Raw genomic sequence first — 52,474 nt, forward strand, 5'->3', positions numbered from 1 at the left:
GGGTCTTCAAAGGATGCCCCTCTCCCCTCACCAGAGCTCTCAGGACGCTGCAGATTTACTCCTGGAGCTGGCACCTCTTCAAGCCACGGTCCGAGGGCAGCTGCAGGGGCCTTCACCATGAGAGAACTTCTACCCTTGGGAGGTGCCTATGCCTGGCCCTCATGGAGAAGTGAAACAATACCCCCCCCCTTTTAGATTTACTTTTAATAGTTAAAGAGAAGTCCCCACCACCACCACTGGCAATGTTTTTTAACCTTTTGTATGTTGATCTCCATCATAAAACGTGAAATATGACATTGTCATACCAAATTTAAAAACATAATAAAATAAAAAACAAAATAAACATAACAAGTTTAAAGAAAAGCTTTATTGAAATACCACCCAGAAAAAGATCCACCTTCCTCTGAAGGCAAGGCAGGGAACAAAATCCCACAGCCCCCTCAGAGCAATGCTGATCGTGCCCCCATCCTCAGCATCCTAAGTTCAAGAGTGGGGCTCTGGGATGAAACAGAGAAAATATTTCTGCCATACTCCCATTTTCCTTAATTCCATCTGAGAGAGACTGAATCACACTGCAGACCTGACTCTGTTGGGTCTCAGCAGATGAGGGGAATTCCTTGACTTTGTCTTGCCTGAGGATATGCACAGATCCTAGCCCTCTGTGTTGCTTGATAGTTTCCGATTAAAGAAGCCAGCCCAAGCCTGGCCTACTTGACTTGTGTCAATGTTTGCTCACACTTAGTACCTGCTGGTCAGCAAAAGTTTGTATTAAGAAGTACACTGTGAAGCTCTTAAGGGAGGCACTTTTTTGTTCCTTGCTGGAAAAACAATGGACCCAGCAGATCTTGATGGAAGCCCCCCTGCCCTCATGTAAGGGAAGACGAGGGGGCCAGCAAGACTACGAGCAGAAACATGCTGGATGCTACCACGCTGACCTGGGCAAACAAGCATCTCTATGCCCACAGAGTCCCTGCTGTCACACTAAGCCCATGCCAGGAGTCCTCAGAGGCCATGATCTGCACCCACAGCATCCTGCACACTCTGGAATCCTTGCTCCCTGCACAAAGGAGAAAACAGCACAGAGTGAGTAGATCAGTCTCTGGCCCTGCAGTCTTCTTGGTGCCTAGAAAGATAAAACCTCAACCCAAGCAAAGTCTGTATTTGCTTAAGATACCAGCTTCCCACTTGGGTCCCCACCTCCCTCCCCAGCTACAAAAGGTAAACAGAAAAGCTTATGCCTGTAGAGCAGATCCTTGTACTTTGTAGGGAGGGGACCTGTGACCTGCAGGCGAGTCACAGGAAACCAAGGATGTGAAATACCCACAGGATCAGGACCACTTTCTCCTCTACGTAGTACATATTTGATTGTTTGGATAAGACAACAGATGCACAGGTATACAGAATAGAAAGCAAGGTCTGTTATTACTTGTTTTGGGACTACTGTTGTCCCAGACGTCAATTGCTTTAAAGCTGCCAGGGCTCCATAGACCACAAAATGACACAAAGGAACTGTGGTGGAGATAAGGTAATTTGTCATGATGGAGGTGGAAAGTAATTTGAGACTGGAGGTAAGGGACAGGTGGAAGAACAAGCAGCAGCAGGGGCTTCCAAGAGAAGATGGGCCAGGGGCCAGGAAGCAGATCTGGAGGAAAGGCAGGCTGGCTGGCAAGCAGAGTGTGGGAGGAAGAGAAGGAATGGATGTAATAGGCAGAGCCAGAGACAAAGAACATCAAGCAAGGAGGACCAGGTACTTGATGTAAAGAGTAACAGAGATCAGCTTCTTGCAGTGTAATTAGAGAGCATACATGCAAAAAGAAGCCTAGCATGACAACCTAGGTGGGAGACAGTTTTGTGATCTGCTCAGCTCCCTCTACAGCCCAATCTCATGCTAGCAGCAATCTCATTCTGCTGTGCTTTCTGATCAGCATAACTTTGCTTGAATCTGAAGTTACATCATAATGTATCTGCAACACACAGCCAGATTGAGGGTCCATTAGGTGCACCCCTCCTCTCCCTCCCTCTCTCTCTCTCTCTCTCTCTCTCTCTCTCTCTCACACACACACACACACACACACACACACACAGAGAGAGAGAGAGAGAGAGAGAGAGAGTGTTTGGGCCATCAAAAAGCTGGGAGCTGGGCCTAGCCTGGCACTCACCTTAACAGAGCCTCCAGCTCCTGTTTCACAACACCCACCACAGGTGGCCCACGGTAGGTGAGGGCAGTGTACATCTGCACCAAGGAGGCCCCTGCACGGATCTTGTCCAAGGCATCTTGCCCGCTGGAGACTCCACCTACACCAATGATGGGGACCCGTCCTGAGGGGGAAGAAGAGGCTGCTAGTGGGAGGGATTCTGGTGTCCCTCCTACCTGCACCCCCTCCCTCCCTCCCTCCAACCTCTATCTCCTTACCCTGGGTGAGAGAGTACATCTCGCTGACCAGCTGAGTGGAGAGGTCTCGCAGGGGAGCTCCGCTTAGACCCCCTACCTCCTCACGAAGAGCTGCACGCAAGGTGCTGGGGCGGCTCACAGTGGTGTTGGTGACCACCAGTCCATCAACGCCTAACTGGGAAAAAGGGAGCAGTGTCAAGCCTCAGAGCCGCAGCCTCCTCCTATGCGCTGCCCTCCTTCCCACAGTGGTGGCCCAGAAAGTCTAGCCCCGCCCCATTCTCACTCTTATTTAAAGAAAATTTATGAGACCACTTGATCAAAAATCTACAGTATATATCTCCCAAGCAGCGTACAAATATAGCTTAAGCTAAAACACAGATGAAATCCACAGTTCACTAAAAGCAAAGGTATGTAAAGCCACCTCAATTCAAAACAAAGATAAATTCAATAAATACTTAAAGCCGATATAGGTGACTAAATTACATGTCTGGGTAGGCTTGCAAAAACAAAGGTTTTCCGGCAGAATCCAAGAAGAAGAAGAGTTTGGATTTAAAATCCCGCTTTATCACTACCCGAAGGAGTCTCAAAGTAGCTAACATTATCCTTTCCCTTCCTCCCCCACAACAAACACCCTGTGAGGTGGGTGGGGATGAGAGACTTCAAAGAAGTGTGACTAGGCCAAGGTCACCCAGCAGCTGCATGTGGAGGAGCGGGGACGCGAACCCGGTTCCCCAGATTACGAGTCTACCGCTCTTAACCACTACACCACACTGGCTCTCAATATAGTGAGGGTGTCTGCCCAGTATCAAGAAGCAGGAAGTTCCATGTGCTGTTATGCTTACAAGATTGCTTTTGCAAGGAGTGCAGAGTGGCAGGTGTAAAAGTGCAAGTTCCACTGATGGAAGTGATCAAAGAGGCCCACATGAGGCAAGGTGATCTCTTAAGGGAGCTGCTCTAGAACAAGGCATAAAAGGACAAACCAACCAGGAATAACTGAGGCATCAGCCAGGCAAAACTACCCCTGCCTGCCCACCCCTGCATCACCTCGGAGACAACACTGGCAATGTCCTGCTTGTCTTGGGCTGTGAGGTCTGGAGCAATTTTCACCAGTACAGCCGGCTTGTGCTTGCATGCCAAAGCGTCCCTCTCAGCCAGCACCTGCCAAGAAGCACAGAGCCGTCAGCCAAAGATCACGTTCACACTGCCCAGAAGGGCACATGATTACAAGCACAACACGGCTAGGAGAGGGGAACTGCCCCTGCTATAAACTAGGGACAGAAGCTGAGCTCTGCATAGCAGGAGAGGCTCAGCAGCAGGATCCAAAGGGCAGGTATGGAAGGAGGGGAAGACAGAAGCAGCCTCCTGTAGGTTCACCACCAACATCTGGAGTCAAGGCTGCTGCACATGTACAAGGTTCTCAATCAGGCACGCATTCAACTCCTGCAGTAGGATGTGTGAACAATGTACCAGCAAAACCCTGGCCTTCCTTTGCCAGGCACTTTTTAATAAATGAGAAATGGGAGCAACAGGCTGCTTCTCCTTTGCTCCAATCAGCTGCTGCCCCCCGCGCAGAGAGCAAGCCCTAAATGTGTGCCAGAGAGCAGCCTGGTTGCTTACTGGAGGGGACCAAGAAGCTAGGTAATGCTCTTGGGGCAAGAGACCCACCTTGGCCAACAGGAGGCGCAGCTCCGCTTTGCCTTGAAGGGCCCGCAGTCCAGGCGTGTTGGGGCTGGAAATGTTCACCACCAGGTAATCGGCCAGCGGGCCCAGTACCCGCACACCTGCCACGTAGTCGGCTGCTGCATCCACAGAGGCCTTGTTCTTGCCAAGATTTATTCCAAGAGGCATACCCGCTAGGAAGGGGGAGTATGCACAAACAGAAGCCACTCAGACAGGGAGGGCGATAGCAAAGACGACTGCCACGTAAGGAATCCCTGATGAGGTGGGCAGACACACAAGAGATTTCCCTAGGGCCAAGGTGGGCCTGTCAGGGCTGGGCAAAAGGAAGCAGCCACTGGCACTGAGGCAGGCACCGCTCCTAACCAGAGATGCTCTGGGAAGGGTCCAGGGCAGGATCAAGAAATCCTCCACTAATCAATTGCATGATTATTTGCTCCTTGCCACTCTTCACGCTCCCTGAAAGCTCTTCTCCAGATCTGACTGCCACAAGCATGTACTAATACAGCAGCAATTGGGTGGGGGAAAGAAGGGAGCAGGGATTTTCCATGGCTCATGGGGTGGGAGGACACAAGCCACCTCACCTGAGCTGAGCTGAAGCTGAGTTTCTCGTCGGGCTTGAAGTCTGTGCTCCACCACTGCATGCCCGTGGCTGTTGAACCCATACCTAGAAAGTGGTGGACACAGCTCAGGTAAATACCACCACCCCTCTCTTCCCCAATACATCACCACCTCCTCCACTGCAGGAGAGGTTTGTCAAAGGCTCACCCTCGCCACCCCCCTCTGTTCCAGCCTCCTACCTGTTAATAATGGCCTGGTCCTCTGGCAGCCGGAAGACACGGGGCCTAGGGTTCCCCTCTTGGGGCTCTGGGGTGACACTCCCCACCTCCACAAAGCCAAATCCCATCTTGTAGAGTCCATCTACAGCCTCTCCATGCTTGTCAAAACCAGCAGCCAGGCCAAGAGGGTTCCGAAACCGGCGCCCAAAGACTTCCACTGCCTGGGAAGCCAATTAAGCACCAGTTAACCAGCAGAAAGCCTTAGGCAGCAGAAGAGACGAGCAAGGCCCCATCCTGTCCCAGGAGAGAGAGGGCATGCCAGGCCCACAGGAAGGGATTGGGAGCAGTAGGATGAGAGGCAGGGCCTAAAGCAGGAGCACAGCAGCCTCTGACTGCCAGTCATCTGCATAGTTTACGCACCAATGCATCCGAGTCAGCTTGGCTTGAGCAGGGCAGGATCCCCAGAGCAACAAAGCGCACAGCCAGTCTGTGGGCTGTCTCGGGCCCCACCACTCTCTGCAGGAGTGGCATCAGCTGTGCAGCGTAGAAGTGCTCATCTCCCTTGACCACCAGGTATGAGGTGAAGATCAGGCTGCCCCCACCGAGAATCACTGTTGCCTCCTTAAAGCGTCGCTGGGAGAGCAAAGAGAGTGAGATACACCCCCAAGCCTACAGCCCACCCAACCCCTGGAGAACGGGAGGAGGAAGGTCTACCACCCTGCTCCACCCTAACACACCCACAGAACTTGTCTGGAATATCTGGGTTAAAGCCCCAAGTTGGCTTTGGCTAGACCAGGCCAAGCTACCCTGCCTCCTCACCCCAATTGGGATAATACTGACTCTAAAATTGAGAAAGCAGCTGGTCCGCATGGGGCACTCTGAAAGGGCCAAACGCAGCAGGAATCCTGTTGAAGAGCTGCTGGTACTACCTGGGATGGCCAAAGGGGAGGATTTCAGATGCCACAACACAAGGAAGGCATAGCTTCCAATTACTACTGGCTCCTGGGAATGACTGGCCGGATCTGACAGGAGGCCTTTTGGTAGAGGAATCTGCCTCAAGCCCTTCAGCAGCTGCATGGCAGGCAGGAGAACCATTGCTGCTCAGCAAAAGCTGCACCCGCTCAACCTCTGCTTAATTTGGCTGTTGCTCCAGCCTACCCCAAAGGAGCAACACATAATTTGCTCTCACAGCTGCCCACTGGAGCCCTCCCAGCAACTACGTTAAAGCTGTGCGGTTCACTCAGGAACGGCAAGTACGGTAGCTGCGCACCCCCACCCACCCCAGATTTTTGGACCACCCAGGTCAGGGTTTCTTGCTCTGACTGGCATCGGCTCCATCCTCTCTCGAAGGCATAATACCTGCCCTGCAAACTTTGCTTAGTCCCTTTCAAGCAGTAAGAGGAGTTAAGCACAGTAGTGAAGGAGTTGCAACTTTCCCCTTGAAGTGGAGGTTGGTATCCTGGTCCTAGGCAACCCCACAGCTGCATGACTGCATATCGCCCTACAGCGCATCTAGCCCCGCCTCAAGACAGAAGAATCCACTCTACATTTCTCCATTAGTTGCTTCAAACCAGCAACACGGGTGGGTGGGTACGCGCGCAGAGCGCTGCGGGAGGCAAATAATTTGCCCATCGAGTATCGCCTGCTCTGACTGGCAAAGGCAGGCCTTCCTCCAGGCTCTCCCCGGCAGAGCAGAGGCTCTTTCTTCACAGGGTACCTCGACCTGCAAAATGCCTGCTCTGGCACGAAGCTACGGCCCTCCCTTCAGCCCAGCGCCCGCCCACTGTGCGACCTTCCTCACCCAGAGCGACGCGCCCGCAACTCCTGCCATGGCAGCAAAAGGAAGATGCACATGGGTTCCACTTCCGGCAGAGAGCCGGAAACTGCGCTACAAAGAAGCGCGTTGCACTATAAACACACAAGAGGCAAAACTTCCGTCTTCTTTTATAGTCAATTCCCGAGTTTAGGGGCAGCCTCGATTAGATTCTGCCTTTCCCCCCGAAATGATCCCAGCAGGGCTGCAGGGGCAGCCGAAAGCCGTGTGCATACCGAGAAGTTGCGTTTCTGAGTATTTAAAAACCGCTCGTATTTCCCATGCAAAATAAAACCCTTTTAATTCAACTTCACTCCCTTTGGTCTACTTTGAATAGTTGCCCCTCATTGTTTTTTCGCAATGTTGTGTCGGGTGCTAAGACTTCGCAGAGTGATATGAAAAGGACATCAACAACGGAAGAAAAATTATGGGCAGCCCGAAGAAGTCCTTATGGAGCCCAGCCCCATATGCAACCGACCCAGAAATCGCAGGTGGGGCTTTACCCCATCGCCTTCATCTCCAAGTCCCTTCCTCCAGTCAACCAAGCAGGACCCCCGTTCCCCAGGCTGCCCGAGGCAGAGGCGTAGGGCGCCTTCCTGGAAGGGGCGAGACAGGCCGGACACGAAACGAAGATGTGGACCGAGAGAGGGAGAAACAGCGGTTCCCTTTGATTGGCTGAAGAGGCAACGCGGGAGCATCTGGCAACTGCTGCAGATGATCCCACCCCCCAGCCGTCGGGGCATCTTGATTCCCCCCCCCTTCTGGTGACTTCGCACGTGCAGCGCAGCTGCAGCAGCAGCCATCACCCTAGAAACGCCCTGCCAGAGACAGTGTCCCGGTCTCGGCCCTCGTGCTCCGTCCTCTATCCTCCCCAAGTCCGATTTCTCTGCCTCTGTGGGAACCTGCCCGGCGACTGCCCCCTTGATTTGCCTGGACAAGCAGCGCGACGGCGGGGGGCGAGCTGCCCATAGCCTTCCCTTCCACCCTCTACGCTTTGTGGGCCTCCAGGCAGAGGAGCGAGCAGAGAGAGCCCCGCTAGGACCTGGACGGAGCTGAGACTACAGGGTCCCGCGCTCTGAGCCAGCGCTGCTCTCCGCGCTCCCCCGCCCACCACGTTCTCCTGCCCCGCCCACCGACTACGTCAGGGGAAAGACCCGTTGAATGGCGTCACTTTCGCCGCGCCCCCTTCCCGGCGTGATGGCGCGCGGGAGAGGGAAGATGGCGGCCGGTAGCCGCGGAGCATCGCCCGAAGGAGCCGCGGAGGTTCGCGAAAAGGCCTTGGAGGAGACGGTGAACCGCTGGACCCTCCTCTTCTATGCCCACCGGGCCCTTCAGGCTTTCCGGGCCGGCCGCAGCCAGGACTTTCGCCAGTTGCGGGACGTCATATACGGTGGGGAGACCAGTTTGTTTTACGACAGGGCCGTTTGGGGAACATTCGCTCTCGGTTAAATAACTGCAAATGTACTTCCTGCTAAGGAACGTGAATGTAAATAACTAATAATAGTAATTTTATTAGTTATACCCTGCCCATCTACCTGGGTTTCCTCAGTCACTCTGGGCACATATCAGAACATACTAAAACATCAAACATCAAACATTAAAATTATTACTTATTTGCATTTATATATTACATTTAATAGTCATTAGGTGTTCTCATTTAAGAAAAAATGAACCTAAAGTGACCATATAATACAATCTATGTCCCTGGAACGTTTGTCATTTGCCTTTAGAAATTAAGGGAAACGATTTTTAAAGAAAATGCACAAAGTACAACCAACCAACAGCACAGAACCCAGAAGGAAGGTCTGAAAACAGCGGCTGTGATTCTCAGGAAGATGGTTAGGAATGGATACATGCCCCCTTAACTGAATGCCTCCTAAGCTCATCACAGATGGTCAGGAGAAATTGAGTTTAATGAGTTTTGGGTTCGGGCTGTAGTTGAGTGATGGTTTCCAGAAGCCAACTGTTAGGAATGGCCTAGCACCTTTGGAGTGTAGTTCTAACAAACTCAACTATTGTGCTTTACCATTCATTTTCTTACAGTAATTACTTCCGTGTGTCTATAAATAAAATCTGTACATACTGCATTTCTTTCCCACAAAACACAGCCCCAGCAAGATACCTCTCCATTAAGACACTAAAAAGCAATGTGTGTGTTTGTGTACATATAGATACTAAAGGATATTGTAGATAACACACACACACAAGCAAATGCAAAGTGACTCCTGGGCCAAAGGGCATGTTGGGATGAAGTTGGCTGTCTGTATATGGCCAGGGGTACAGGATATGGGGCAGGGCTTTGGTGCCCTGGCCCAAGCCTCGTTACACCTGGTTTGCTGAACTATCTGATTTTGCTTAGTGGCTGTTTTGACTGTTTTGTTATTCTCCAGCTGTGCTTGCGCGGCCCCTAGCACTAGAGAAATGCATTGGCATTCAGCTGCGGATTATCCAGTTTCTGTCTAGGATTGAAGAAGATTGGACCATTGATACCAAGACCAAGTTAACACCTCTTGAACATGCCCTTGTTCTTTTGGATAAGATGAAGAATGAATTGGACATAGACATTGATGTAATAGAAGAAATAAGAAAAAAAATAAAGGAAGCAGTAAGTGTTAGCATTTCCTCTTCTGTAGGCACTGATTACTGTTTCTCAGCCTAGTTGGAAAGTATGAGGACAGCTGTCTTAAGTTTCAAAATGCAGTATTAGGAAATTTTATTTAAGGTGCTAATTCAATGGCAGGATTAACTCTTGCCTGTTTTTCTCCATGCTTAAATTAGACTTTTAAATAAGTTTACAAAAGTTAATAGAAGCAAGGAGGCAAGATTCTTGTATGATGGGATGAAATGAGAGAGAAATTTATCCTCAAAAGTGCCTGAGTTTATTGGAACTCAGCATGTTTTGAAAACTTGTTTCCTTTGGGCGATCCAGGAAAAGTTCCTTGCAAACCATTATTTTGTCTTTCTTCTCCAGGCTGTTATAACCTGTCTAAAAAACAAAGAATACGAACAAGCCAGCAAGATCTTGAAGAAACACATGTCAAAGGACCCAAGTTCCCAGGTGAGCTTTCAGCAGGTATGAGTTCATGTCGCAGTTGTTGTTGTTAAAATGTGCCTCTTGTAGGGTCATTTCACTGCAAAGCAGAGTCATGGTTTGTCCTTCCCACATTCTCCAATTCAGTGAGTGTCTTAAATACTTGAGAGTTTATTGTCCTCCTTACGCAATGAGAAAAATTGCATCCGCAAGCAGCACACGTTGCTACAGATTGTGGTTCACATCTCTAGTCATTATTCTTTCATGCATTTGTGACATTACCTATAGTGCTCTTGTGGTTTGGTTTGGTTTGGTTTGGTTTGGTTTGGTTTGTTTAAACTTCTAATGACTGCAAAGTAGTACTGAAAAACATTTCCCCTTGCTTAGAAATTGAGCTCAGTGTTGCAGAACATCATCCGAGAAAAAAACTTCGCTCATCCAGCCATCTGGAACTTCTCCTATAAAGCTTTCCAGCAGAGAATACTTCTATATTTAGAAAGCTGCTTGAGTGACTCTGAGCCCTTTCTCCTAGAGGTAAGCAAGGTTGAGATATGGGATGTTGTAGTGGGAGTACAGCTCAGTAGTTGAGCATCTGCTTTGCATGCAGAAGGTCCCAAGTTCAATCCCTGGCATCTCTAGGTAGGACTGGGAATGTCCCCTGCTTGAAACCCTGGAGAGCCACTGTCACTCAATGTGTGGTGATAGGAAACTATATGAACCATTGGTCTGGCTTGGCATAAGGCAGCTTTCTTTCTTCATATGTTCCTGTGTGTTGCTGGAGCACTTGAATATCACCCACATTGCTACAGCAGAATTCTTGCCGTCTAAACACTGTGATCAAAAAAGTACATTCAATACCTAAGGCTTAAGACAGAAGCCTCCCTGGACAAACTATTATGTGTTTGGGAAATATTTTTTTGTGAAGAACAAAGTGCCCCACTGCAGAACAGCACAGGGCTCCAATGTCACATTTGACATATATCAAGCTTGTAACCTGACAATGTTTTGGACTAGCAATTCCCAACAGCTCAGCATCATGCGGCTGTGCTGTCTGGGGCTTAGGGGAGTTGCAGGTAAAGCATCTTCAGGGCACCAGCTTGGGCATGGCTGCTGTATACAACTAGAAAAAAGAAAATAAAGTAGAGAAGTGTTCTATAGTAACTGTGTTCACATTCTCTGTTTAAGATGGCAAAAAAGGATTTGGACGAGACGAGGCTCAATCCTTTGGAAATGGCCAGCAAGGAGGAAATGGTGAAAGAAACCTCAGAGATAGCAGCAGCAGATAAACCTGAATCTGTGGGAAGACCTGATGAGACTTTGGAAGAGCCCAGGCCTGAGGGAGGGTCTAGCAATACAGTGGAAGAACAGCCAAAGTCTCTTGGGGGAGACCATGAGACAGCCTCAAGGCCTTTGATGGAGGCAAAGGGAGCTGTTTTGGAACTTGCTAAAGTGGTTGATGAGTCCCAGGCAGCTTCAAAGCCAGAAGAAGAAACCAGTGGAGCTGCAGAACCTGCTGTGGTTGCTGCTGCCACTGTCTCAGTAGCTTCCAGTGACTCTGACAGGTTAGCAGCCTATGACCTCTTAAAGTTTTGACTACCTTTGCCATGCTGGGCAGCTGTTTTGCCATACAAATTCTGGCTCTCAGCACTCAAACTCAAATTGTACCTGCTGCCAGGGGAGCAAGGTCTTGGGGGTGAGGTCAACAACATAAATTGGCAAAACTTGTGGAGCAACCTCCTGGTGTTTATTTTGCAGGTGCTTGCCTAAGAGGATGGGCTCGTATGGGTTTTCTACTCTGAGAGACGCTTTCAAGATGCTGTCCAATTCCCCAGATGCAGATGAAGAGTTTTCAAAACTGGACAAGTTGGACTGGACTTTTCCCAAGCCATGTTTGGCTTCTGATTTCCACGCAGCCAAGTGCCAAAGGGAGAAGAACCATGCTGCCTCCAGGCCGCACCCCAGTGAACGCTCAGTGTCCATAAGCACACTGGTTATGGGGTCAGAGAGCTGGAACCCCCCAACTTCCTGCCAGGTTTCATCCAAGAGGCCTGTGGCAACTTTGGTTGTCCGGCTTGAACAACCCCAAATACCCACCCAGCCTGATGATACCTCCCAATATCCCAGGTAAGAGGTCATGACTGCTGTGGGGTCTGCTGGGGAACCGGCACAGCATGAGGCATTTGGTGCAACTTTCACCTTTGTAAAGAATCCATTAGAAGGCCTTCGGCCTCAGCCCAGAAGCTCCAGGGAAGGCAAAGGTGGTTTGCAGTGGTAGGGTTGCATCGCTGTGCATCTTCTCCCCCAGCTAGTAGAAGCAGGTTGCAAAAGAATCTGGTTCACATACCTTGCCTTTATTTTTATTACTCAGATTGTAAATGTAGCAGAATTGACAATACGGTCTCTGGCCCTATTAAAGACTGCTAAACAAATTTATTGTGACAGAAACACCTGTGCCAGACTCTGCTTTGTCAGATGCCTGGAATGTTAGCTTCAGTTGCCAGACAAAAGGTAGAAAATGTTATTTATCTCCCCCCCTCCCTCCTTCTGTCTGTACCAAGGATAAGGGTTTGTGTTTCTGCCACCAGCTTTTTGCTCATTTTTAAGCTGCCATAGGTCTCTGCAGTGGTGTCTTTGCTGTGACAAATTAACCTTGCTCCTTGTCTGATACTTAACCCAGCATCTCCATAATCCTGGTTGTGTGTAACATTAATAGATGCAGCTCAGTCCTGTCTCATCTCCTTGTGGGGTAAGTCTTTCCTCACTTGTGTTTCTCTGTTCCGTTCAGATTAGCCAAGAGGAGACTGATTTGTTTAGATCAGGCTGAAGAAAAGGAGGTCTGGAGTGATGAGGATGAACTCTTTGGTAAGCAGCAACTGTTTGAATCTGCCTGCCTGGTTTTGGCATGATCAAGGGTGTTTTGCCCCAAGGCTGCTATTGCAGAAATATAGCGAAGCTACTCTCAAAATAGCAAAGCTGCCAAGCAGCTGAGGCTCTCCTCTGTGAGTGTCTGAATGTCAGGCCAGGAGCTTTGAGTTCCCATTGTCTGCTCCTTAGAATTGAGAAGTTAATTGGGGCCTGGTGAAGCAGCTAGTCTCCTGTACACAGTAAGCAGAGGGATTTTGGGGCACAGCTCTTGGATCAGAAAAGTAAAATATTTGGACTGCCTGCCCCAAGTGCACAGCAGCAGCACTGACAAAATCATTGCCTTTTGCCTCAGACTGGCTTCTTGTTCTGCAGGATGCTCAATTGTAGCTCCATGCACTCTTCTAATTAAAGCATCTGTGCAGTTTTGATGGCTTCCCACATTGCATTACCCAGTGACATAACAATGACATGGAGAAAAACATGGCCAGCATGGCAAGCAAAGAGCACTGTTAACTGCGGTCCTTCAGGAGGCTTGCTTAGGCTATGCACAAACTAGCTAAAGGCAAAACTCTCAGAACCTGGTAAACATCTTGCAAAACAAAGTGATCAATTTTGTGAACCGTGCTAGAATGAGGTGGCAACTGTGAGTGAACATGGATGGCTGTTTGCCACATAGTTTGGGGTTGCTATATCTTGAAGAGCAAAAAAGAGGACAGCCTGAGCCATGGCTAGAAGTGCACCCACATACTTCTTTTCCCAGCTTGGGCTGGCAGCAGCAGTGGTGTGTAGAGTTGGCCAATCAATCACCTCTCCCTATAACCCCGGACATTTCCTTTAAAATGTAAAAATCCCCCTGGATGAGCCTGTTGGCCCCCCAAAAGAGGACATGTCAGGGATGTCCTGGGTGTATGGCAACCCTAACATAGTTCCATCAGTAGTTGACTGTCTGCACATCATGCCAAGGGCTGGGTGGAATTTGACCACTACCCTGGATTTCTGATGAGGTGCAGTAGTGGTAAAACCTCCCAGCTGCTGAGCCAGTAGAAATAACCAGCTTACCGAGTGGTTCCATGCATCCCATAAAGTTTGTAAATTAATTTGTGTTTCAGAATCGAAGGAAGAAAGCAGCAGCAGCATCAACACTTCCCTCTTGGATTCTAAAAGGAAGGTAACCAAGCCTAGACCCGGTCTGGAACTGAGCACTCCAGTGGGGAGAAATAGACCTGCCTTGACAAGACCCCTCTAAATAGAGGCCAGTTAATGAGGACCCCCTCTCCCCAAATGAAATTCCTATTTATGGGAACATAGGAAGCTGCCATATACTGAATCCTGGTCCGTCTACCTCAGTATTGTCTGTGCTACAGGGTTTCAGGCCAGGTGCCTCTTTTGCAGCTCTACCTGGAGATATCACAGATTTGAAGCTGGGATCTTTTGCATATTCAACCACTGGACTAAGGGGCCTCTCCTAATTAATTAATCAAGGGCCTTGGATACCCAAATGTTTCAAAGAAGCCTGGGCAATCTCAGCACATCATATCTGCTATCTTTGATAGCCTCTTCAACCACACTGTAAGGTGGCTGAATTTTATTTTTATTACCCACATATTGCAGAAGGAGGACTAAGTGTGGAGAGCGTGCCACCAAGTTGGGTTTAATGTCTTGAAATATGGGCTAGATATTTACCTGCTGTGAGTCACTGGGCTACATCCCACGTCAGCGGCAATCCTCTGTTAGCAACAGCCATGGACCATCTCCAGAGGGTGGGGTATCTGTCGTTCTGTCATGGGGGCAGGGGGCAAGTCTTGCAGCACTTGATGGTTGCTCATGAGAGCCTGTGTTCTCTTCTTTCTAGTTCTGGACTTCAGAGGAGTCTCGGTGGATTAAGGAAGGCGTGAAGAAGTTTGGAGAAGGGAGGTGGAAAGCCATTTCCCAGGCTTTCCCCTTTAAGAACAGGACTCCTGTGGCGATCAAGGACCGATGGCGGACAATGAAGAATCTGGGGCTCTCGTGAACCTGGGGAATGACCTGGAGGCAAGTGCCTGAGCTCCAGCGCTATGTGGACATAGGGTGGGCCAGAGGTACTTTTGCAGTGTATTGCATTGGGCCAGCAGGCTGATGACCACAATCTCTTAGCATCACTAGAGGCTTCTCCCTCTGCTTTCTGACACAGGCTCTCCTCCTCCCTCCATTTTTTTCCCAATACTGAAAATACAGATTCAACCAACAGAACTTGTGTAAATAATCGGTATGGAAAGTGTGCACGTTTTACAGTATTAAAAAATGTCATTTCAAATTTTTATTACTTGTCTTTTAAATGTTACTTTTCACTGTAGGTCTGCTGTGATATTAATAAACTGGTATTATCCCATAATCATCTGGAGTACAAATGCTATAAATAAGGTTAAAGTAAAAAGACACAAAGAGGACAACATCATCTTATAGTCTCAAACATTCTAATTTACTTGTGGAATCAACTTATTTCAATTAGTATTAATAACATACTATATAAAATCCCACCACACTGCACCAAAATCCAAAGGTTATGCCTCACCTTGAATTAATTTAAAACTAAATGTAATTTTTACTGAAATTGCAGTGTTGCACATGTTTTTATACCACAAAATATTTCCAGTGTTGGACAATAGACCGCCTTGCTACAGTTGGTAAAGTGTTGAGTTCTTTAGATACTACGTTTTTATTTGTACCTTGGAACATTGTTAAAATAAAAAGCTATGGAGTGAATTCAATTGTTTATTAGTGCTGTTAGTTCTATGTGAACCAGGGACCAAACAACTTGTATTCAAGAACAAGTCCACCATAAATGTATATTTGTCCCCTTAGTGTCATATCCACACCAACATAAGGGGCTTATAGTTGATGTGATGTTGGGATGGAGTCCTATACCACCTGTGGAAGATTTTGAGTGGAAGTTCTTTAATACTTGCAGACACTGACTTAAAGGGTTTCTTCATCTATATGCCTTTCCAAATTGAGTCTTCCACTGTTACTTTTACATCATATTCCCATATTGATTTTAGGCTAGACAAGTCCCCAAATTAATTCTGTATTAAGTGACCATAAAATTTTGATACTATTTCCTTACCTCAATTACCTAGTGGCACCTTGGATCATTCAAAAGAAGTTGCATGTAATTTAACTATCAGATCCTTTAGTAAATGTTGAATTTGTTGAATTTGAAGCCTGTTTAAAGTTAATTCCCATTTTTTGTGCATTTAAAGGTTACTGGTCTTACTCCTGTAAAAAAAAATCACACAGTCTGAAATAACCCAATTTTACCCTGTTCTTTATTTTAGCTTTTAAAGTATCATCTTTCAGACTGGCCTATGTCTGCAGAGCAGTGAGCAGTGAACAACCTGGGAAGAGTCAACTTCCATTTTTTCCGTATCCTCAGTTTAGTTTGTAAATATGGGTTATTCATTTGGGCGATAATTTTAAGGATTAAGGTTTTTGAAAGATAAAGCACATAGCAGACCTAGGGCTATTTGTTTTTCTTCCAAATTAATCCATTTCTTACCATCATTCATAATCAAGAAAGCCTGCTGTCTCAATTGGAATTCAACATGGTATACTGAGAAGTTTGGTAAACCCCTTCATTAAAAAAAGAAAAGAAAAGATTTCATGTGCAACCTTGAAGACTTACCTTGAAAAATGAAACAATTTTACTTTGCCATTTGGACGTTGGAGAAAAGTAGGGAGGACCTGAAAAAGGGACAGAAAATGGTGAATTAACATATGTACTGCTGCAATAGAGCCTAAAATGGAAAGGTTAAATTTGTTCCATTTTTTTTAAAGTCTGTGTTCATTTTTAAAATAATGGGATAATTCAGTTTAGATTCATGGTTCATGATTTTTAGAATTGGCACACCCCCAAGTCTCCAAATGCAGACTATGACATGTGTGTATTTGAATCAGTGGTGGAAGACTGAAAAACATTGATTTTCCAATGTTTACTCTTAAGCCTGTCACTTCAGAAAAAGATATTAATTCTTCCATTAATGCACAGGCTGACCCCTTAGGGCCTTTCATCATCACAACAATATCATCTGCATACATTGTCAACAGATGTTCTTCGCCCTCTCTCGAATATCCTTTTAGATTTGTTTTTTTTTTTTTTAAATACATTTTATTCCGATTTTCCAAATTCAACAAATTAACAAAACCAATCTTTTATACAAAATCTTATATTCACATCTTTTACCTTGCTCCGCCGAGCTATGACTTCCCCCCCTCCCTTCATGCGGGTTTCTTGTTAATTCCCTTTTTTGCAGTTCCTTTTTTAACATATTGGTCAATTCGTAAGGTTTATTTTAATCCTGCGAGAGTTTTTAATAATCTACAGTTTTTCTCCATATAGTCCACATATTTACTCCAGTCCTTTTGAAACCTTGTCTCCCCCTGGTCACGAATCTTGCATGTCAATCTAGCAAGTTCAGCATAGTCCATCATTTTTATCTGCCACTCCACAATTGTAGGTAATTCCTGTAGTTTCCATTTTTGGGCTAACAAAGTCCTAGCCGCGGTTGTTGCATACATAAACAGTGTTTGATCTTCTTTTCTAATCTCTCCTCCTATTATTCCTAACAAAAATGCTTCTGGTTTTTTTGGGAAGGTATATCTAAACATCTTTTTCAATTCATTATATAAACTTTCCCAAAATCTTTTAACTTTTTCGCATGTCCACCACATATGATAAAATTCACCATCTTTCTCTTTACATTTCCAGCAACTTTTATCACTCATTCTATACATTTTAGCTAACTTAACTGGAGTTAAATACCATCTGTACATCATCTTATATACATTTTCTTTCAAGGCAGTACATGCTGTAAATCTTAAAGTTTGATTCCATAGTTTCAACCACGCATCATATTCAATATTATGCCCCAAATCTTTTGCCCATTTAATCATCACTTCTTTTGTCAACTCATCTTTTGTATACCACTCCAACAACAGATCATACATCTTTGTCAAAAGCTTTGTTTTGCCTTCTAGCACTTCTATTTGAAATTTGGATCTTTTATCCTCAAAACCTATTTTTCTATCTTCTTTAAGCACATCATTTATTTGATGGTATTCTATCCATCCTGTTAACACTCCTTTAATGTCCTCAAAAGGTTTTAAACTCCATCCTTTTTCAGTTTTCGTCAAGATTTCCTCATACGTGGCCCGCCTCTTTTCCATATTTACTTTCTTAACTGTTAATACCTCTGCTGGTGAGACCCACCAGGGTGTTTTAGTCTCTAACAGCCTTTTATTTCTTTCCCACACCTCGTACAGAGATCTTCTTATCACATGATTCGTAAACCCGGTATGTGATTTCTTTTTGTCATAACATAAATATGCATGCCATCCAAATCTATTGTTAAAACCTTCCAAATCTAACAAGTCCGTATTCTCTAGAGTTATCCATTCTTTTATCCAACAGATACAGGACGCTTCGTAATAAAGTCTCAAGTCTGGCAGGGCGAATCCACCTCTTTCTTTCTTATCTACCAAAATCTTATGTTTTATTCTAGGTTTTCTCCCCTGCCAGACAAATCTTGATAAAATCTTTTGCCACTCTTGGAATTGCCTCGTACCTTTAACCACAGGTATAGTTTGAAATAGGAATAACATCTTAGGTAATACATTCATTTTTATTGTTGCAATTCTTCCTAAGAATGACATTTTCATATTAGTCCATCTTTCCAGGTCTTTCTTTATTTCCTTCCATACTTGTTCGTAATTATCACTGTAAAGATTAATATTCTTTGCTGTCATCCATATTCCCAAATATTTTACCTTTTTAGCCACGTCGAGTCCATGTTTTAACTGTAATTCCTGTTTTTCTTCTTTCGACATATTCATTGCCATAACCTTGGTTTTTTGTCTATTTAATTTGAATCCTGCCAATTGACCAAATTTCTCCATTACTTCTATAGCTTCTGCAACACTTTCCTTTGGATTTTCCAATGTTAAAACTAAATCATCTGCGAAGGCTTTCACTTTAAATTGCTTTGCACCTACCTTAATACCTCTAATTGTAGATAGGTCTCTTAATCTGATCAATAATATTTCCAGGACCATGATGAACAATAACGGTGATAAAGGGCAACCCTGTCTAGTTCCTTTTGTGATTTCAAAATATTCTGTTAGGGTGTTATTAATTATCAATCTTGCCTTTTGCTCTGAATAGATCGCCTCGATCCCATTCACGAATGTATTCTTCCCAACCATTGATTCCAAATTCCTCTTCATGAATTGCCAAGATATATTGTCAAAAGCTTTCTCAGCATCTACAAACATCAAGACAGCTGGTTTATCTATCTTGGTCTCCAGATATTCTATTACATCTATTATGTGTCTTACATTATCCTTTAGCTGTCTACCAGGAAGAAAACCAGCCTGATCCTTATGTATTATTTGATTTAAAACTTCTTTCAATCTCTTGGACATTATATCTGCAAAGAGTTTGTAATCATTATTCAATAATGAGATTGGTCTATAATTTTTGACTTCTAAGCCATCCGTATCCGGCTTTGGGATCAATGTTATGTATGCCTCTTTCCATGTATTTGGGATCTTTCCCCCCAACAGAATATCATTCATCATTTCCTCTAAAACTGGAACCAACAGTTCATTCAGTACTTTATAATATTTCGCCGTTAAACCATCTGGTCCTGGTGCTTTACCTTGTTTCATTCTCCCTATTGCTTGTTGTACTTCTTGTGTCGTTATCCTGTTATTTAGCTTTTTCCTCTCTTCTTCTGGAATTGGTTTCAATCCATATTTTCCTAGATACTCACTGATCTTCTTCTCATCTTCTTTCTTTTTGCAATACAAATCCTTATAGAATTTTTGAAAGGTTTTCTTAATCTCCTTTGAATCTTCCGTCGTTCCTCCCTCTGTTTTAATCTTAGTTATTATGTTCTGATTTTGACGTTTCCTTAACTGCCAAGCCAACAGTTTTCCTGTTTTATTCGCCGATTCGAAATTTCTTTGTCTCATTTGTTTTATTTTCCACTCAATCTCCTGATTGATCAACATGGAGAATTGTGTCTGTAACATCTTTATATTATTCTTTATTTGCTGATTCTCGGGTTTATCAATCAGGTTCTTCTCATTTTCCATGAGACATTTCAAAATTTCTTCTTTCTTCCTTTCTTTCGTTTCAGAAAACTGTTTTGCTGTATTAGAAAGCCTCTCATCACTGCTTTACTTGCATCCCATACCATATCCAGTCCGGTATCCTTGTATAAATTCCAATGAAAATAGTCTTTCAGGGTCTTCTTAGCTTTCGAGACCACCTCTTTATCATCAAATAAATCTTCGTTCATTCTCCACCTGAAGGACTTTTGGTCTTTGTTTTTCAATTCCATGAATATAGAGTTATGGTCTGACAGTGTACGTGGTATTATCTCTGTTTTACTCACCCTGGGCACTAGTTCCTTGGAGATCCACATGTTATCTATCCTTCCCGAACTCTGATTTGGTTCTGAGAAGAATGTAAATTGTTTAGTTGTAGGGTGCCTCAGTCTCCAAATATCCACTAGACCCAGGTTTTCTATAATATCCTTTTAGATTTGGATTAAGACGTAAGATATTAGTGAATGGTTCAAAAGAGAAGGCAAGGAGCAGTGGCGACAAGGGACAACCTTGTTTTGTCCCGTCCCCGTCCCCCCCTCCCCGAGATTGCAGTTGCTGAGGAGTCCATGTTATTAATTCTTAGAGTAGCTGAATTATTTGAATAGAGTTTAGCTATTGCTGTAATAAGGTGATTGCCTAGTTGGCATGTCTGCAAAATCTTAAGAGATAACACCATTCCAGACCATCAAAGGCTTTGTAAATATCTAAGGAACATAAAGCCAAGAAGAATGGTTTGGTGAGGAATTGTGAATCACATTCAGCAAACAGTCTTCTTATGGGATTCAAGATATGCCCAAGGGCTATGTTTCGTCTATATGTATTAAATTCCTAATTATTAGATTTAAATGTGCAACTAAAATTGAGAAGAATATAATCTGGTCCTGATTCAATAAGGTAATTGGCTCGTATGAGCACACCTGTGCTTCATGCCTGGCTTTAGAAGGACAGTTATTCTGGATCAACACCTATGTATCAGCGCCTGATTACTCTTGCAAGATGGATAAAGTTGACAAACATAAAAGTGCGAGTAGGTCTTTGTATTTCTTTAAAAATGTTGCCAAGCCCATCGGGACAAGGGCTCTTATACAATACTTCAGTTAATAGCTTGATCAATTCCTTCTGCAGAATGTTATCTTTTGTTGTGCTTTCTTTGTTAAAGGTTTGATACCACATCTTCTCACTTAATTTTTTTTCAGGTAAAGGGTTTTTTGAGTTATATAGCTCTTTATAAAACTCCATAAACATATTACCAATCTGATTTTAGTCCTAGTTACAGGTAGGACTGTAGCCGTGTTGGTCTGCCGTAGTCGAAACAAAATAATTTCCCCCCTTTCCAGTAGCACCTTAGAGACCAACTAAGTTTGTCATTGGTAAGTCATGAGTGAAAGTGCCATATTTAAGGTGCATATTTAAGGTAATAATTTATGTAAATTGCTTTCTTTTGAGAGCCCTGGCTAGCATTTTGGAATGTTTATTACCATGTTCATATAATTTTTGACTCACAAAGATTTGCCTATTGTCTCCATATATAACACTTCTAATTCTGATCTTTTGTGTTCCAATTTTCTAAGGATTTCATTAGAACCTGTTTCAAAGTGCTCCCCCTCCCAACTTCTGTATTTCATGTTCCTTTAACAGGCGCTGCTCCTAGGGTTGCCAGACTCATTAGAGGACAAGACTTCTGTGCCTTTAATTGCCTTGCTCTCTTTTGAGTCTGGAAACCTTAAAGAGAAACCAGGAGACCCTTTGTTTCATTTCCAAGCAAATTTCCTCTGTTGAGTCTGGCAACCCTAGCTGCTCCCCATGATAGTTAAGAGGAATCTCCACCAAGCTATTTGGTTTGGCACTAGCATTCCAGGCGTTCTGGGGCAGGACAAAGAAGAAGAAGAAGAATTTGGATTTGATATCCCGCTTTATCACTACCCGAAGGAGTCTCAAAGCGGCTAACATTCTCCTTTCCCTTCCTCCCCTACAACAAACACTCTGTGAGGTGAGTGAGCCTGAGAGACTTCAGAGAAGTGTGACTAGCCCAAGGTCACCCCAGCAGCTGCATGTGGAGGAGCAGAGACACGAACCCGGTCCCCCAGATTACGAGTCTGCCACTCTTAACCACTACACCACACTAGTTCTCCCATTGGGGCAGATTGTTCCTGTCACCACTGTTTCTCCTGTTCTTTTTTTTAGCTGGTGGTACTGCTTGAACTTCAAATGTGTTGTAGGACATGCTCGCTTATGTGAGTCCAAGAAGTGGCTGGTTGTGTAGCGTGGATGGAGCCAGACACCACATGCAAAATGGGTTGTGGCTGTGCTTTCCCTCTGCCTCACCACCAAAACTACACAGATTTTGAAAGTGGCTGTCTCCCCCCCCCCCATGAGCAGATCTTATCCCAGAGGGGCCCTTTCTTATCTCAGCTGCTGGGAAAACTTCCTCCTGCAATACACACTTTGTCCTTCAAGCACCAGCTGCTACAAGCAAGCAGAGTTTGTGCTTTGGGAGAACTTTTGAGTAACAAGGAGACAACAAGGATTTGTGCTGAAGTGGGTGGAATGGAATGCAGCCACACTCTGGGCAAAGAAAAAGGCAAACTAGTCAGGGCAGTTTCTTCCCCCAACAAAGGGCTTTAGTAGGAAAGAGATACTATTTAAATCGAACTGCAGTCTTGGGACTTCAAATGCAGTATGTGTGAGTTGCAGTAATGAAAGTGTGACCTGCTTACCCTCTAGTATAGCAGATTTGATTGCTCTGTGCTTTTTGCTGTTGGGTAACCTACCTTCATCTAAGACAGAATAGATATGACCATTTCACGTTGCCTTTTGGCATAAAAACATCAGAAGAGCCCTGCAGCAGCCGGATGATCTGGTCAAATAAGGGCCCATCTAGTCCAGCACCTGGTTTTCAAAGCAGCCAACCAAATGCCCCAACAGGAAGCCTGCAGCAAAGAGTACCAGTGTGGTGGTTGAATTAGCCAGAATGTCAGGGACAGGTTCCAGCCAGGTTCAAAGCACTGAGCAGGAAAACTCCCTGGGCCAGCCACTCTCAACCTCACAGGGTGGTGGTTATGAAAAAGATGGTGTTGGAGTAACCAGGTATGCCCCCTGGAGATCTTAGGAGGAAAGGTGAGGAATCAATGTTCTGTCTGCCCCTCGGCTGCCTCCCCTGTACAGGGCCTAGTGCTCTGCTGCTCATCTGCTGCAAGAGGCTTGTGCTTGAAGGAACACTTTACCACTGCCTCCCCTAGCCTCCAGTTCTCTTGGACTACAGGTTACATCAGCACAACCATCTGAGACTAGGGCTGATGGGAATTGCAGTCCAAGAAGTCTGGCAATCAGCAGGTAGGGGGAGGAACTGCTTTCCACTGAGCTCACTCCGCGTGTCCTTAAGGCACAAGCTGCACAAACACAGGGCATGAGGGTGGAGTTAATGATTACCAGCTGCCAGCATGCTGGACTCCAGCTCTGGCACTTGCCTCCAACCAAGCTCAGCTACCTTCCCTGCGGCAAGATGCTTGCAGTGTTACCTGTGGCTGCAATGGTGGGCTTGTTGGTGGGGGGGCTGGAACTTGCCCAAGCCCGCAAGTCTGAACCTCTGAGTGGTTCCAGCGACCAGCCTCTTTTCCGTGGGGCAGACCAGTACAACTTTGGCATTGTCATCCCTGCAGGCAGCATAGAGTGCTTCTGGCAATTTGCCCATCAGAGCGGCTTTTTCTACTTTAGCTATCAGGTGGGTGCCGGTGGAGGGGGTGTTCCACAAAATACAAGGGTTGTGCTGTGGTCAAGGGGGGACAGTAATGAGCAGCCAGATTCTCTAGTAGCAGCAGAACCAGGGAAAGGGATTTAGCGCGGGGTAGAGCATCTGCTTTGCATATAGTTCTCAGCTTCCACCCCTGACATTTTAAGGGAGGGCTGAAAAACTTTCCCTGGCTGAAGCCCTGGAGAGCCACTGTCTGTCAAACTGAGGGAACAAGCAGCTAGTTTGGACCTATGGTCCAATTTAGCATAAGGCAACTTCCTATGTTTGTAACCAGCATCCCCCAGAACGCAAACTGTGGGAATCTTGCATTATCTTATTGGTTGTCATGAACCCCTAAAGTATCAATAGTCAAGCCAGATTCTTTCATTGCACCTTAAAGAACTTGGTCAGATTTAACTATCTTGCCCAGTTGAGAATACCTAGCCCTAGCCTGCATGCTGGAAGGGCTGAAGGGCATTGTGATCCAAAACATATGGAAAGCACAAGGGTTACATGGGCGAGGAAGGCTGGTGGCATTGCTGAGTGTGTTTTTTAGATTCAGGATTTTCCAGAAGTGCCATGCCATTTATCCATAAAGATGATTTAGTGACTCCCTGAAAGGAACCTTCTCTCACTCTTGGGTTTGCCAATGCTGAGGTCTCTGCCAAAGGCCTCCCTTTAGGTGCCAGCTATAAAACTGGAGCCTTCCAGCTTCTTAAACTCTTTACTTCTAAACTGCCTTGACAATCCAGCCTCAAGCACCTTGGCAGTCTCCTGTCATGGCACTTGGCCTCAAGACAGAAACATTCAGCTCCACTTTCCTCTTGGTAAACTGGATTGTTCTGAAGGGGAACAAAACCATGACCATGCTGTCAATCTAGTCATGACGCAGGAGCTGGAATCAGGAGGGTGATTCAGCTGGCACCGTGACTGGTTGATTCTAGTTGAGATTGGAAGGAAGAATTTTTTTGTTTCTTAGTAAGGGTCTAGAACAAAAATGTGGGGTTATTGTATGGGCCAGTTTCAAGGAAATAGCTCAGCTTCCTCCAGGCACAGTTCTTGGGGAGGCATCCAACCCTGAAAGTGGGAGGGTAAGGCACTCGCATATATTTGCCACCCACCAAATCAGGGATTAAGGGCTACCAACATGAAGTGGGCTGGCTGGTGGTGGCAGGTCAATTTGCTAGTTGCCCACTCCTACACTAAGTGCACTGGAAACTTGGCAAAGGTAAAGGGCCCAGTCGTGACAGACTCTGGGGTTGCAGCGCTCACCTTGCTTTACTGGCTGAGGGAGCCGGCGTACAGCTTCCAGGTCATGTGGCCAGCATGACTAAGCTGCTTCTGGAGAACCAGAGCAGCGCACAGAAACACTGTTTACCTTCCCGCCAGAGTGGTACCTATTTATCTACTTGCACTTTGACGTGCTTTCGAACTGCTAGGTTGGCAGGAGCAGGGACCGAACAATGGGAGCTTACCCCGTTGCGGGGATTCGAACCACCGACCTTCCGATCGGCAAGCCCTAGGCTCAGTGGTTTAGACCACAGTGCCACCTGCAATTCCTGTCTCATATCTGCCTGCAGAGGTTTGTGGAGAAGACACATAATCAGCATGTAACCTGTTGCTTTGAAAGTACAATGACTAAACTGTTTTGTCTGAATCTTTTGTGCATACTCTCTCATGAATTTCCTGCTTTTGCGAGAACTCTCCTTGCCGTGTGTGTGTGTACGTACGTACGTATGTACCAGCAGCATAACTGATAGGTACATCATGCCTTCCAATATGGAAATAGCAGCTCCATTTGCCTTCTGTAGCTGAATACTTGCACAGATCTGCTCTTGCATCTAAGAAACCAGAAACAAGGAAGTGGCAGGTAACATGGTAATAGCATTACCAATGCCATCCTATTTCTTGTCCTGTCCTGTCCTATCCCTATTCTATCTTGGTTTCAGGTGCAGTGGTCTTCAGGTCTCGGACATGACCAACACATCCTGGCAACCGCAAATGACCCCAATGGGCTCCACCTTGGCACCTCCCAGGATATACGGGGACAGATCAACTTCCAAACCAAGGAAACAGGTGCTTCCCTCTCTGTACACACAGCCATATCAAGAGTGCTTTCTAAACTCCCAGAACTGGCTCAGGTGCAGCCTCCAAGCAAAATAGGTGATCCTGAACATGCAGCGAGCACGTCCCCCATTGTGGACTCTCCTCCCATAAAGCCACCTTGAACTGGGTGCTCAAAGGCTGGGTTCTGAAATGGAAAACCCATTTAGTTATAAACCTCACAGGAGGAAAAATCTCTGGGCCTATGGCTCAGCAGGAGAGCATAAGATTTGAAGACCCCAGATTCAATTCCAACTATGTCTAGGCAAGACAGGGAATGTCTGAAATCTTGGGAGAGCCATTGCCTGAAAGTTTAGACAATGCTAAGCTAGGTGATCCAAAGGTCTGATTTGGTTTAAGGCAGCTTCTTATATTATCTGAGACACACCTACCACCCTCCCCAAATATATGAGGCTAGTAACTATGAATGATTTTCAGAAAGCACTCTAGGAATGACAGGCTCACTCCCTCTGAACCACTTTTTTATTCCCCCAAAAGGAAGTTGAAAGCAGATTGGTTAGATGGGCACGAGCATAATCTCCCTTGCTGCCTGCCACCCCATCTTTTACTCCTCCATTTAGGTTTTCTTTCTAGAGGGATGGACAATAACCAGGGATTCCCAGAAAAACTTTGGCTCTAATTGGATTATTGTATACAAGGGCCAAGCAAGCTATATTTAAATGACACAGGTACCCCTTTTAAAATGTAGGCTATCTTCTCAAGAGAGGGGCACGTTCCGTCTCTCTCTTACAGGCCTGAATTCAAATTGTGTTGCTCACACCCAACACCAGAAGGCCTTAAAAGCTGCTGGTCCGCCTGGCACACGTTGAACTCTTTCTTGCAGGCTTCTATCAGCTCTGTCTGAGCAATCGGTACAACCACTTTGGCTCCGTGCAGGTCTACCTCAACTTTGGGGTCTTCTATGAGGGCTTTGATCTACAAACTCCACATGAAGCTGAGAGGAAAAGACTTAACGACACACTGGATGCAATTGAGGTAACTTATTAAAGAACTAAAAATAAGTAAGGTAGCAGTGATAAAGCTGGGAGCTAGTTGGAACCTCCGGGGCTGGGGGGAAATGGGACAGATATGATCCCCTTCATGCTTGATGCAGCCTGGATTTTTTATTTTTTATTTTACCCACCTGAGTCTGACAGCTGTTAGGGAGAAGGACAGGCATCCTTTCCTTTCAGGCTGTGAAGGAAAAAGCTCCCCATGGTTGGCCAGACAGCTGGTTGCCAGGAGCAGCAATCTGTAGCCTAAGTGAAGTATCTGTGCAAAGCCACAGCAGGGACAAGGACAGACATCTGGGACTGAAGAGCTTTCCCTGCTCCACTCTTTTGTTAACAGGAGAGTACCAAAAAACTGCTGAACAGCATCTTCCAAATGTGGCGCCACTACACTTTTAGTCGGATGAAGAGCACCTCAGACTACTTCCTTCTGCAGTCCAATTACAACTACGTGAACTGGTGGTCAGCGGCCCAGAGCCTGGCCATTGTTCTCTCTGGTGTCCTGCAACTCTACTTCCTCAAGCGCCTCTTCACCACGCAGCCCACCACAGTCACCAACAAGCCACGGTGCTGAGGCTGCTTCAGAAGGCTATTTATGCCTGGCTGAAAAGCCAAACTGCTCTCTCCTTGCCACCCTCTTAACACCCGACTCACTAAATACCTGCAAGCAGCAAAGGAGAGCAAGGGCATGTCCACCTGCTGGTGTGGCTTCATTTTTGGTGGGGGGAGGGGTGTTGGCTGAAAAATCCAAGTATTCTTCCAGAGGAGCCAGAGGGGGTTGGTTGACTTGAAATGAAACTGCCACAAGTTAAAATAAACATGACTCAAAATGCAGGAGTCCTGCTGCAACCACAGCATAGGTATGTGAGATTTTTTACATTGATCCAAGAGGTACATTAAGGGCATAGTTAGTAAATGGGGGTGCGCATGCAGACACACACAATCTCCTCCACCACCAAACACAAGATTCCTTCCTCTTCCTTTAGAGGCAGCCAGCTTGGAAGCAAAGGCAGCTGCAGCAGGTAGGAAAAGAGAACTTCTAAGCTTTTGGTTCTCCATGGCTTTGTGAAACACCTCTGGTTCCCTAGCCCAAGCCCAGGGCAAAATAAAAGAGGCTGTAATGCAATCAGTTCCCTGAACATCAGATGAATCAAGATAATGAAAGGAGAAAAATGAAATAGCTTTACTGTTTCAGAATTGTAGCTCTGTCCCTAGAACTGCCAGGCCTGCAGCTACATCCCAAAGTTTTGTGACTTGTCTAGTCTCACTGTGGTCATCAGGAGACAGATATTTTGCTGGCAGTTTAACAACCTACAGTTGCACCTTCCACAGTCTGCATGAAAAGGGGCACAGGCTGGTTGAAAGCCTGCAGCTTCTATCTGAGGAGGGTGGGAAAGTCAGTCTTTGGGGCTTTCTGCCCTGCCATTTATGTCAGCGTCTCTTCGTGCCGTATGTATTCTCCAATATCCGCTTGGTGAAAAACCACGATCGCCATGGGGTCCACTTTACGGCACTCCTGCGTGGACTTGGCTGCCACTCCAAAGCCCTAAGAAAGTCAATTGGAACAAGGCAGGCATTAAGACCTTGGGGGGGGGGCATTGTCTTAACTTCAAATTCACTCAGGTCCAACCATCCCACCCACCCACTATATGTCACTCACCAGGGGGACGTCAGCCATGGAATACACCACCACACCCTGGTACTGGGCAGTGCTCTCTGTGATGCGCCCCAAGCCAGACTTCAGTATGTGGTTCCCATAAAGGAAGGACTGCTCTGCCCCAGGCTTCACCCACACTTTGTACTGCATGAGAAAAAATGAGAGATATCCTCTTTGAGTTGGATTAAATGTACCACTCCACGGGTTCCCTTTCTGTGCTGTCCTTATATTAGCACAATCAAAAACAATACCCTCCTTCCCAAGAAACAGCTAGCAGGTCCCCACCCCACACAGCACTACAGGTGTTTTGACATTTTTGGTAGGATAGTGCCCGTCAAATCAATGTTCCTCTGTGCCATCTTTACCTTGGCATAGGGAGCAAGGTAATCCAGGGCAGTGATGTGGAGTCGGAACTTCTGGCTCTTGGTGAACTTTCCAAAGCAGGTGCCGAGAGATACCAGATTCTCCCGTGGGATGTTTGTAGCAAGCTTCAGAATCTTCTCACTAAGAAACAGAAAGCAAAGACTTATCATTGGGACTCAGTCTCACCAGATTCAGAAGCTCCGAAGTCATAATCAGAGCATCACTGAACCATGCTGTGGCCTGAGGCACACTCCAAGTACCTGCAGCCAGTATTGTGGCTTTTTGGTCATATGCTTCCACAGGGGAGATTGGAAGCTTTAAGGTACCTAAACCAAATCAGGGATACTGAGATGATGGAAAGGCAAGTTTTGGAATTTAATCCAAGCAACCCTAAAACAAGCAAGACCTTATAGCCACTCCTGGTGCCCAAATACAATGTGTTGCACTTGCACTGGAAGTAATAAAATGTGCCAAAAGCTGGATCAGACAAGACAGGAGCTCAGAGTTAAATTATGAGACCAAGTCCCTCCTCTCTGTCCTTCATTTGCATATGAAAGACAGTCCATGAGTACAGCTTCCCTTAGTTCAGTTCTGCTCCTTTTACATGCTCTTCTGCTGCTAAAAACACAAGGGAAGCAAGATCTCTTTCCCAGCACCTTGCAGCTCTGTAGTGAGAACAAGCAGCATCTTACAAAAGAAAACAAGCACTTTCCCCCATAGATGCCTCTACTCTTCTCCCCACCCACAGAGACGTGGATACATTCTAGAAGAGGAAGGGAGCCTTACACATGTTCAAAGATCCGTGTTATGGATGAAGGTGTTAACATTAATAACATGCCCCAGGGTGAATGTAGGGCCTCCTCACCTGAGGTAATAGACACGGTCCTTGTGCAGGCGGAAGCAGTAGGCACCATCTGGCCGGTCAACCAGGAGCTGGATGTTCTCACCAATACTTTAAAAGGTTGGAACAAAGACACACACTGTCAGCCAGTCCCCACAAAACATGAGAACAGCCCTCTTATGCTAGATTTGACCAAAGGCCCAATTAGTTCAGCCTCCTCCTCATGGCAAAAGCAAGTCAAATGCCTGCAGGGAGCCGGCAAACGGGTGGAGAACAGCAGTCATTTCTAAGACATACTGCCTCTGTATACGAAGACTTCAATTTTAAACTATTGTACTGACTTCCCTATAACCCCTGTAATTATTTTTCTGCATTAAAAACAAGACCCATCTAGTTCTCCTGCTGTTGTCTCCCAGCTAGTGGTTTTTACGTGGCAAGGAGATTAAGAAGAGCTATTCCACACTGGTACAGTCTGTCTGGGAAGGTGGGTGCCCCCTTCCCCGCAGCAGAGCAAGGGTTGCTGCCTGCCTGTAATGTTGTGATTATCCACATCCATTGGAGTAGGCTAGAGGACCTTTGCGGTATCTTTGCGCTTCCATTTTATTTTCTGGGCCAACAGCAAGAGACAGACTTCCTCTCCTCCACTGATTTCTCTAATTCCCTCTGGAAGTCCATTGGGTGAGAATCCGGCTATCTTGTGTGAGTGAGTTCCATGGGTTAATCACAAAGCCTAATGAACCCACTAGAACACAAGTGCCGCCGCCGCCACCCCGCTTACTATTTGGAGAGCTTCTCGAAGAGCGCGCGCGTTTCTTCCTCCGTGAGGGGCCGCATCGCACCTCCCGAGACAGACGCCGGAGGACCGCGTGGTTCCAATTCAGGGAAGCCTCGGGTCAAAGACGCGAAGCGGAAGTTGCAACATCAAACTAAGTTCGGGTCTCCTACACTCATAGGCTCTTCCCCCTCTAGGCCGACACACCAGAAATATGTCTATGGTCACAATAGAGTGCAAGTGATCTTCATGTCGGAGCGTCGTTGCGTGACCTCCCGGTTACGTCATACGAACACAGAGGTTTCGGGCAGAGCGGCACCCGGATCTGCCACGGAGGACTAGCCTCCGCCTCTGGCTAGCGCGGCCTCCCGGTTGCCATAGCGATCACTTCCTGGTCCACGTCGAGGGAGGCCCGATGGCAGCCCCGGAGCCTTCGGCGGACCTAGAGGAGGCGAGCCTGTTGGCATGGCTGTTCCGCGGGGCGACCTCGCCGCTGCCTCCGCCCCTGGCGGCGGGGGACGCGGAGCTGGCGACCTACCTGGCGGCGCTGGCGGGGCTGGGCCTGGAGGCCTTGCGGAGGGAACCCGGCCGGTTGGCGGAGGAGCGAGCCCAGCTCGGGGCGCAGACACGGGCCTTGGCCTTCGCCCACTACAAGACCTTCATCCGCTCCGCGGAATGCACCGCTGAGACGCGTCGGGGCTTCGGTGGCATCGAGCAGGGCCTCGACCGCCTCTTGGGCCGCCTCCCACCCTTCTCCGAGGCTTGCCGGTGAGCAGGAGGAGGTGGAGGCCAAGGCTGCCGCCACACTCGCTTTGGGGGCAGGAATAATCCTGGGGCGCCCCACCGTTAACTTATGGAACTCACTGCTATTGGAATGGGTGGGTTAGAGGGGGCTGGCTGGCTTCCCCTTTTGCTTTTCCTAGCCTAACCTGCTTTCTTCTTCTTTTGCTCCTGCCTCCAGGAACTTCATGCAGGAGGCTGAACAGATCGCCCAGAACCGCCGTATGAACAGCCTGACCCTGAACCTCCACACAGAGATCCTGGAAGTGCTGGAGATCCCCCAGCTGATGGACACCTGCGTCCGCAACAGTTACTACGAGGAGGCCCTGGAGCTGGTGTCCTACGTCCGCCGCCTGGAGAAGAAGCATGCCACCATCCCTGTCATCCAGGTGCAGACATGTTCTGAGCCTGGCAGGTGCCAGTGCTGCCTTAAGCCATACGGTGATAATAGGTCCCAGCCATTTGCTTCTAGAGTTTCAGGACCTGAGCAAAAGCTTAGCGAAGAAAGGCCTCTCCAACCCTTTGCATTTGTTTTCTCTGCCATGGCTCACAGAGGCAGAGGTGAGGTGGCTTCTGTGCTGGTTTCCTAAGTTTGATCCAGGTTGTTTGATTGCCTAAGGATACCTGAGGCCCACAATCCTGGACCATCATGAGCTGTCATGTTTTGCTTGTAGAAGCCAGAATATTTCTGGATCTGATGCTTCTTCTCTTGTTACTTTTCTTCTTGACTAAGTGCTTATTGCAGCCAGGGTTTGTGCATGTTCTGTAGGGATCTACTTCTTTGACTTTCAACAAGAGCAGGGTACAAGCCATTGATCTCTTAAGTGCAATCTGTAAAGCAGGGATAGATAGAAGGTAGACTAATCACTGGACTAATGACTCTTGGCTAATGTCTAATTTGCTAGTTGCAGGGATTCTTGTACAGAAAGCTGAGATGAAGCAGGCCCTGTTCTGACCCAGTAAAGCCCTTCTTCCATCTGCAAAGAAGAATGCATTCTTAAGGTCACAACACTTTGTTTATTTACCACGTTTATATCCCACTCTTCCTCCCAAAGGAACTCAGAATGACAGCAAGTTATACCTCTTTAAAAGTTCCCAAAAGTACACATCATTATAAAATGCAGTTACCTCATACCAGGTTTGACTTTGCACTAAGCCCAATATTGTCTACTCTGGAAGCCAGAGTATATCTAGTATATCAAGCAAGTATATCTGCCACTGACGTGTAGACTCTCTCATAAGTGATCACATGGATGGACCATAAGGACTACAGTATTGAGATCAGCTTGGTTTGGGTAGCATGGGTAACAAAAGTTTATTTTGTCTCTCTTCTCCTTCCCAGGGCATAGTGGCAGAGGTGCGCCAGTCCACACAGCTCATGCTTACACAGCTGATCCAGCAGCTTCGCACCAACATTCAGCTGCCAGCCTGCTTGCGCATCATTGGCTACCTTCGCTGCATGGATGTCTTCACTGAGGCTGAGCTACGAATTACTTTCCTGCAGGCACGGGACATCTGGCTACGTTCTATCCTTGCTGCTGTTCCTGGTGACGACCCCTATGTGCATATTACCAAGACCATTGAGGCCTGCCGCGTGCACCTCTTTGACATTGTCACGCAGTACCGTGCCATTTTTGCTGACGAGGAGCCGCTGGTGCCTCCCCCTGGGCAGGACACCCTCAATGAAAGTGCCATCTTCCATGGGTGGGTCCTGCAGAAGGTCTCCCAGTTCCTGCTGGTGCTTGAGCATGACTTGCAACGTGGTGTGGGCAGCCGCCTTGACTCCCTGCTGGGCCAGTGCATGTACTTTGGCCTCTCGTTCAGCCGTGTTGGAGCAGACTTCCGGGGCTTGCTCATCCCCATATTTCAGCGGGTGGCACTGGTCACCTTCAAGAGAGCCATGCAGGAAGCTGTGAACAAATTCCAGGAGGAGATGAACTCCTACACGCTAATCTCTGTGCCGGCTGCTTTGGGCAGCAGCAGCAGCACCACCATCCCTGTAGCAGTGGCTCCTTCTGCCCAGCCAGGCACTCTGCAGCCCCCCATGGTGCTGCTAGATTTCCCACCACTCGCCTGCTTCCTCAACAACATCCTGGTAGCCTTCAATGACCTGCGCCTCTGCTGCCCTGTGGCTCTTGCCCCAGATGTGGCAGCTACCCTGGAGGATGCACTTGGCCAGGTGGGGCTCTGCTGCTCATGTGCACCAAGAGGCTGGATTAAAAATGCTCCAGATGTCTAGGTGACAGGACAGAAATTTGCTAGTAGCAGAGTTTTAGCTGCTTGCAGCCTTATCTTTAGTCATACTCCTTGGATTTTTCTAGGTTCTTTTCAGCAACTTGGCAGGTCATGTTTGTGAGTTTATGCCTGTTCCCTCCCATGTTGCTGCTGTCTGTTTGTTCAGGGGTGGGCCTCTGCCTTATTTCAAGAAGCCCTTTGCAAGCAACCAGTTCAGGCATCTGACAACAGCAATCAGTCCCTGCTTTGGGTGGGCTGGAAGAGAGAGAGAGGAGAGAGAAAGTGGTTGACCTCACCTGTTTTTGCTTCTGAGCCTGCTCTAACCCCACCCATAGTCAGCACATGGCCCCTGCTGGATTGCCTGCCAGGAGGCTGTGGCACTTGAGAGATCAAAGGTTCTCAGTCCCTGCTCTATAAGGTAGTATGTGACATCTTGTCACTCAGCTTCTGGGTGTGTCCCAGACCGATTAGCTGGGCTTTTATTTTATTTTGATGAGGCTAGCATGCTGAGTAGTACAGTAGTCCCTTCCTTTCACTTGGACACCAAACCAAGAAATTCTAGCTTCTCTTTTTCTCTTTACAGGTGACCAAGGTCATTCTGGTTTTCCACCGGGCAGAGGCTGTGGCCTTCAGCAGCCGAGAGCAAGAACTGTTCATTCACTTCTGCATGGCATTTCTGGAAGACTTGGTGCCCTACCTCAACCGTTGTCTGCAGCTCCTCTTCCCCCCAGCACAAATTGCACAGGCTTTGGGTATGGCTGCTTGAACCCTCTTGGTGGGGAAGGAGCTTGCAGCTGAGCCCTGGCCTGTGGTGGATGAGTGGCTTCTGCTTGTGACTTCGTGAACAGCACATTGGTGGGGTGGGGTTGCTTGGTGGTGGTCCTTGTAGGCTTGCAAGTCTTTGAAATCGGTGCTCAACAGCTCAGGCTACTGCCAGGGGAAGGGAGAGAGAAAGAAGAGAATTAGCAGTAGTACAAGGAATGTTCTCTAGCTTAGGGTTGATGTAATATTTTAACTTCTCGTTTAAATATATTTTCTTTTTTTACTGCTAGGTGTTCCTCCAACACAGCTGCACAAATATGGCAGTCTTGGCTGTGTGGATGAGCAGCTGATTCAGGAGCTCCTGGCCTCAGTCCTGCCAGAGAAAGAGACTGTCTATCCCTTGTCTGAGGAGAAAAGGCTGACTGAAGAAAGCCTAGCACCTCCTCCATTGGACTTGGAACTCCCTGATGCCAAGCAGGAAGCAGATCCCAGTGCCCCAGTCCCTGTTCTGGAAGCAGAAGAGAGCAGTGCAGCTTCTGGTGATGCTCTGCTGCTGAGTGCTCCTCTAGAATAGTTTTCACTGGATTTTGCCTGTTTTCCGGAGTTCCATGATACTTGAACCTTACTGAGGAGGACTCATTCCTGCCATGGGCAGGCACAGCTCTTGGTTTTTGGGTTCTACTTCAGCACTTCAAGGACAAACTGAGTTGATCTTTCATTGCTCTGGTGGGAAGGAAGTTGGGTGTGGACACTGGGAGGAAGGAATTTTGGTGAAGGTGGATCAGGGTTTGAATAAACTTGATTACTTGTTTGGTTCTCTGTGTTGTACCTCAGTATGCTGTACTGTGAAGAGAGTGGGCCCCTGAATCTTCTCTCCTGAGGGTAGTTGCTTTAGGTATCAGTCAGTACCAGTTTTTTCTAGGCCTCCCCATTCACCAAAAATGCTCGTGTGTCATCCTCATCTTCCTCTCCTCTGGAATTGCCTGATGCCTTAAGCTGAAGAATAAAATGTGTCTCTGCCAATTTTCCCTTGATGTCTCAGACTAGGTATGAATTTCTTCTTTGGTAAGTCCAACTTGCTGAGTGCAGGAATCCCAGTGCATCTTACCAACTGCTTTGGGTTGTAGCTGTCCCTTCAGAAGAGGGTAATTACTTTAGTTGGTGCTACTGGAAGAGGAAACCTGCTAGCCAACACCAAGATCATCTGCAGTTGAAATCCAAGAAGTGAGGTTTTAATAATAATAATAATAATAATAATAATAATAATATTTATACACTGCCCATCTGGCTGGGTTTCCCCAGCCACTCTGGGCAGCTTACAGCCTATATAAAGCATAGTAAAACATCAAACATTAAAAACTTCCTGATACAGGGCTGCCTTCAGATGTCTTCTAAAAGTTATGTAGTTCTTTATCTCTGACATCTGAAGGGAGGGCATTCCACAGGGAGAAAAGTTTAGATCAGGCATCCCCAAACTTCGGCCCTCCAGATGTTTTGGACTACAATTCGCATCATCCCTGACCACTGGTCCTGTTAGCTAGGCATCATGGGAGTTGTAGGCCAAAACATCGGGAGGGATGCAGTTTGGGGATGCTTGGTTTAGATCCTGGTTTGAGCTTCAGTAGATGAGAAATAAACAAATTTAAAACAACAGCTCCATCACTGGGGCAAGTTAAAATGGCCCAGGACAGCAAGTGAGTGAGATTTTGAATGCTTTTTTGGGGGGGGGGAATATTAAGCAAAGTGGACAGGAGGCAGGGAGAGAAGGGTGGACTGTGGACTGTGTCTAGGAGTCCTAAAAAGATAGCAGGTAAGTGTGAGGTAGTCTTAATTGGATTAAGTCTGCATAGAAAAGGATAGAACAATTTTTGTCTAGAGAGGTTGGAAAGATTTTTTCCTCTAGCAGATACCATAGTTGAGGGGTGCATGTGTGTAGAAATGCATCAAGCATTCAGGGCCAAAACTTGCTGGTGTTGACTTTAGCAGCCGGGCTGAGGTGAAGCAGATGAGCCTGAGGCAGCTGCATCGCTCCCAATGATATGGGGAAAACCTGTCACTTCAAGAGGGATCTTATTCTCCCCTTTGCGACACAACTGCATCCTCTTATGGAAGAAGCTGGCCTGAAGCGTCTACAAGGACGCCGCCTGCCACCGGGTGGTGCCGTTCTTTGTTTTCAGAACTACATTTCCCAGCATCCACGGGCACTTCCGGTTTCCTCACTTCGCGTGGCTTATCAAGACAGGAAGGTGAGCGGCCCAATTGAAACTTGAGACTTTGAGTCAGGTAAGGTGCTGGTTGCGGGTCGGGGACCCATATTTTGAAACCTTCCTCGATGTTAAAATAAATTAGAACGAGCCTCCCTGCAAGTAGAAGCCCAGCAGCAGAGTTCTGGCCTTTTGTTGACCAAGAGTGCATTGGGAGAGCTGAGTTCAAGTCCTCCGCTCATTCCCATGATGCTCACCGGATGACCTTGGACCCTTCATTCTCCCGCAGCATATCCCTACCTCACCGGGTTATTGGGAGAATTAAAATATCGGTGGGAAGGAGCCATGTGAGCTGCTTGGAGGGAAATTAATAGATGGTGATAATATATACAACAAAGAGAGGTATCCAAAAAAACTTAATTGGAAGGGGTGCAGAACATTCCGCCTCCTAATTTTGCTGCTGCAAATGCGGGCTGAGAGTTTTGGCAGAATCTTAGAACCTTTTTGTTTTGCTTTTGTAGAGACGTCTGCTCTTTCCATCTCTGTAGAGTCACAGGAAGGAACACAGGAAAATGCCATAAGGAGTAGACTGATCCTTGGTCCATCTAGCTCAGTACTGGCTATGCTGATGGGCAGTAGCTCTCCAGGGTTTCCTATCAGGTCTCTGTGTGTCTCTTCCAGCCCTTACTTGGAGACACTGCTGGGTATTGAACCTGGGACCATGTAAAAGCCAAGCAATTGCATTGCCTGAGCTTCAGCCTCCAGCCCTTCCTCTCCCAGTGATTTTAGCTAGGCCACCCTTTGACTCTATAAACTTTCCCGCAGTAACCCTTGGGAGTGCTTGCACCTGTTGTATTTGCATTATTTTTATTTTCTCATCTTATCTTTATTTTATTTGTTCTTTGGGCAGATGGCTTTGTGGCTGAAGCACAATTATGGCAGTATATAGGCTAAGGCCTGGCTTGGCCTGGATGCTGGACAGCCTCCGCTGGAACAGAGCTTTCCTGGCACGTTTACCATGCAAAAGTTGCAGCCGCACTTGTTTTTCTCCGGCAGAGAAGCAGCGCACCTATTGGCAATATCTGCGGCGCAAAGTCTTGAAACCTCCCACCCCACCCTACAGCCACGTCTGCCAGGTGGGGGACCCCATTCTGCGCTCCCTGGCTGCCCCCGTGGAGCCCTCACAGATTGCCAGTGGTGAGGTGCAGACCCTCATCCGTACTTTGGTTCGCGTGATGAGGAAAGAACAATGTGTGGGTCTCAGCGCTCCCCAAGTGGGCGTGCCACTCCAGATCTTTGTGGCGGAGTTCCCCGAGAGGCTCTTTCATGAGCACACCCCCAGTATGCGCCAGGCTTGCCAGATGGCCCCCTTCCCCCTGCGTGTGGTAGTGAATCCATCCATGAGGGTGCTGGACTCCCAACTGGTCTCTTTCCCTGAGGGCTGTCAAAGCATCAGTGGATTCTCTGCTTGCGTCCCAAGATACCAAGCCGTGGCGGTTTCTGGTGAGCAGGCAATGTTATTCCTTGTAGCTTTAACACACTTGGATGAGGTGTGAGTTTTGGAGCTGGTATAGGTGTGTGGCGAGCCTCAGGTGTTCAAACTTGGCTCTATGTTGATCTTACAGGGTGTTATTAATGCAAAGGGTAATCTACATTATGCATTCCAATTGTGGGAACATAGCTAAATACAAACTCGTGGCACAAACACCAAACTTCTTTTTCCCACACTGCCTGTCAAAATGCGCATGTTTTAATGCCAAAGCATTTCATCAGTAGCACACTCACATGTTGCTCTTCTGTTATGTGGTGTGACTGTGGACAAGAGGTGTTGCAAGGGACATTTTATGTATGAAAAACGGAATGGGGAGAGTGGGTGGATCAGGGGCATCAGTTTCTCCTGCTTACTTACGCTGTCCTGCTGTGGAATATTTCATAAGTCTCACTCTTCTAATTTTTGACAGGACTGAGGGGCACAGCTGGTTTCAATAAGTGCCAGCAAAAAAGCAGGGACAGGTAGATATTCTCTGGGTGCAGGGAGCCTGCACTGGGCCTACAGCTTGGGGAAAGTTCAGTCAGATGTTCCTTCAAGGGGAGTGAGTCATTAAGGCATGGCAGGACCCCAGAGCTGCATTTCTCACTGGAGTTCCTCTTTTTCCTTTCCCCAGGTCTGAATGAAGTCGGGGAGCAGTTTAGCTGGCCGGCAAGTGGCTGGGCAGCCCGTATCATCCAGCATGAGATGGACCATATGCAGGGTGTGTTGTATATTGACAAGATGAACAGCAGGACTTTTGCGAATCTGCAGTGGGAACAGCTAAACGAGTAAAGCAGGACTGGGCCGGGGGGGGGGGGTAGAGATAGACCGCTTTTTCTCTGCCTGCTGTTTGTAAGTACTGTATGTCCAAACCAGTGAAAGGGACAATAGAAAGAGAAGGTGGGCACTTCCAAGGTGAGGGGGGGGTTCAATGATATTTTTACTGTTTGTCATCTTCTTTACTTTCCCTATTTGTGGCATGAGGAGTGGAAGCTGGGCAGGTAAGCTGGGCATAAGCATGCCCTTCTCCCACCCCACATGGTGCTGCAGGAGTTTAGGGGGCGGGGGATACTAAGAAAGCAGAAGCAGAAGGGTAGCAATCCAGTATCTTTCAACTACTGCATGGCATTCTCTTGGCCAGTGCACTGTATAGCAGCTTGAAGGAAAATGGCTTTGTCCAATTTCAGCCAGTGAAAGCTCCAAACAGAGCCCCTCCAAACCAACCCTGAACAACTTGATCATCTACTAATGGGGCCTCTCTCCAGCAGCTCATGTGGGGGGGAGGGGAAATTCAATAAGAAAAAGCAAGGCTGATCCTGTGAGATGGCCTTCTCCAACTCCTACCTTGACTAGTGAAGTAGGCTAACATGCGGGAAGGTGGGCAAACACTTGTTAAAAGCAACAGACACCAACTAAAACTTCATAGCAATTCACAATAAAAAGGCATTGACCACCTCTTCACCTGTAATACCTCGCCATGTTTTACTTCACAACATAATATGTAACTGTATTTTAGTAATGTTTTAAGTTGTCTGTTCTTGCTTCAGTCTTCTGTACACCACTTACAGATATTTTTAACAGATTAAGCAGTATAGAAATTAAACAATCAACTCATAATCTGTAAAGAGATTTACAGATTTACAGATTAAGTGCACCCACAACCCCCTCCTAGCTAGCTGAATTGTGCACACAGAGCTGCTGCCCTCAACGCTCTAGCGCCTTCAGCTTGTAGGGATATGGATCACATCTGTGGTGTGGGAAGGAGATAAGACTAAGCAGAACAAAGGAGACTACCTTTTCCTTCATCTCCTGTGGAGAAACTGTGAAACAAATTGTACCATTGTATGTTGCTTGAAAAAAACCAGCTGAATATATAAGAGACAAATAGTTCCAAACACTATTTTCAACACTTTATTCTTCCATAAACTGCCCCTCCCCACACTGGAATCAACTCAAAATTATGTACATGTGACAGAAAAGGGGGGCAGGGGGTGTACAGGCCGTTAAACCCCTTGACAGTTAAGAGGTTCTCACAGCTATTCACTTGAATTTCTAGAGACCAAGAGCTCCCGCCCACCCCTACATGCCTTCCTCAGTAGTACTAAGACAAGAAGACTAAAGCACAGGAAAGTAGCTTTAGTGGCAGAGAAAGGTGGATTTGTTGAATTAGGAATCGGCAGTTACCTTCAGGGAAGCAAAAACCCTGCTGTGAGTAGAAGCCTATGCTTGAGCATTGTCAGCCTCCTCCACTTGTGGCACAAGAGCCATTGCCTAGAGCCAATGGGGTGGAATAAATGAGTCCTTTGCCTCCCCATGGCATGGATTTTTAAAAAACACACTCTAGAGCCCCAGATTGCAGCAGAGACACCCCAGCAGAGGCCCAACCATGAGCAAAAGAGCCATGGGGGAGTAATGGTGGGCAGATCTCCTACATGTTGCTGCTGCAAAGGCAGCTCCATCTCCTTTGCAGGACTTTGCCAGCATCTGTGTGCTGACAGGTGCCCAGTTTGCATTCCTTAGTACGTCACCTCTTGTGCCACAGCTGGAAGAGCAAAGACGTCATCCCTTTCTGAGAAGCAGCAGGCTTGCTGGGTTGAGCCACAGTGCCAGGATAAGGCTGAGGGGCTTGGAGCTGCAGCCCTCCTCATCTCTGCTCTGCTCCCCTGCTTTTTCTGTGCCACACATGCAAAACGCTACAAAGCTGAAGGGCAACAAATTCTGCACCACACAGCATCCTGTGGGGCAGAGCACATTTTCAGATACCGTACCTCAAGCCATGCAACAGATCAGGCCTTGGCAAAGTAAGCTTCTTGGACAGCACTTCCAACATGAGTACCTCAACTCCAGGAGAGAGCTGAGCATTAGTTAAGCCTTGGAGTGGACTTCTCACTGGGAGAGCTTCCTGCCACTTTGGCTGAGCCAGAAGAAGGTCACACTCTTCAAAGTACGGCTCAAGCTTGGAAGTGCAGCATTTCAGATTTCAGGGAGTAAGCAATGGCCTTAGGTGAAGCCAGTTCGGTTTTCTCTTCGGGGTGGCACCAGGTGTTGCTTCCACAGGAGCTGGAAGGGGTCTCAGGAAAAAAGGGTTGCGGTATAGTGGAAGTTTCGGATTGTTTTTATTTGTATATAAACAAGCCAAGCAGCGTTAAAGGGGGGGGGGAATGAAAGAGCAACCATGAAGGCAGGGGTGTCTGGATGGGGAAAAACCAGAGCGGGCTGGGCTCAGCCTTCTCCCCTTTGTGTCCATCTCCCAGAGTAGCAATGGAGGCCGTGTCACCTCATCCTCTTCCTTCCCCAGCCAAACGGGTGCTCCAAGCAGAGACAGATTCAGTAGTAAGCTGGATGCTAACCTCTGCTTGGCACAGTCCACTGTCAGCACAAAGGGCCTTGTCTACACACACGTCCGTGGTAAAATGCCCCCCATCACCGCTGCTCCCCAGAGACACAGCGTTAGCCCTCCTGGCCAAAGTCTTCAGTGAACTTCTTCACCTTTAGCAGATCCTCTGTATTCACGGTGGGGCGGGTGGTGGCCAGTGAGCGCAGCATGTCTGACTGCAAAAAGAGAATAGGACATTCAGAGATGGGGTATACATGCATATGGGTCAAGGTTTTAGGAGCTGAAACTCCTCATCGTCATCTGGAAGGGGCATTTCCAAACCTGCAACTGCCACCCAAAGCTGTTTGGCGCACATTAGAGTTTGTATCAAATACACAGGAGAACAAGCCTAGGACTCAGAAAGAAGAGGGTCCAGGCAGTAAAAAGTCAGGGGACCTCACTCACCATGCAGACTATAGGCTCCAGAAGCTTGTCCCCAGGTACCTCCATCCATGTCATTTCAATAGCACCAGGATCTCCCGGGGAACAAGGGGTTAACAGATCATCTATCACCGTGCCAGGATTGGTGCGGGATGGTCCATGGACCTGCAATAAGGACCCAGACAGCACATTAATGTGGCAGGTTCCTGGGGGGAGTGGGGGCAGGCTGAACACAAAACTCTTAGGTCCTGGTAGGACAGGTATAGTAGCAATGCAAGACAGAAGCAGGTGGAACAAAGAGTCAGTCCCCTTGCAAGTGCACTAGTAGCTCTATTTGGAAGGAACAGGTAGGCCATCCATCCAGCAACAGACATGTGAATACTGCAGGGACACTTGTCAAGAGAAACACAATGCCCGTCCCCAACACCATGTATTAAGTCTCATCTGACCAAAAGGGTTTAATTTAATCTACTCAAAAATATTTATGAAAGTTGCTGTGACATTATTAAAGCAAAGGAATGCCTGGAAGCTCCTCAAAAACTGTTTGAGCATTCCCCCAAAACAAGAGCAGGACGTCCATGTAAAATAATAAGCACCAGGAAGCTGTACGCCAGCTCCCTCGGCCAATAAAGCGAGATGAGTGCCGCAACCAGAGTCGTCCACGACTGGACCTAATGGTCAGGGGTCCCTTTATCTTTACCTTTTACACAGAAGTGAAGGAAGAACAAATACAGAGAGGCAAGTGCAGCTGCTGTGATACTGGGCGAGGTAGGAAAGGAACCAGGAAGGAACTGCCTCTGCCTGCCCAGGGCTAGACAACAATGTCACATGACCCTGCCTGGGTCACATGACCTTCCACTGAGAAGGTGGAATTTTCTGCTGCTTCACTCCCCAGCAGAAGCCTTGAAGCAACCACAGGATGGGCCAAGCAAGGGAAATCTACCTTCCAGCCTGTCCTGGCACAGCCCTTGTAGGAAATGCCGCCCTCACCTTTTTGAAGTGTGTGGCCGACTGCACCTTGCGGACAGGCTGCATGAGGGCATCGCGCACAATGATGCTGATGTCAGCCCCTGAATAGCCGTCAGTCTTCCGGGCTAATTCGTGGATGTTGGCTTCTGTCAGGCTGTGCGGCGTGTTGCCAAGGTGCAACTTAAACATCTGAGCCCTGGCCGGCTCCTCGGGAAGCGGGATGTAAATACGTTTCTCAAACCTATGTGCAAATGCAAGCGCACATGTGACAGTCCGACCCCAAAGGGAGAGGGAAGTCGCTGCTTCCCCTGCCTTCTTCCCACACCTACGAAGATTCTGCTTGGATGCAACCATGTGGAGAGGTGAGGTGGGGTGTATGGCAGCCTCCTCCCAGCCCCAAACTGATTGGCTATGTTGTGCCAGCTGAAAACATTACTATTTTGCACAGACTTTTGATGAAGAGTAGCACCCTTTGATCAGATTTTTTAAAATGTTGTTTTAAATATGTGTGGTTTGTTTGTTTATTTAGATTTGTGTTATGTTTTGCTGACAGCATGCAGTTGTGGTCTGAGGAGACCCAGAGATCAGATCTGTACTCAGTCATAAAGCTCTCTGGGCCAGTCACTATCTGCTCAGCCTAACCTCACAGGGTCACTGTGGGGATGGAACTGGGGGCGAGAAGACCACGAACACCCCCTTTATTCCTTCAAAGAAAGACAGGATATAAATGTAATAAAATTTAATATATTGCTGGTTCTAGTCCTGCTATAAGCCCCTGCAGACACTACCACTAATGAAACAGAAGTATTCCTCAACAAAATGCAAACAGCCCTTCAGACCAGGGCGCAGCGAGACCTCTTGCTGTTTTGGAGGCTCCAAGACTGTCCATGTGGGCAGCAGGAGCCCCAGAAAAATCTGCGGCATCACCCACCTTCGCCGAATGGCAGCATCCAGCACCCAGGGGATGTTGGTAGCACCCAAGACCAACGTGCCATCATTGTCATTCCCGACGCCTGTCAAGAAAGCAAGCCACAAATCGTCACTCCACACTGGGGAAGGCAGAGAGGCAGACCAGCTGCTCCCCAGTGCAAAGGGTCCTCTTGGGCAGTCTCTCTCCTGTCGCTCTCTCTACCCACCTTGCATTTGTACCAGGAACTCTGTCTTGATCCTGCGGGCTGCCTCACTCTCATTCTCATTGCGAGAGCCGCACAAAGAGTCCACTTCGTCAATGAAGATGATGGAAGGCTTATGCTGCCTGGCCAGCTCAAAGAGGTTCTTCACCAACCTAAGGGAAAAGGCACAGCAGAAAGCTCAGGGAAGGACCATTGGAGGCCACCGGCACATATGACAGAACCATAAAATAAGACTACAAACAAAGCCTGTGTCCAAACAACTGTGGCAAAATGCGGCAAATCTAAAGCCTTCCATGGACACCCATTTTGCACAGTTCTAGCCTCGCCTCTATCTGTCTCCTCACCCCAGATACTTTGGGGTGCAGCCAATGGTCAAGGATTATGTGAGCTGGAGTTCAGCTTGGGTGGGTGGGGCACTAGCCACCCCCATCATATCCTAATAGGAACATCCTATTCCACTCAATAGACCAAGCCCCACTCTCCTAAGTGAGATAGTTCTCTCCCTCCCCCACTTCCCCCATGGATTTTGTCACTCACTTTTCACTCTCCCCTAGCCACTTGGACATCAAGTCTGAAGAGGAGATGGAGAAGAAGGTGGAGTTGCCTGCTTCAGTTGCTACAGCCTTGGCCAGGTAAGACTTCCCAGTACCAGGAGGGCCAAAGAGGAGGATCCCTCGCCATGGAGTGCGCTTACCTGGGGCAAAGAGAGAGGAGATGGACTCATCCACCCCTCGCAACATTTAGCATGTCCAGGGGGACAGAGGTGCCCAGATTCTCACCTGTGAATAAGTGAGGGAATTTGATGGGCAAGATGACCGCTTCCTTGAGAGCCTCTTTAGCTCCTTCCAGCCCAGCCACGTCATTCCACCGCACGTTGGGCTTCTCCATCACAATGGCACCTGGAAGGGGAAAGCAGTTTGCCCAATGGAGCCCACTTGACTCCCTCCCATCCTTCCAATGAGGGGTGCATTAGAGCCTCCTGATACCTCAAGCCCACCTTCAGAAAGCTGCACTTGTCTTTACGGAGCCAGCAACAAGCACAGGGACCTAGGGCTGCTCAGAACTGGCTTACCCATCAGCTGCTCTTGCAACTTCTTCTTCTCAGGATTGTCGCCCTCACTGTCACTGTCACTCCTGAAGGGAGAGAGGCACCAAATGATATGGGGTGGGCAGTGCCATGAGGGGCAGGAAGACTCCCCAACTCATGCTTTATTTGCAAAGTTTGCGTGAGGGGAGGATGAGCAACACAGAACCACCTTCTCGGAGAATCTGGTCTCTCTCAGTTCCCATCACACACCTGGCCTCAACTACACATGAAATCAAAGAATCTCCCCATATTCTCTCCACCCTCAAGACAGGACCAGCCACACATCAGTGTCACCTGCAACCCAACCCACAGTGCTACCAGCAGGGCCTGGGATCAAGCAAGAGCAGAGTTGTTCCACATCACCTAAAGGAGGTTGTTGAGATTAAGGAAAGAATCGTTTGATAGATTTTCTCTTAGTTGATTATCTGATCCCATTCCCACCTTCTGGGGCAAGGCAGGACACTGAAACTCCCCTTCCCCACCCTCTGAGATGTCATTTATTCTTGTATTAACTCCTAACCTAACTGTGCCGAACTTATCTGCACGTGCATAAACACACAAAGACACAGAGCAAACGGCAAAGAAAGCAAGGCTGGGTTAACAGTGCCTCTATGACTTCCTCACCCAATCTCCCTCCCCCCCCCCCCACACACACCAACCATACTTTGAGAAGCCAACCCTTTAAGCCATACCCCTTGCTGTCATTCTGGGCTTCTTTGACAGGCTTTTTGCTCTGCTTGCCCTTGTTCCGCAGATAATCCTTCAGCTTCTCAGCCCGGTCCAGGTACTGTGCACATTTTGCCCTGATGCTTTCCTTGGCCTTGTCACTGTGAGCATCATCTGCAGGGGAACAGGCAGCAGTAAGGAAGAGCTTCCATGGACAGCCTGCCCCCACCCTACTAGAGGTCCCTGTAGCAGCACTTTCCAAATTCAGTGGTGGGGCAACCAGCTTGGAGGCTCACTTATCCTAGATGCAAAACGCTCACAGTAGCTACCAGCTACTGACTGCATGTCACAGAGCACTTTAAGGACATAAGAACAGCCCTACTGGGCCATGCCAAGAAAAGGTCCATATGGTCCAACATCCTGGCCAGCCAGTTGCCTCTGCGAAGCCCACAAGCAGGACTGGAAGGAAGCAGTCCTTGCCTACTGTTGCCCACAAGGAACTGGCACTCAGTAGCATATACTGCTTCTGTCGCTAGAGATTCTACAGGATCATCACAATTACTGACAGCCATTGTTGGACACGTTTTCATCCTCAGTGGCTTTGTGTAACTTTCATTTAAAACTGTCTAAACCAGCGGCTATCACTAAACCATGGCAGGGAATTCTAAATATGGATTATACCTCTAAATGAATAAGTCCTTCCTTTTGCCTCTCCTGCCAATCAGTTTCTCTGAAGCAATCCCTGAGCTCTAGCATTAACAGAGAGTGAGAAAACCTTACTTCTATCCACTTTCTCCACACCACTTTGTCTGCAGATTCCCTGATGTCATCACCCAACAAATGGGCTACAACCACAGAGCACTGAACAAGCCTGGATCTCCCCTGACAGCCACAAAGCAAGCAAAGCAAAGGAAGCTGCTGCTCTGAGCAAGGTCCTTCCCTGTGTCACGTAAAAGCTCCCACTAAGCCTCCCACCCCCAAGACAGACTCACACTTGATGGCGTGAAGGAAGTACTCCACTGCATGCTGGTAGAGCCGCAGAGCCTCTTCATAGTTCTTTGCTTTATCTTCCTCGGTGGCTTTTGTGACCAAATCAATGGCTTTCTGGAAAGCAAATGCCTGGCTCAAGTTTCATGATGGCACATGAGAATCACAGCTAGAAAAATTCACAGCACTGGGAATCCCAGGAGGCTCCAAGTTTGGTACTAACCCCTAAGACTCTTAAATGTTTCTTGAGGCGTAACCAAGAGACAGGAGAAAATGGTGTGGCAAAGACTAAGTACCTATGTAAATGTTTAAGGTGGGAGAGTTAGAAATTTAAAGCATGTGCCTTCCTCTAAAGCAGGGCTCCCCGAACTAAGGCCCGGGGGCCGGATGCGGCCCAATCACCTTCTAAATCCGGCCCGCAGATGGCCCAGGAATCAGCATGTTTTTATATGAGTAGAATGTGTCCTTTTATTTAAAATGCATCTCTGGGTTATTTGTGGGGCATAGGAATTCATTCATATTTCCCCCCCAAAAAAATATAGTCTGGCCCCCCACAAGGTCTGAGGGACAGTGGACCGGCCCCCTGCTGAAAAAGTTTGCTGACCCCTGCTCTAAAGGTAAAGGTACCCCTGATCATTAGGTCCAGTCGTGACCGACTCTGGGGTTGCAGCGCTCATCTCGTGTTATTGGCTGAGGGAGCCGGCGTACAGCTTCCAGGTCATGTGGCAAGCATGACAAAGCCGCTTCTGGCAAACCAGAGCAGCACACGGAAATGCCGTTTACCTTCCCGCTTGGAGCGGTACCTATTTATCTACTTGCACTTTGACGTGCTTTCGAACTGCTAGGTTGGCAGGAGCTGGGACCAAGCAACGGGAGCTCACCCCGTCACAGGGATTTGAACCGCTGACCTTCTGATCAGCAAGCCCTAGGCTCTGTGGTTTAACCCACAGCGCCACCTGCGTCCCTGTGCCTTCCTCTACACATGCTTATTGTTCCTGCAAACTGGTGAGCAGTACTTTGCCATCAATCACACGGAGATCTAACCAGTCTGAGAACCATAAAGCAAGCAGTTACTGAGTGAGATAGAGGTGGAGGCTCTGGGCCTTTGAAGAGGGGTTTGATTAAGATGCCAGGCCTTAGGAACCAAGCAAATAGGGTGGGCTGTCTGGATTTAAACCAGTCCAAATCCCACCACAAAGAAGCAGCTTTTTATACAGTTGTAACTGCCAGCAGGTGGTATAAGGTGTTGCCTGCGTGCTAGATGCTGCTGAGCTGGGCAAAGGTCACAAGGAAAATACCAGTCTCCTGTGCTGTTTTATAGCCTAGTCCTGCTGCTGACCCCCAAAGGAGTTTGGGCAGGAATTGGCACTGCCCAGGCCAAAAGCAGCTGCTGAAAGAGTCACCTTCCCACTGCAAAGAGGAAATGTGCTGGGTTTGTTTATTTATTATTACATCTATGTCTCACTTTTTCCTCCAAGGACCCCAAGATGGTGCACACACATTCCCTCCTTGCCCATTTTATCCTCACAACAACCCTGTGAGGTAGACTAGGCTAAGAGTTGGTGACTGGCCCAAGGTCACTCAGTGAGCTTCATGGCCAAGTGCAGAACCCTGGTCTCCCAGGTCCTAGACCTAGACCAACACCCTAACCACCATACTACACAATGTCAGTATTATGAGGGAGTGAGGCATGAATCTCACACAGGGATGGCCTTGTGGGCTGTTACCTCACCTGCTGAACATGTCACCTGGGAAAGAAAATCATCCAAGCCATAAAAGACAACAAAGTCTTGTGTGCTGCTTCTAACTGGCTGTTCCTAAGGACTCCCCGGGTATACTACAGATACTTCTCCAGTTGATGTCTGAATAAGCTAACCAAACAGGGCACTGAGCTCCTTTCAGTTTCACCTCCCACAAATGGGCTACGAACCACACCCTGGATGAAGCACTTCTCCCAATTTGGTCAGAATGTCCTAATAATACTGTTTGATACCTCTGGGTCCTTAGGTTCTTCCCAGGAAGATATGCGCCCAAGCACCTTCCCTACAGAACAAGGCAGCAGGATTTCCCTTGACAGAAAGTAGGGCCAGCCTGGAAACACCTGCCCGCTACCTAAAACCCTAGCTCTGCTCAGGACTGAGTGCATTTCAAAACTCAAGGTTTCAGAGATTTTCTAGCCCTGGAAAATACAACTTGTGATGCATCTTTTGAAAGAGGGCAACTATCTTTCTATAAATGGTTATATAACAAAAACACACAGAAAGCATATAGATCAGAGGGGTGGCAATTAGTTTAGGTAAAGGAAATAGGCACTGAAGTGTGTGCATCATTTTAATGACTTGTGCATGTGCATGTACACATGGGTTGCGCCCAAGGCCTACTCAGAGTAAACCCACTGAAATCAATGGGCCTAAATGATATGCGCTGAGTAAGCCCAACAGGTCTACTCTCAGTAGCACTAACGTTGAAACAAAATAAAAAAATGCCTTCCAGTAGCACCTTAGAGACCAACTAAGTTTGTCATACCAATGACAAACTTAGTTGGTCTCTAAGGTGCTTCTGGAATGAATTTTTTTTTTTTGTTCCGACTACGGCAGACCAACACGGCTACCTACCTGTAACTAGGACTAACATTGTGTGCCTTTCCTGGTCTTTGCCTCCTCTGAATAACTCGCTCTTCCTTACAAACCAAGGCAGTTTCCCCAGCCCCCGGAAAAAAGACCCACCACGGTGTAGGATCTAGGCTTCCCTCCCCACCTGCTCAGGTGTCCAGGAGGCCCCTTCTCTCTCCCTCCCTCCCCCGCCCACTAATTACATTTAATTAGCAAGCGACCCTGCCCTTCTATTCCCCTCTCCGAGTGGATGAGAGCAACAATGTCCACGGATCAGATCTTTTGGGGAGCGAGCGGGGTTGTCCCCCCCTCCACTTATTACCAAAACAGAGGCCATTTTGGGAGCGGGGCAGGGGAAGAGTCCGGAGCTTCTGACCAAAAGACCCTCCGCTTCCCCTCAGCCCGGCTTCCTCGGCCGCTTTGCCGCGGGGACCCCTCGGGGCGAGCGCCCCCTCCTCGCTCCTCAAGGCCCTCCCCGGTAGGCCGCAAAGCCGGGGCTCGGCGTAGGCCGCAAAGCCGGGGCGGAGCGTGAGGCAGCTCGGCGCGGCCAGTACCTGCAGGGCGGACGTTGTCATCGCATCTCCTCCCGCTGGGGCTGGGGCGGCGGCTGTTGCTGCTGCGGCTGCCGAGGCTGCTGGGCTTTGGTTCCCTCCTCCGGGCTGGTACGAGGCGGCCACCGGGAGCCCCGCTGAGGAGAGTCGGGCCGATTTCTGGGCTGCCGCCTGCAGGCCGCACCGGGAACAGCAGCAGGCGAGGCGGAGGCGGAGAGGAGGGGAAAGGGAGGCCCGAGGAACCGCGACGCCATTCGGGGGCGGGAGTGAGGAAGAGCCCGGAGGTGGTCCGCCCTTGCCGCCTCCCACGAACCCCTTTCTCAGGAGGCCGCCCGGGCTCTCCCTTCTTCTCTTCGGCTTCCGGGTTGTCTTTGCTCCCCGCTCCTCAGGGGCTGAATGATGGCTGAGTTATGGCTGTATTTGCATTATCAAATTTGCCGGGAGTCTCCTTTTCTGACCTTTTGCTTAGCGTAGCAGGAAACGCTTCTAAACACCAGTTGCTGGGAATTGCATGTGCAGAAAGTGCTTATGTGCCCAGGTGCTTTTTGTGGGCTTCCCCTAAAGGCATCTTGTTGGTCATTGAGCTTTGCAACTCTTTTTTTCCCCTTTTCCCTACAGGCAAATGCCTAGCAGTAGATGGATGTTAATCTGAGAGCCACTTTCTCCTGCTGAAATACTTGAACATCAGTAGCACAACTTGCTATTTCACAACCACTGTCAAGACCAACTAAGTTTTTATTTTGGTATGAGCTTTCGTGTGCATGCACACTTCTTCAGATACCTAAGATACTTAAGTGTGCATGCACACGAAAGCTCATACCAAAATAAAAACTTAGTTGGTCTTTAAGGTGCTACTGAAGGATTTTTTTTTATTTTGCTTCGACTAAGACAAACACAGCTACCTACCTGTAACCACTGTCAAGTTACTATAAATCCCATTCCAAACCAAGTCCCTGTGTTTTGTCTCAACATTTTAAACTTGCCAGATTATTTTTAACTCTTGAGATACGTGAACATGATTACGCTGATACTTTGTGTTTGGGGCACAAATAGTTTATTTTGTAGGTAGTTGCCTCCTTGGGTTTACAGTACTTCCAAAAAGCGGAAGAATTAACAGACCTTTATTTCCTTTAGTGCGAAACTGAGGGAAACTGTGGCTTTGTGGTCTGGTTGCATTCAGGGTTTGAGCTACCAGGTGGAAACACCACGAAACTCGGAAAAACATGCTTCTGAATTACAAGTGCACAGATTTAGTTGGTGTTTGAAAACAAGGAGCCTAATGTGACACAAGTCAGCACCTTATTATAAGATGGCAGTGGATGCACTGGACCGTTGCCTTGCCTCGGTAATGGACTGGATGAGAGCCAACGAACTGAAGCTCAATTCCACATAAGACTGAGGCACTATTAGTGGGTAACCCCCCCCCCCTAGACTGGATGGCTGGGAAGTTGCCTGCTCTTGATGAGGTTACACTTCCTCTGAAGGAGCAGGTATGTAGCTTGGGGGTACGGTACTTCCAGATCTTTTACTGTCAGGCAAGGGCGTACCCACCATGCGGCAAGTTAGGGCAGCTGCCCTACTCTAGAAGCAGGGCTGGTGGGCAGAGGCGGAGCACAGCCCGGCGGAGCGCGAGTTCGCCATTCCCGCCGCACCGCGCCGCACCCTCCCTCCAGCTCCCCGGCGCGCCCTCAGGCAAGGCCAAGCGCGGCGGGGAACCAGGGAGCGCGGCGCGGTGGGCGGAAACGCCGAACTCGCGCTCCGCTGGGCTGGGCTCCGCCTCCGCCCACCAGCCCTGCTGCTAGGGAGGGGCACAGCCCGGCGGAGCGCGAGTTCGCCGTTCCCGCCCGCCGCGCTGCGCCCTCCCTCCAGCTCCCCGTCGCGCCCTCTGGCAAGGCCAAGCGCGGCGGGGAACCAGAGAGCGCGGCGGGCGGGAACGCTGAACTCGCGCTCCGCTGGGCTGGGCTCCGCCTCCGCCTACCAGCCCTGCTGCTAGGGAGGGGCACAGCCCAGTGGAGCGCGAGTTCGCCGTTCCCGCCCACTTTGTGGCCCCTCCCCTTCCGTGCCTTGGCCCCTCCCCTTGCCCCCCCTAGTTTTGATCCTGGGTACGCCCATGCTGTCAGGTGAAGCTCAGGTGGCCTCAGTGGCATGGAGCCATCAGTTTCAGCTGGTGGCCCAGCTGTTTCCCTATCTGGACAGGGATAGCTTAACTACTGTTGTCTATGCTCTGGTAACCTTTAGGTTAGACTACTGCAATGTTATGTGTAGGGCTGCCTCTGAAGATGGTTCAGAAACTTCAGCTGGTGCAGAACTTGGCAACGAGGTTGCTCACTAGGGCAAGTGGTTTGAGCATATTACACTGATCCTAGTTCGACTGCACTGGCTGCCAATTAGCTTCCAGGTCTAATTCAAAGTGCTGGTTTTGCCCTATAAAGCCTTAAATGTCTCAGGACCATAATACAGTCATACCTCAGTTTAAGTACGCCTCAGTTTGAGTACTTTCAGTTTAAGTACTCCGTGGACCGTCTGGAACAGATTAATCCACTTTCCATTACTTTCTATGGGAAAGTTCGCTTCAGGTTAAGTACGCTTCAGGTTAAGTACGGACTTCCAGAACCAATTACACTCATACTTCGGGTTAAGTATGCTTCAGGTTGAGTACTCCGCAGACTCGTCTGGAACTGATCAATCCACTTGCCATTACTTTCAATGGGAAAGTTCGCTTCAGGTTAAGTACACTTCAGTTTAAGTACTCCGTGGACCGTTTGGAACGGATTAATCCACTTTCCATTACTCTCAATGGGAAAGTTCGCTTCAGGTTAAGTACAGACTTCCAGAACCAATTGTGTACTTAAACCGAGGTACCACTGTACCTCAAGGACCGCCTCTTCCCATATGAACCTACCCAGATGCTGACATCTTCTGAGGCCCTTCTTTGTGTTCCTCCTCCACGAGAGGTCAGAATGGACATGAACAGGCGTTTTCTGCAGTGTCTCCCCATTTGTGGAATGCTCTTCCTTGGGA

General features: G+C 48.0%; 6 protein-coding genes across 9 annotated transcripts; 3 read left to right on the top strand and 3 right to left on the bottom strand.

Moving 5' to 3' along the window:
* Positions 1–347: 347 nt before the first annotated feature.
* Positions 348–7,744, bottom strand: DHODH (dihydroorotate dehydrogenase (quinone)). Of its 2 annotated transcripts, none has more exons than XM_035118019.2 (9): positions 6,650–7,744; positions 5,269–5,481; positions 4,870–5,069; positions 4,654–4,736; positions 4,058–4,245; positions 3,437–3,550; positions 2,414–2,567; positions 2,160–2,319; positions 348–1,057 (listed from the first exon to the last, which is right to left on the bottom strand). In XM_035118019.2, exons 1-9 carry the CDS (start codon positions 6,677–6,679, stop codon positions 1,003–1,005), a joined length of 1,197 nt encoding a protein of 398 aa, XP_034973910.2. In that variant the 5' UTR covers positions 6,680–7,744; the 3' UTR covers positions 348–1,002. The 2 variants fall into 2 exon arrangements, with proteins under 2 accessions (XP_034973910.2, XP_034973912.2); XM_035118021.2 differs by having other exon boundaries at positions 7,140–7,742.
* An 86-nt stretch (positions 7,745–7,830) lies between these two features.
* On the top strand, positions 7,831–16,660 carry TERF2 (telomeric repeat binding factor 2). 2 transcript variants are annotated; one of them, XM_060276023.1, is made up of 9 exons: positions 7,831–8,051; positions 9,052–9,266; positions 9,633–9,734; positions 10,080–10,226; positions 10,878–11,254; positions 11,448–11,816; positions 12,478–12,554; positions 13,667–13,725; positions 14,410–16,660. In XM_060276023.1, the coding sequence occupies exons 1-9, from the start codon at positions 7,859–7,861 to the stop codon at positions 14,566–14,568; spliced, it is 1,698 nt and encodes a 565-aa protein (XP_060132006.1). In that variant the 5' UTR covers positions 7,831–7,858; the 3' UTR covers positions 14,569–16,660. The 2 variants fall into 2 exon arrangements, with proteins under 2 accessions (XP_060132006.1, XP_034976516.2); XM_035120625.2 differs by having other exon boundaries at positions 7,832–8,051; positions 9,633–9,719; positions 14,410–16,658.
* A 6,434-nt stretch (positions 16,661–23,094) lies between these two features.
* TMED6 (transmembrane p24 trafficking protein 6) lies at positions 23,095–27,400 on the top strand. Its single transcript, XM_035118123.2, has 4 exons — positions 23,095–23,424; positions 25,383–25,509; positions 26,381–26,532; positions 26,887–27,400. Exons 1-4 carry the CDS (start codon positions 23,110–23,112, stop codon positions 27,118–27,120), a joined length of 828 nt encoding a protein of 275 aa, XP_034974014.2. The 5' UTR covers positions 23,095–23,109; the 3' UTR covers positions 27,121–27,400.
* A 305-nt stretch (positions 27,401–27,705) lies between these two features.
* Positions 27,706–30,347, bottom strand: NIP7 (nucleolar pre-rRNA processing protein NIP7). Its single transcript, XM_035118124.2, has 5 exons — positions 30,186–30,347; positions 29,432–29,518; positions 28,569–28,707; positions 28,207–28,347; positions 27,706–28,092 (listed from the first exon to the last, which is right to left on the bottom strand). The coding sequence occupies exons 1-5, from the start codon at positions 30,239–30,241 to the stop codon at positions 27,973–27,975; spliced, it is 543 nt and encodes a 180-aa protein (XP_034974015.1). The 5' UTR covers positions 30,242–30,347; the 3' UTR covers positions 27,706–27,972.
* A 156-nt stretch (positions 30,348–30,503) lies between these two features.
* Positions 30,504–39,531, top strand: COG8 (component of oligomeric golgi complex 8). Of its 2 annotated transcripts, XM_035118121.2 has the most exons (6): positions 30,504–30,947; positions 31,141–31,348; positions 32,302–33,138; positions 33,778–33,946; positions 34,247–34,447; positions 38,338–39,531. In XM_035118121.2, exons 1-6 carry the CDS (start codon positions 30,595–30,597, stop codon positions 38,481–38,483), a joined length of 1,914 nt encoding a protein of 637 aa, XP_034974012.2. In that variant the 5' UTR covers positions 30,504–30,594; the 3' UTR covers positions 38,484–39,531. The 2 variants fall into 2 exon arrangements, with proteins under 2 accessions (XP_034974012.2, XP_034974011.2); XM_035118120.2 differs by lacking the exon at positions 38,338–39,531 and having other exon boundaries at positions 30,509–30,947; positions 34,247–34,770.
* Positions 39,532–39,589: 58 nt separating this feature from the next.
* On the bottom strand, positions 39,590–49,654 carry VPS4A (vacuolar protein sorting 4 homolog A). The gene is made up of 11 exons (XM_035118122.2): positions 49,457–49,654; positions 46,296–46,407; positions 45,330–45,477; positions 44,623–44,684; positions 44,330–44,449; positions 44,088–44,244; positions 43,554–43,702; positions 43,349–43,430; positions 42,439–42,658; positions 41,473–41,613; positions 39,590–41,243 (listed from the first exon to the last, which is right to left on the bottom strand). Exons 1-11 carry the CDS (start codon positions 49,475–49,477, stop codon positions 41,142–41,144), a joined length of 1,314 nt encoding a protein of 437 aa, XP_034974013.1. The 5' UTR covers positions 49,478–49,654; the 3' UTR covers positions 39,590–41,141.
* Positions 49,655–52,474: the final 2,820 nt, after the last annotated feature.

This window comes from Zootoca vivipara, chromosome 6 (assembly GCF_963506605.1).
Source record: "Zootoca vivipara chromosome 6, rZooViv1.1, whole genome shotgun sequence".
Taxonomy (NCBI): domain Eukaryota; kingdom Metazoa; phylum Chordata; class Lepidosauria; order Squamata; family Lacertidae; genus Zootoca; species Zootoca vivipara.

Excerpts from the sequence above, each read along its gene's own strand:
- DHODH (XM_035118019.2), bottom strand. The coding sequence starts at position 6,679 with ATGGCAGGAGTTGCGGGCGCGTCGCTCTGG. Across the intron at positions 2,320-2,413 it reads GATGTACTCTCTCACCCAGG|GACGGGTCCCCATCATTGGT; the intron begins GTAAGGAGATAG and ends CTTCCCCCTCAG. Across the intron at positions 1,058-2,159 it reads GAGCTGGAGGCTCTGTTAAG|GGAGCAAGGATTCCAGAGTG; the intron begins GTGAGTGCCAGG and ends TCCTTTGTGCAG.
- TERF2 (XM_060276023.1), top strand. The coding sequence starts at position 7,859 with ATGGCGCGCGGGAGAGGGAAGATGGCGGCCGGTAGCCGCGGAGCATCG. Across the intron at positions 10,227-10,877 it reads CTGAGCCCTTTCTCCTAGAG|ATGGCAAAAAAGGATTTGGA; the intron begins GTAAGCAAGGTT and ends TCTCTGTTTAAG. Across the intron at positions 13,726-14,409 it reads TCTTGGATTCTAAAAGGAAG|TTCTGGACTTCAGAGGAGTC; the intron begins GTAACCAAGCCT and ends TCTTCTTTCTAG.
- TMED6 (XM_035118123.2), top strand. The coding sequence starts at position 23,110 with ATGAGGGTGGAGTTAATGATTACCAGCTGCCAGCATGCTGGACTCCAG. Across the intron at positions 23,425-25,382 it reads TTTTCTACTTTAGCTATCAG|GTGCAGTGGTCTTCAGGTCT; the intron begins GTGGGTGCCGGT and ends TCTTGGTTTCAG. Across the intron at positions 26,533-26,886 it reads ACACACTGGATGCAATTGAG|GAGAGTACCAAAAAACTGCT; the intron begins GTAACTTATTAA and ends TTTTGTTAACAG.
- NIP7 (XM_035118124.2), bottom strand. The coding sequence starts at position 30,241 with ATGCGGCCCCTCACGGAGGAAGAAACGCGCGCGCTCTTCGAGAAGCTC. Across the intron at positions 29,519-30,185 it reads TTCGAGAAGCTCTCCAAATA|TATTGGTGAGAACATCCAGC; the intron begins GTAAGCGGGGTG and ends AACCTTTTAAAG. Across the intron at positions 28,708-29,431 it reads GACCGTGTCTATTACCTCAG|TGAGAAGATTCTGAAGCTTG; the intron begins GTGAGGAGGCCC and ends TCTGTTTCTTAG.
- COG8 (XM_035118121.2), top strand. The coding sequence starts at position 30,595 with ATGGCAGCCCCGGAGCCTTCGGCGGACCTAGAGGAGGCGAGCCTGTTG. Across the intron at positions 31,349-32,301 it reads CCACCATCCCTGTCATCCAG|GGCATAGTGGCAGAGGTGCG; the intron begins GTGCAGACATGT and ends TCTCCTTCCCAG. Across the intron at positions 33,947-34,246 it reads ACAAATTGCACAGGCTTTGG|GTGTTCCTCCAACACAGCTG; the intron begins GTATGGCTGCTT and ends TTTTACTGCTAG.
- VPS4A (XM_035118122.2), bottom strand. The coding sequence starts at position 49,477 with ATGACAACGTCCGCCCTGCAG. Across the intron at positions 43,703-44,087 it reads TGGCTAGGGGAGAGTGAAAA|GTTGGTGAAGAACCTCTTTG; the intron begins GTGAGTGACAAA and ends CTTTTCCCTTAG. Across the intron at positions 41,614-42,438 it reads CGGCCACACACTTCAAAAAG|GTCCATGGACCATCCCGCAC; the intron begins GTGAGGGCGGCA and ends TCCTTATTGCAG.